Source organism: Pongo pygmaeus, chromosome 8 (assembly GCF_028885625.2).
Source record: "Pongo pygmaeus isolate AG05252 chromosome 8, NHGRI_mPonPyg2-v2.0_pri, whole genome shotgun sequence".
In the NCBI taxonomy this organism is placed as follows: domain Eukaryota; kingdom Metazoa; phylum Chordata; class Mammalia; order Primates; family Hominidae; genus Pongo; species Pongo pygmaeus.
This window is the reverse complement of record NC_072381.2, coordinates 5,326,198-5,398,286: the sequence shown is the minus strand read 5'-3', so window position 1 is coordinate 5,398,286 and position 72,089 is coordinate 5,326,198. Positions and strand designations below refer to the sequence as shown.

At 41.4% G+C, this 72,089-nt stretch overlaps 1 protein-coding gene and 1 pseudogene across 1 annotated transcript; both read left to right on the top strand.

Annotated features, from left to right (window-relative positions):
- Positions 1-17,802: 17,802 nt before the first annotated feature.
- On the top strand, positions 17,803-18,241 carry LOC129006138 (large ribosomal subunit protein uL24-like; annotated as a pseudogene).
- A 21,966-nt stretch (positions 18,242-40,207) lies between these two features.
- On the top strand, positions 40,208-68,103 carry LOC129006137 (aldo-keto reductase family 1 member C15-like). Its single transcript, XM_054435493.2, has 11 exons — positions 40,208-40,294; positions 42,705-42,872; positions 43,896-44,012; positions 45,041-45,118; positions 45,929-46,051; positions 50,741-50,850; positions 51,632-51,797; positions 53,669-53,751; positions 55,950-61,179; positions 61,818-62,073; positions 66,607-68,103. The coding sequence occupies exons 1-9, from the start codon at positions 40,208-40,210 to the stop codon at positions 55,990-55,992; spliced, it is 975 nt and encodes a 324-aa protein (XP_054291468.1). The 3' UTR covers positions 55,993-61,179; positions 61,818-62,073; positions 66,607-68,103.
- The last annotated feature ends 3,986 nt before the right edge of the window (positions 68,104-72,089 follow it).

Genomic DNA, 72,089 nt, shown 5'->3' with positions numbered 1-72,089 from the left:
AGGCTGGAGCGCAGTGGTGTGATCACAGCTCAGAACAGCCTCAACCTTCTGGGATGAAACGATCCTCCTGCTTTAGCCTCCCAAGTAGCTGGAACTACAGGTGTGCGCCACCATGCCCAGCTAATTTTTGTATTTTTTGGTAGAAGCAGGGTTTTGCCATGTTTCTCAGGCTGGTCTTGAACTTCTGGACTCAAGAATTTCTCTTGCCTTGGCCTCCTGAAATGTTGGGATTATAGGTGTGAGCCATCAAGCCCCGCCAACCCCAATTTTTAAATAGTCTTTGGCATTAGGGTAATAATGGTCTCGTAAAATGAGTAGGAACAGAGATGTGTTAGCTCTCCTATTTTCTGAAAGAGTTTGTGTAGAAATGATATTATTTTTTCTCTAAAGTGAGGGCCATTTTATACAGCAGAGTATTTGGTAGAATTTTCTAATGAAGCTATGCAAGCTTGAAGTTGTATTCATGGGAATTATGTTTTGTTTTGTTTTGTTTTGTTTTTGAGACAGAGTCTTGCTCTGTCACCCAGACTGGAGTGCAGTGGAATGATCTTGGCTCACTGCAACCTCTGCCTCCTGGGTTCCAGTGAGAATGTCTGGCTAATTTTTATATTTTTAGTAGAGATGGGGTTTCACCATGTTGGCCAGGCTGGTCTTGAACTCCTGAGTTCAAGTGATCTACCTGCCATGGCCTCCCAAAGGGCTGGGATTACAGGTGCGAGCCACTGTGCCCGGCCATCCATGGGAAGATTTTAAACAAAACATTCAATTTCATTAACAAATATAAGGGTTATTCACATTATCTATTTCTTCTTGAGTGAGGCCACAGCGGCTGAGACAAATTTTCCAAAATGATAACTTTCTCTTGAAAGCTGAAATTGTATCACTGGCAACAAATAGTGTCAGTTGTTTTCCTTGAAATGAGAAAATGTCTGCTATTCACCCAGGTTTGAATGACCAGTCGTGAATTGTCTGTGAATTGTTCTGTCTAGTAAAAATAAAGCTCTATTGAAAAAGTGACTTGTTCAGCTCGAGATGCAAACAATTGTCTAAATGCCTTTCCTTGAAACAACCACAGTGCTTTGGTGGAATAAAAGAAAAACTTCAGCCTAATTAAATTAAAGGGGTTTAATTGAGCCATGAACAATTCACGAATCGGGCAGCCTCCCAAGCCAGAGTGGGCTCAGAGACTCCAGCACAGCCACAAGGTGGAAGAGGATTTATGAACAGAGGAAGGAAAGTGACGGACAGAAAAGGAAGTGAGGCCCAGAAATAGTCGGATTGGTTACAGCTCGGCATTTGCCTTATTTGAACAAGGTTCAAACAGTTGGTTACATCTAATTGCCCAAAACTTGGTGATTGGCACAAGTGTAGGCTGCAGTCTGGTTACACCTCCACTTGTTATAGCTCACAATGTAAAGAGAAATCATTAGGCCAAACGTAAAATATGTAAGTTCGTAAAGGAGGCAGCTTTAGGCTGTGCAGCAGAGTATATTTCCCATTTGGTCACAAGGAATACTAAAAAGATGTGTAGTCAAGGGTTGAGCCAGTTGAGACCTAGTAATAATCTATAATCTTAGCAAGGGCATTCTCACATGAACCTGGAAGTCCTGTGCTTCTGTTATTCAATGTCTGAAATCAGTTTCATAAATTTTGGCTGGTGTTCCAGTTGCTTAAGGCAGGATGGTAAACACAGTCCCTGTTAGTGCATTATAATGTTTTTGTCTGCTTCTGGAAATCCTGTTCATCCACTACGAGGTCACCCAGAGCTGTCCTTCAAGTGTCTTCTCTTTCCCCCTGATTTTCGTCTCAATTTTTTTTCTCTGTACTTTGGCACATTTTTTACATTTGGTTTATATGTACTACATTTTAAAATCCAAAACATGTTTTCTGGTAAGCTCCTAGAGTCTTTTTTATGCTTTTTCGGGGTCTCCTTACCTTTTCTTCTTTTTTTTTTTTTGAGATGGAGTCTCACTCTGTTGCCCAAGCTGGAGTGCAGTGGCACGATCTCGGCTCACTGCAGCCTCTGCCTTCCAGGTTCCAGTGATTCTCCTGCCTCAGCCTCCTAGTAGCTGGGATTACAGGCACGTGTCACTACTGCCTGGCTAATTTTTTTTTGTGTTTTTAGTAGAGACGGGGTTTCACCATGTTGGCCAGGCTGGTCTTGAACTCCTGACCTCAGGCGATCCGCCTGCCTCAGTCCCCCAAGTGCTAGGATTACAGGCATGAGCCACCATGCCCGGTCAACTATTCTTATTATCTTCTATCATAGGTGTTCATCTTTCTTCTTCAGGGACAGTCATATGCCTCATAATAATTTTTGGCCAATGATAGATCACATATATAAGAGTGGTCCCATAAGATTATAATACTGTGTTTCGACTGTACTCTCTCTATGTTTGTGGATATTTAGATACACAAGTGTTTACCATTGTATTATAACTTCCTATAGTATTCAGTACCGTAATATGCTGTATAGGTTTGTAGCCCAGGAACGATAGACTGCACCGTCTAGCCTAGGTGTGTAGTAGGCTATCCCATCTAGGTTTGTGTAAGCACATAAAGTTTGCACAATGAGGAAATCACCTAACAACACATTTCTCCGAATGTATCCCCATCATTAAGCAATGCATGGCTGTATTTTATTGGGTATGTGTTGTGAATGTTTTGTCAGTTCTTTCTCTCTCTGGCTGCTGGGCCCTTTTAGAGGTGCTATAACTTTTTATTTGTTGGCTCACTGGGGTTCGGGTAACAGGAATGGTGATGCCTATGGGATCCTGAAAATGCATTTTTTACACTAGATTGATGAAATATTTCTTTTTAGATGTTGGATATGTTTTAACCCTTTGGGGAAATAAAGACTTAAGTGGGATTGGGGTCAGAGGTAATTATTCTCTTTTTGTGGGTGGAGAAAATGAGACTGAGTAATGAAGTCCCTACCCAGCACCCGTCCAGAAGTGAGAAGTGGAAATTGGGAGAGGAAACCATGTTACATCAGTGATTATCAACCATCTGTTGAGCTTGTACCCAGACCTAGGCACTGAGATAAATGTTCCGCTCATATAATTTTAATTCCAGTTGTCAGGTTACTAACACATGACATTTGCCATGTGATGTAGATACAATGACTATTTCTGATAACAGATAAAGAGGTTGTGTGTGAGGTCCCGTAGGTAGAAATTGGAGGAACTGGGATTTTAATTACGGCATGTCTTTCTTTGAAATCCCTGATTGATCTTAACCCCTGTGCTGTGCTGCGTGGCGCTGGCCTCCTCCCTGGACAAGAGCGGGAGTTGCTCCCTCTCTCAGTGGCCCCTTAACACTTTGTTCAATGGGTGGCTTCTGCATTTAGAAAAATCTTTTATGTTCTCTTAGTGCATGAGGTCAAGGCCACCACCCCCTCATCTCCTATACACTCTTCCCAGCGCAGTGGCTCAGCTATTGTTATTATTTTAATTACTTTCATATTTGGTGCTTAATTGCAGAGATGGGTGGGTTGGGTGCTGTTTCGGGTGATGGGCTACACACTCCCTTTTGCTTAGACCTTTCCCGCCCCTTACCCTTTTGGTTCCCTGATTCACAGGCTCTTTCCTTATTACCATGAAATCTGGGGGTAGAACAGTCTTATTTCTGGTTGCCATTAGCATTTTATTTTGAAGACCTCTGAGTGATGGGTGCGGCATACTCAAAGATTCTCTCTGGTATTTGGGTGGCCTCTGCCGAAGGAGCCTCCAAGCACAGTCTGAGAAAGAGAAGAGGTATGGGCTGCCTGAACCAATGCTTAACCCTTATGGCATTGAGGGTTTTGGCTTTGGAATGCAGCCTGAGTTATAATATCTCTCTGAGGGAGGAGGTCGAAGGAAGAAGCTAAATAGCCTGGGTACCCAGGATGGGGCTCCTGCAGAGACTCAATGGTAGGAGAAAGAGGTTGGTCTCTTCCCGTGTGATGGGATCAGTCAAAGCCAGGATGCTCCAAGAGTCCAGATGGGTGGATTTCTATCAAAAGTCATCCTCAATGGCCCCTCCTAGGTATTACCCCTATAGATTCTATTTCAGAGGGTTTTGATGGGTCCTGGTATGTGTACTTTGTTAAAATATACATACCAGGACCCATAAAAATATCCCTGGGGATTTTGAGCACCCAGGAAATGACAATCATTACTGTGACTGGATCAGGGAGAGTACTATGCCTAGTACTACAGCACTGAGCCTAGTACCGAGGGAATGACAATCATTACTGTGACTGGATCAGGGAGAGCACTATGCCTAGTACTAGAGCACTGTGTCTAGCACCCAGGGAATGACGGCCATTACTGTGACTGGATCAGGGAGAGCACCGTGCCTAGTACTAGAGCACTATGCTTAGCCCCAGAGAATGACAATCATTACTGTTATTGGATCAGCAGCAGAGGGTGATCCTAGAGCACAAATGAGAAGTGGGGCCAGAAACACAGGGTGTCAGAGTCAGGCAAGACAAAGAAACCCTGGAACTCAGGTTTTAAGGTTGTAGCAATAGAGAAAGGTAGACACAGGTCCTCCAGGGATGCGAGGGACCAAGGGCCTTGAACACCTGGCTCTGCCGAGTGCCCAGTGTCTCCTCGCCTTCCCCTCTTTAGCTAGTTCACTTCCATGTGTTCAACCTGACTAGCGCCCTGCCTGGTTCTGACAGTGTCTCACCAGTACCCTTAGGAACCCACAGTACAGGAAGTCAGCTCACTCTTTGTGTCCCAGATCTGACAGCTTTTCAATTTCCTGTGTAACCAACACCTGGGGGATGTTCCTTCCCATCTGGGCCCCCCACGTGTCCTTTCCAGCAACTCTGCACAGAAAAATGAGATGAAGAATGAGTCAGCTCAAGAAACGGAGGCCAAGGAGGACTCTGCAGCGGACGTGCGGGGACCCTGCCATGAGTAATGACATGCGTCTGTCTTGCCCAGCTGAGTCAACTTTCTCATTTAGCATGACTGACCCTGTCACTAAGGAATTTAATTCGCTCACTTGCCAACCAGAAATAGTTCATCCCTGAGGTTTAGAAAATGAGATAACCTGACAGCAGAGCTGTCTTCCTTGTCTGGGAGCCAGAGGAGGCAGTGGTCTTAAACACCAGCGAGGAGGGATACAGTGGGGACCCTCGGGTTGGCCTCTCTCTGCACGCTGCTGTTGCACCTGGCTCTGACTGTGCCCTTCTCTGGCCCCACTTGTGGGCTGAGATATCATGAGATTCCAACATCCTTTCCCACCCAGTCTCCTGCGCTAACATTCCATCTCTAACTTTTTGGTCAGTATGATTCTCTTTACTACAAGAACAACAAGTCATTTATTCATTTGGTTAAACAGGAAAGTGAGAATTTGGGAATTTAGCTTCAATAGATTTTGCTGCTTTGCTGTTCAATGTGATTGTACCCATTTTTACTTTCGCCAGCTGGTTGTGAATGTACGAGGTCCATGTTCCCCATGTCATCAAACATGAACAGTTTGCTAGGTGGATGAGTATGAAGTGTTTCATTTTACTTTAATTGGCATTTCCCTGGTCACGAGTGATGTTGATCTACTTTTCACATGCTAGTTGAATATTTTCATTTCCTCTTCTTTAAATTGCTTGCCTTTTGTCAATTTTTTTTTTTGTCTTTTTGTATTGATTTTAGAAGTTCTTTATCTTGTATGGCTACGAGTTCTTCATTAGATATTTGTAATATTCCTCCTGGACTATCACTTGACTTTTAACTTTATTTTGGGCCTCTATTATAAAACAGAAGTTTTAAATTCGAATATAGTCAAATTTATCATTCCTTTTCCCTTTGGCATTTTGTGTGTGTGTGTGTGTGTGTGTGTGTGTGTGTGTGTGTGTATTGGGCATGAAGGCTCCCATCTTCCTAGCTATGCAGGACTGTATTTTCTCCTAATGATTTATAAGTATTGCCTAATATTGATTGCCATTTTTATTGAGGTTGCTCATCTCTCAGTTTTGGGGAGGAAATGGTGTGAAGTAGGGATTTAACTTAATGCCCCCACAGATTTACAGCCAATAGTGCCAATATCGTTACTGAGTGGTCCCCTTCAAACCCATCCAACTACCACTGGTTAAAATGTTATCTTTATCATGTGCTAAACTCCATGTATAGACATTGGCCTGTTTCTGGACCTCCTGCTCCGTACCATCAAACTGTTTGTAATTACTGTTCTAGTAACACACTATTTTGATTACAATACCTCTAGAATATTTGGAATCTGAAGGACTAGTTCCACATCTTGTTCCTTTTCAAAATTTTCTTGGCTCTTCTGGTGCACATGGATTTTAGAATCAGCATCAATTTTGATGGCTGTTTTTTCTTTGCTTGTTTCCTTCTGCCCAGTTTCAATTTTCACTATTTTCTTTTTTTTTTCTAGTTTATCTTTTTAGTTCCTCTAGTTTGTCCCCTGTCATCTTTCTTTTCTCCTTTTCCTCTATTTTCCTTGGGGAGGTGGATAGAAACTGGGAATGGAAATCAGAACAAGTTTTAATCTGCGTTCCGTCATGAGTCATCTGTGTGACCCTGGGCATGGCATCGCTCTTCTCTGGGTTATTGTTTCTTTTTCTCTAAAATGAAGTAGGAGTGGTCCAGATGAATTCTGAGATGACTTCTTTTTTTTTTTTAATTATACTTTAAGTTCTAGGGTACATGTGCACAATGCGCAGGTTTGTTACATATGTATACATGTGCCATGTTGGTGTGCTGCACCCATTAACTCGTCATTTAACATTAGGTATATCTCCTAATGCTATCCCTCCCCCCTCCCCCCACCCCACAACAGGCCCCAGTGTGTGATGTTCCCCTTCCTGTGTCCATGTGTTCTCATTGTTCAATTCCCACCTATGAGTGAGAACATGTGGTGTTTGGTTTTTTTGTCCTCGCGATAGTTTGCTGAGAATGATGGTTTCCAGCTTCATCCATGTCCCTACAAAGGACATGAACTCATCATTTTTTATGGCTGCATAGTATGTGTATATGTGCCACATTTTCTTAATCCAGTCTATCATTGTTGAATGGCGATCATTAAAAAGTCAGGAAACAACAGGTGCTGGAGAGGATGTGGAGAAATAGGAACACTTTTACACTGTTGATGGGACTGTAAACTAGTTCAACCATTGTGGAAGTCAGTGTGGCGATTCCTCAGGGATCTAGAACTAGAAATACCATTTGACCCAGCTATCCCATTACTAGGTATATACCCAAAGGATTATAAATCGTGAGATGACTTCTAACATCTGCTCTTCTTCCTTTACACAACAGCTTTCAGCCTTTATTCTCTGTTCTTCGATTGCATTTAGCTCTGCTCGTCAATGTCCATGTCACAGTAAGGGCAGTCCTTTCTCTCTACCTTTCTGACCTTACCTTCACCTCCCTCCTCCCAACCACACACCCCAGACCCTGCTGTCCAGGCGCTGCAGATGTGTAGCCAGGAACCAACATGCCCGGACTCCGTGTTTTCAGCCTGCTCCTCAGCAAAACAAAGAAACGGAGGCTTTGGTGGCTCTCTTGGTTTACTCTCCCATCTCCCTTGCATGGAGTCCTGCTTTAAGACACAGAAGGCCTATTAGCCATGCTCACCTGGGCAGGATTAGTGACAACTTGCTGCCAGGTAACTACCACCTGGGCAATCTTCAACCTTCACGATGGCCAGCGTGTATTTGCTTTGTTCAGCTGCTGTGTTTGCTTTTCTAACTGCTAATGGCCCACAGTTAGAGGGTTAATGAGGCAATAGGTGCTCTTCTGGATAATTAAACTCTCAGCAAATGTGAAGCATTAGGTCAGATGATCTGAGTTCTCATTTGTCTGGAGGGATATGCTAATAGGAAGACTCTTTCCCTTTACTCATTTGAATGTTCTAAGGGCATGGAGAGAAGGTGTAACTCATGGGAGAGGGAGTATGCTCCCACATCATTTAGGGGGAAAGGATGTGGCCATCGGTGTGGCTTGATGAGTTTTGTTTATAGTTCTAGAGATTCTCAGGATGGCAGGATGGTTCACAGCTGGGCCTCTCACTGGGCAAGAAACAGCCTCACCCAAGGTCACTATTCACCCTTCTGGGGTGGTTCACTGCCAATGGCTGCTGATGCAGGCATCTGAAGTGCCAGCCCCTTGCCTCAATTTGAGACAACATAGAAGGATTATCCGCAATCTAGAGCTAACTGCAGGTATAGACAAGACCTCTGTTGCAGCTGCTTCCTGAGTCAACTTCTCTCTGGGCCCAGTCTTGCCTTCCCATTTCCTCGCAGGTGTATCTCCTGGGAACACTCCCTCAAGACATTCTGCATGTAGCTATCTGTGTCAGTCTTTCTAGGGATCCTAGTTTAAGATACACACATATTGCATCATTTCTTCAGCAGGAGCTCCCATCTGCACCTCCTCAATGTAGTGTCTGATGCAGAATGCTCATTTAGCGTTTATTGAATGAACAGATGAACGAGTGAAGACAAATCTTGGTTGATGGAGTGGGAGAAGTTTCGAATTGTGCTTTGGCCTTAAGTTGAGCTCTGCATTCTAACACTTCACAGGCATCAATCTCAAAGTGCAGCAGAAAAAAACTGATAAAAATCTCATTTTAAAGCAATTACTGAAAGAGTATAGAAAACGACTTTCACAAGGAAGCATAATGTTAAGATAATACAACTTTTACAATACTGCCTAGAAAGGCTGCTATCTTTTCAGCGAAGTGACTTTAGGTTTGAGTGTTGGGCAATGGTACCAAGTACCAGGAACCCTCTGACCAACAGTACTGTCGATGCTCCCTTCACTTCTTGCTTTCTCTCCCAGGAACTCATTCTAGATCCAGAAGCAGGTGAGAAGACGTGGACCCACAGGGTTATTTAGGGCTGTTGTGGGCTGGGTGATATCCTTAAGTCCCCCACCTCCCACCACACCCCCTGCAACCCCTGGTCTCTGCTGACATCAGTCCTCCACAACCATAGCTCAGATCCCATGCCTCTACCCCAAGTGGTCTGTTGGATGCTGGACATTGGTCGAAGTTCTTAGGGGCTTTGATCTTAGGCGCCTTCCTTTCCCCAACCATGAAGCCACCCTAAAGGTGTGGTCTACTGTGTTATTCAAGGACCCAGTCTGAGCAAGCTCATGACTTCCCTAAGGACAGACACGAGGCCCATTGGCTCTGCTGGGGGAGTCCCTGAAGGGGTGCCACTGTCCCCCAGTGAGGGGTAATTATTCCTGGGCTTTCACACCTTTCACACCTGGTCACACATCGTTAACCGTTTCCACAACCACAAGAATTTTTATTAAATCTTTTTTGTCTTCCGTAAACAACTTCAGGCTCTTCAGGCAAAGCCATTGTCTAACTCGGACTCACACGTCTCAGAGAGGCAATGATAATAAAGTTAGTGTTTGAGTGCTCTTTCTATCATGAACCAAGTGTTTTTTTTTTTTTTTCTTCATGTCTCAAGTGATTGAATCATTTCAACACTCCTAGAAGGTATTACTATCACCCCATTTTGTAGAGGAGAGTACTGGTGACCAGGGAGGTTAAGCGGTTTGTCCAATTTATTGCAGACCAAGGAAAGGGAGGCCCAGAAAAGTTAGGGAAATTGCCCACTAACACCATGAGTAAGTGGCAGGGCTGGTGTTTGAACCAGGCAGCCCGGCTCAGTCCCACCCTCTGGGGCACCACTCAATGGTATTGCCCTCTGAATAGTGGGACATTCTGCAAAGAACACTGGGTCACCTGGATGTAATCTCAGATCTGCCACTGACTTTCTGGGGGAGCCTGGGAGAATCACCCAGCTCCTCTGGGCACTTGTCTGGGTGGCCTCTAGGGCCCCTTTCAGTTGGATGGTTCTAGAAAGTCTCCTTGTTATTTCCTCCTATCTCAACTTCTCACTCTTGACAGAGAACACTGGTGGCATGTGGAGTAAAAGAAGTACTTTCTTGGCATAAGAAAAACTTCAATGCCTAGTCCCTTTCAGGGAAGAGGTGGATGACTGGTTTGCAATGGGTGCCAGCTCTTGAAATACGCTTACTGTAGGTATGATTTCCCCTAATCAGCAAAGGTGCTGTTATTCCAGCAAGCGTCAGAATATGGGCTCATAAATATTATTCTTTCTTGTGCTATTGTGGGCGATAGGGTACTTGACATCATCTAACAACACTTCAAAGTCAAGAGTCAATTGTTGCTGTTTTAGTGACTCTTCTTGGTGACTGAATTAGCATCTGCTATGGTTTGAATGTAGCCCCCAAATTTCATGTGTTGGAAACTTAATCCCCAAATTCATATGTTGATGGTATTTAAAGGTGGCACCTTTGGGAGGTAAATAGGATTAGATAAGGTTGAGAGGGTGGGGCTCCCATGATGGGCCTGGTGGCTTTAAAAGAGGAGGAAGAGAGTCCTGAGCTGGCACATTTGCTGATGCCCTCCACCATGTTATGACACAGCATGAAGGCCCTCACAAGATACAGTCCCTCAACCTTGGACTTCCCAGCCTCCAGAACCATAAGAAATACATTTCTTTTCTTTATAAATTACCCAGTCTCAGGTATTCTGTTATAACAACAGAAAATGGACTAAGACAGCATCCTCCATCCTAAGTCTTTGTGATGTATTTAAAATCTCCTTTAAGGGGCAATAAAACCAAGAGGGCTACAGAGCTTCAACCTGTGGCTTGTGGAATGCAGCCTGGTTACCAGAATGCCATGTGTCTGCAGTGTGGCGGGGGGACAGGCAGAGCTTTCCAGCCTCCAGCCTCTGTCTCAGGCTGGCTTGTGGCCCAAACAGGAAAGGGTGACAGCTTTGGTTGAAAACATTGTTTTGTTTTGTTTTTTCCTGTAAATGATAAATACTTTATGGGAAGGTTAACATGCTAAGATAGTATTCATAAGTAGTATTCATCAGTAGTATTCATAAGATAGTATTCGTCAGTAGTTCCTTATGAATCACACAATCCTTTATAACAGTTAAGAGTAAGTTTTCTTAGAGGGAGCATGAGAATTTCTCATTTTCTCATTTCTCTTTCTGGCAAAAATTGCCTTAAAAAGTCTCTATTCAACAACTTAACCCTCTTTTCTAACATGCTCTTTTTTTTTTTTTTTTGAGACGGAGTCTCGCTCTGTTGCCCAGGTCTAGGCTGGAGTGCAGTGGTGCGATCTCGGCTCACTGCAAGCTCCACCTCCCGGGTTCACACCATTCTCCTGCCTCAGCCACCTGAGTAGCTGGGACTACAGGCACCTGCCACCATACCCAGCTAATTTTTTGTATTTTTAGTAGAGACGGGGTTTCACCGTGTTAGCCAAGATGGTGTCGATCTCCTGACCTCGTGATCGCCTGCCTCAGCCTCCCAAAGTGCTGGGATTACAGGCTTGAGCCACCATGCCCGGCCTCTAACATGCTCTTTTGAACTCATTCCCATGGTGCTTTTTCTCTCAAGGACACCAGCAACATTTTCAAGGACACCAGCAACCTTGATTCTTCTCAAGGACACCAGCAACATTCATTTTGTCAAACCAAACAATCCACTCTCCCTTCTTGTGTTACTTGACCTGTCAGCACCACTGACATGCTAGGCACCTGCACAGATTCCCACATGTAGTGGGTTGGGAACAATGAGCTTGGAGGGTTCATGGCTTTAGAGCAAGTGGAGGGAAGCCTGCCCTTTGCCTAGGGAGAGACATTACTTCCTCCCTGAAGGCTGCTTGCTATAAGCACAACCCTGAGACACAGCTCAGGCAAGAAGCAGTCAGGACCATGCATTCTGGGCATAGCTGGCAAGAAAATGCAGTGACGTGCAGGGTCAGGTGGAAGGCCTCTTCCAAAAGTGTGTGTCCCAAAGGCAATCATCCTCAAATTCCTGAACCCTGGTTCTCCAGCATCAGTCAAGCTTAGTCTTACTATTAATTAATTATCAGCAAATATCCCCATATTAACACACACCTAATAATGATTATAAGGATAACTCACATGTATTGAGCATCTACCATGCGGTGAGCCTGACTATGGCCTCATTTAATCTCCACAACCTCTCAGTAAGGAAAATATTGTTTGGCTCATAAAGATTAAGTAATTCAACAGAGAACAGTAAGTAGTGGAACTGATATTCAAACCTACATATGCTTGGCTGGGCATGGTTGCTCATGCTTGTAATCTCAGAAGGTGGGAGGATCCCTTGACAACAGGAGTTCAAGATTAGTCTGGGCAACACAGTGAGACCCAGTCTCTACAAAAAAAATAAAAAAATTAGACAGGTGTGATGGCACACACCTGTAGTCTCAGCTACTCGGGAGGCTGAGGTGGATCACCTGAGCCCAGGAAGTTGAGGGGGCAGTGAGCAATGATTGTACCACTGCATTGTAGCCTGGGTGACACAGTGAGATCCTGTTTCTAAAAAAAACACACAAACCGAACCAACACACACAGAAAACCTATGTTTGCTTGATTCCAAATCTGTCCTCTTTATGCCTCATCACCCTTCCTGATAGGATTAAATGTGCAGCATTGCATGACGTACACATATAAGAGAGTAAAGAAGGAAGGAAGAGGACCAAGAATCACGTTTTAAGAAATATTTAAAGAAGCCAAGTGGTGAATTTTTAAAAAGAGGGGTGGTGAACAACAATGTATGAAAGCTCAGGCAGATGAGGTCTGAGGACAGAGCAGTGCTTGGCAGCTTGTGTAGAAAAAGGGCTTTGGGTGGGAGCATGTTTATCCTCTTCTGTCTGTTGCTCATGAGTTACAGTTGGACTTTCAGGTCAGCTGACTGACAGCTTATACATTTTGTAAGATACAAGAACTCAAGACAATGTAAATCCAAGGGTGGAGTGGAGGTAAGGGCCGATGGAACAACTCACAGCACCAGCCAGCTGGAGATGGAGATATGAGAGGCAGCAGGCAGGATGACTGATGGTGGAGCCCATGGGCTTTGGTGTGAGACTTGGCTTCAAACCCTTGGACATCATTTTCTAGCTCTTTTGAGAGTTAGGTCTTAGGAAAATCTTTTTATATCAGATTCTGAATTAATTGAATGTAATCAATAGCTATTTAGAAAGGCAGATGAAAAATATGCAGTCTTCATTGTGAAATAGATAAATCCCATGCTTAGGAAAAGCTTTTAATTTGAAATTTTACATAGAGTTTTTGTTTAGTGTTTTTTTTTTTTAAACTAGTAAATGGCACACATCATCATTTTCCTCAGCTGAGTAATATCCGATCCTAGTGAATAGTAGAGAAGTAATTATTTCATTTACTTTATCTCTATCATTTTTTCCAAGGAAGAGTGGGTCTGTGAAATTTTCAGAAGCTCAATATATCTGACTTGCAGATTAGCAGAGCTGAAAGGTGGAGAGGCTACCTTACTGTATCATCTTGGAGAGAAACTTGATTGCAGAAGAAAATAAAGGCATTTAAATGGCACTTACAGAATGTTTTCTACCCTGGACTTTGTTTCCTCATTCATTCATCCCACAAATATTTGTCAAACACTCTCTATGCCAACCATTGTTTTGAGGGTTTAATGAAAATTAAGGCTAGAAGAAACACATGAGGCTTTTGTTGATCAAAACTATTCAATAGCTTTATTCTTCCATTCCATCAATATTATATTCATCTGATTACTCTTAAATTCCAATATTCCAGTACACAAAGTCTCCTTTCTCTCCAGCCAACTGGTCAACTCTTTGCACCTAACTCACCACCCCATCTTGTTCATGTTGTCATCATTCTGCATGCCAGGAACGTTCACTCCTCTTCAGTGTATAATTTTTTTTTTCCCGTCAGATCCTAATTCAAGTCCCATTACTTTCATGAAGCCCTCCTCACCTGCTTTAGCCTGTGAGACTCCTGGAATCCTTCTAACAGCTCTCATCCCTGAATGCCCGGATGACTTTTTCTGATTATAAAAATATTGCAGGATGAGTAAGGAAAATTTGAAAGAGAAGGAAATATATCACCTTAATTCTTCTTTGCAGAGAACATTATACTTAGCATCTTGTGAATTTTTTATATGGACTTAAAAAAGCAGAACTGATATAATAATGAATATAAAATTTTATATCTTATTTCTCCTGCTTAATGTTGTATAATTACTATTTCTCTAAGTTACTAAAAACTTTCAGTTATTATTTGTAACATTTGCCTGATTTTCCACTTGAAATGTGTACCATAATTTACTCAATAATTCCTCTGTCATGAAAAATTTAGTTTGAGTTTAGTTTTTTCCTATTATAAATAACCCTGAGATAAACATAAGGATTACTCCATATTATAAATTATTTACTTAATTAAAAATCTTAGAATTGGAATTACTATATCAAATGATGTAAACATGTTGATATATATTGCAAAATTGTTGTACAAAAGGTTAATATTAATTTTCGTTCTTGAGTAGACAGTTATTTTACCATATCCTCATTAGCACTAAGTATTCTTTAATAAAAACAAAACAAAAAACTTTGCTAACTTGTGTCACCTGTTTGTCATTTGGCATATGCAGCAATGTTCTTCCCGAAATACATTAGTCACCACACTCCCAAATCAGAGTCAGGTTATAATTTAGATCGTACTATTGATTTGAGTACCCACTTAGAGCTCTCGAACCTCCCACCTCACGTGTTGAAAAATTACCGTGCCCTCTGCAAAGTAAACTGCGGTGACAATGAGGATTGACAGCTCCTTCTCCTCTAGGATGCTCTTCTTCTTTTGGGATGCAGCCTCAGAGGTCCCCGTGTTCCTTCTCCCTTTCTTCATACTGGCCCCTTCTTCTTTGGGCAACTTGTAATGTTCCAGGAGCTTTGGTGGCTTTAACCAACAGCTTCTTGCTGTTTCCTCAGTTGGCAGTGTGGAGTTACAGTTTTTTCCCCCAGCATTTGTCAGTGTTGAGCACATTTTTCTCATAACTGCTCACCCCTTCTGCGATGTGAGATCCTATCAATATCGTTCTAATGGATCTGCCTTTCCTTCGTTTCCTGTGTGGACTCTGCCTGCGCCAACATGTGGGTTCTGCAGCTGTCTCCCTGGCCTCTTATTCTACAGCCTTCCTGGGCAACTCCACCTGCCTCCAAGGCAGACTTATCTCGGTGTAACAACTAGGATTTTACAATTATATTTTATATTACATTACATAATTATTATATTGCATACTTTTATTACATATTTTTAATTAATTTATTCAATTATTTAACTTATTTAATTTTATTACATAATTCATTACATAATGACCATGACAATTTTCAAAATTACATTAAATGTATCTTGGTGCAAAATCTGTAACTGAAATCTGCCCCCTGCTCTTGAGCTTCAGCCTAATATTCCAACACCTACTAAGTATTTCCATTCGGCTGTCTTCTAAGGTTGTAAGGAAAAGGTCTCTGGGAAGGAAATTGGAGGAAAGAGACTTTATTCCAGCAAAAAGCTGACAAACGAGGGAGATGCAGCCTCTGGTGTAAACAAAGATGTGTTCCAGAGAACAAAAGGAGGGTTTGGTGTTTTCTTAAATTTTATTTTATTTTTATTTTTTATTTGAGGGATGGAGTCCTGCTGTCACCCAAGCTAGAGTGCAGTGGCGAGATCTCATCTCACTGCAACCTCTACCTCCCGGGTTCAAGTGATTCTCCTGCCTCAGCTTCCCAAGTAGCTGGGGCTAGGTTTTATAGCAAAAGTTTCTGCCCAATCAGGTTCAAGTATGCAAATAAAAAATTCAAACTGATTGGTCAACACAGCTGAGCCCTGATTGGTTGATACAGCTGAACCCTGATTGATTGGTTCAGATGAGCTCTCCTTTGTTGGTTTAGGTGAGCTCTAATTGATTCAGGTAAGCTCTGATTGGTTTGTTCAAATAGCTCTGAAAGTTCCAAAGTTAAATAGAGGTGTGGGTTTTGGGGAGCTCGCGGTGCTTGTGTGACCTCCAGTCAACAAATGGCTACTTGGCTGTATTTAAAATTTGCTCCTGGTTAGCTGCTTGGGATCCATCAGGATTGGCTATGTCAGGTTCATATTTGTGTATACGACCTTCGAGCTCAGCATGTCCACAGTTACAGTGATTGTTCCTCTGGCCTCACAACCCTTTCTCCTTCTCCTGTGTCCTCTAGACAGCCTGATAACACCATCTTCCCATTAGCTCTGTGATATGGTTTGGCTGTGTCCCCACCCAGATCTCATCTTGAATTCCCATGTCTTGTGGGAGGGACCTGGTGGGAGGTAATTGAATCATGGGGGTGGGTCTTTCCTGTGCTGTTCTCCTGATAGTGAATAAGTCTCATGAGATCTGATGGTATTATAAGCAGGAGTTTCCCTGCACAAGCTGTTTGTCTTTGCCGCCATCCACAGATGTGACTTGCTCCTCCTTCCCTTCCGCCATGATTGTGAGGCCTCCCCAGCCTGGTGAAACTGTAAGTCCAGTTAAAACTCTTTCTTTTGTAAATTGCCCAGTCTCCGGTATGTTTGTTTTATCAGCAGCGTGAAAATGGACTAATACACTCTGTGAACTAGAAAAGTAGGGGTCCTGCAGTCCTCATCGTCAGTACCCTGGACTACAAAAATAAAGCTTTTCTGGTCTTCCTGTCTCCAGACCCGCCCTATACCCTTGAGCCGGAGTGACCTTCTTCAATTTGCCTAGAAGCCTTCTGTAGCTGGTCATCGTCAGGATTAAGTTAGAAATCCTGAGTTCAGTACAGAAAAGCGAGCAGCACCTGGTCTCTGCTACCTCTCCAGATTTTCTGGTATGATATGCGAATTGTCTCTCACAAGGACCCCGGCTGTATGAATTCCAGTTGCTTCTTAATTGAGCTATGTCAGAATCCTTTCTTGTTTTCTGTAACAGATTCCTAGAGGCAGTACCATGCTTTGCAGTTTGTGAATTTCAGAAAGCCTAACAGGTGAGGCACCACCCCTAGAGCCCTGTGGTCACACCTCACATGCCCTGTCTGGGGGAAGACAGCAATTCTGTGTTCTAACTCTCTCTGACGGTCATTCGCTGTGTGATCTTGGGAGAAAGACCTGAGTTTTTGGGCTTCAGTTTGCTCGTCTGTGGAATGAGCTAGTCAAAGGGAACTTGGAAATGGTTACTAAAATCTCCTTAGGTGACCTCATTTGTGTCCGTTTTTGGTTAAAACCCTGAGCTGATGTAATATCAGAGCCAGGCATTAGAGGGCAGCATTAACTAAAATTTGCTGGGAAGTCTACATATGCTGGACCTTATCTTGGAAGTTGGTTTTGCTTTGTTGCAGCAAATATTGATGATAAAATACAAAGTGAGCATACGGAGATATATACATTATGCGATCTGATGAGGATCATGTTAAGCATTTGGTTCTTTTCCTAAAAGTAATGGGAATACTTCAGATTATGATGAAGATTCACAAAATAAGAGATACTGAAGATTCACATGAAGATTCACAAAATAAGAGACACTCTAAGACAAATCTAATCACTTCTGTTAACTTTTCCAATTATTATAGGAGAATTTTTTTTTTAAATACTGAGGCAGAATATTCATAGAATCAGTCAGTGACTCTGTATTTGAAAATAACAGAAACTGATGAGTCTTAGGCAATTTGCATGAATATAGTGCAAAAATAGAATAGTTTCTCCTGAAATTGATCAAATAATTGCAAGTCTTTGAAAAATTAGTGAGTTAATATTAATCTTCATAAATTGGTATATTTTTGCAATCTGAATATTTCTGTTCATGTGAGTGTGAGATGCTAATATTTAATGCTGCACAGTTCTCTTCTACAATATGCCAGGTTATATAGTTTAAATGTTTGAGTTGAAAAAAGACATTAATAACCAGTGAGGCCCTTTGTGGCTATCACTGAAGTGGGAGTGGACAAAATGAAGTTCAATCCCTTTGTGACTTCTGACCGAAGCAGTAACTGCAAAAGGCATTTCAATGTGCCTTCCCACATTCACAGGACAGTTAATGTCTTCCCCTCTTTCCAAAGAGCTGAAACAGAAGTACAACGTTTGATCCATGCCCATCTGAAAGGATGATGATGTTCAGGTTGTGTGAGGGCACCATAAAAGTCAGCAAATTGGCAAAGTAGTCCAGATTTACAGAGAGAAATATGTCATCTACATTGAATGGGTGCAGCGGGAAAAGGCTAATGACACAACTGTTGGTGTAGACTTTCGCCCCAGCAAGGGGGTTATCAGTAGACTAAAACTGGACAAAGACCACAAAAAGATCCTTGCACGGAAAGCCAAATCTCACCAAGTAGGAAAGGAAAAGGGCAAATACAAGGAGGGAACAACTGAGAACATGCAGGAATAAAGTAATCTTGTATACAAGCTTTCATTAAGACTTGACAAAAAAAACTGGTAGGGATAATGTAACACAGATGTAGTACAGGGAGAGGTTAAAAGTGTCTGTATGCATACGTGTGTGTGCATGTGTGCTTGTATGTGTTCATGTGTGTATGCATGGGTGCATGAGTGTGTTCTTGTGGTATGTGTGCTTGCCTGTGTGTGCATGTATGTGGGCTTGTACTGGTTCACCTTTACTTTTTTGTTTTAATCAGAGGAAAGTGAACAATAGGTGAAAAGAAAGAGGGTCTATTTTGATCTAAAAGTAGTGTGGTGGGGGGGTTAGAATTGCCCCTGGGGAAGGTAATGTTCTCGATTGCACATCCTATGGCAGGTAAATAAGCCCTTCCATAATCAGAAAAAGCAGCTCACTGTTCTCTAAGGAAGGGAAGGGTCTCCCAGTCAGCACCTGCTCTTGAATTGTGCAAATGTGAAGGAAAATATTAAAAAAAAAATCAGAGTGATCATGGCTGTCTTAGTCTGTTTAGGCTTCTGTAACAAAAATGCCATGCACAGGGTGACTTATAAACAGCAGAAATTTATTTCTCAACATTCTGGAGGCTGGGAAGTCCAAGATCAAGGCTCAGGCAGGTTTGGTGTCAGGTGAGGGTCTGTTTCCTGGTTCTCGCTGTGTCCTCACATGGCAGAAGGGGCAAACAAGCTCCCTTGGGCCTCTTTTCTAAGGGCACTAATCCCATTCATGAGGGCCCCATCCTCATGACCTCATCAACTCCAAAGCCCCACTTCTTAATACCGTTACCTTGGGGGTAGGATTCAACATATGAATTTTGGAGGGACACAAACATTCGAAACATAGCAATGGCCAAATGCACATTGCTAGGGAAGCTAAACGAGCTCATGCTTTCATACTTGAAGCCAAAAATGGCTTTAACATATTTTATAAAAACCAGCACCGTTGAAAGAAAATGGAGATTTAAAATTTCATGTAAAGTAAATGGTGATAAATAAAAGTCGAATCTCCCATCTGTTTTCCTTTCATCTTCTCCATCAAAGACAATACTTTGGTTTTAAAAAGGGCGGGGGAAAGGAAATTGGAAGATAAACTAGATGACATGATTTCAAAGCAGACTTCGAGTTCAAAAAATGTACTTATCCTTTGGTTCATGTTAGAAATCCAGTCAATGTTGAGTGAAATGAATAGAAGTTGTTCCAGGTCCTAAGCTGGGGAGAAGTTGCTGAACCACGGTCAGTGATCCTTAAAGAATCATGAATAGAATAAGACTGGTGGACAAATGTACACTCTTTGTTTGTTGTAATATCAATTTAATAAAGTGAATTCTGCACACTACAATTCTAGAAAATTAACATCAACATTGGACAATACTTTTAATTTGTGTGTGTATGTGTGTGTGTGTGTGTGTGTGTGACAGGGTCTTGCTCTGTTTCCCAGGCTAGAGTGCAGTAGCACAATCTCAGCTCACTGCAGTCTCGACCTCAAAGGCTCAGGGCTCCCAGCTACTCAGAAGTCTGAGGCAGGAGAATTGCTTGAACCCGGGAGGCAGAGGTTTCAGTGAGCCGAGATTGCACCACTGCATTCCAGCCTAGGTAACAGTGTGAGACTCCATCTTGAAAAAAAAAAAAATAGGGCAGCTAGGCATGGTGGTATACCTGTATAGTCCCAGCCATATGGGAGGCTGAGGTGGAAGGATGACTTAAGCCCAAGAGTTTGAGTCTAGCCTGGGTAACACAGTGAGACCTCATCCCTAAAAAATAAATAAAAAAGTAAAAACTGAGAAGCTCCTTGATTAATATGTGACATATTTATTACAGAGACAGTTTGGCTTTTAAACTCACAGACAATATTGCTTTGTCTCTGAAGGGACAGCAGACATTTCCAGACCAACTCCTGAAAGTGACTAATGGGAGCAAGAGTACCCAAAAGAGTACAAACCCTTTTACCAAATCAGGGGTCAGTAAACTGTCATATGTGATTCTGCAAGGAAACTGAAGTATCTATGAGACGTTTGAACAGAGACATTTTAGAGGATTTCCTTTAAATGATAAGGGGATTGAAGGAAATGAGCATAAATTCTATTAGAGTGTAGCCAATATCTGGAATTGGCCAGGAAGTAAAGATATCCCAATTTTGTTTGGATGGTAGAGATGGCTTATAGAAAGTGGTCATTGCTAGGTTACTAAATTTGTTATGTTCCAGAAAAATCAAAGGAGAAAGAAAGACATAAAATACCACACAAATATAAAATGACAGCTGCCCATGAGCTTTTGAAACACTAAAGACAAATTTAGTTGAGTTTCTAGATTTCAGGTTTGAAGTTTCAGTTGGCCCAACATGTTCTCAAAAGGATGTAGCCTTTACTGGATCTGATTAGGCATTATATGCATAAGATGTAACATCTTGGATTTCTACTGGAATGATTACCACCTGAAGAATTTCAAAGTCCTAGCGATAAGAACAATCCAAATTATGGATTAAATTTTTTCTTTGACATATATTCAGGGTCTTCTGTATAGAGATGAATTTGTGGTCATAATTGTGACAATATTGTAAAATAATATTGATTTCTGCAAGGTCAAGTGCAGCAGACATCAAGGCTTACTAGCTGTCTTGCTCTAAAACTTTCCATAAGAAAAGCAATCTCATGTAGAGACAAAACCAGGGACTTTAAAAGAAAAGAGCTATGATTTGGATTCTAGAGAGCATGCTTTCAATGAGTGAGTTCATGTTTTTGAGAGGGCTTTGTACACTTTATTCTATAAATGTGCATTCAACTTAAGTGAAATTGTCTATGATACTCAGAACCCATTACAATTCAGGTGAATGGATTTGGTAGTACCGGAAAGAGTGTAATTGAACTTTATAGGTTTATTTGGTAAGAAAGTGTCCTGTTCTCAGTGACTCAGGTGTAGGTACACAATGTTCTGAACCAACAGGGTTTGTTAGGACACTTTCCAGTGATGAGTAGGATTTCTCTGAGGAGTACGCCGCTGTTACTCAGAGCAATTGACAAGGTAAGTAGGAGTTATGGCTTTGATATTTGCCATATTTGCTTCCCTCACTGTCTATTTTCGTGCAGTTGCCCTGGATGTGGGATGGATGCAGAGAGGATTTTATTTAACTTACTGGCAATAGGACAAGGAAGTGGGCATCTATCAAGATAATGGTAAAGAGAAAACGTTACCAAAATGCAGGGGGAAGACACACACAGACTGACAGGAGCAAAGGTGAATGGGACTTTGATCCATTGGCGCAGCAATAGAATGAGGAATAAAATAAAATATCTTCCAGGGTGATCAAAAGCTAGCATATTTTATAGATCATGATAGGTTAACATCGTCAGATTTTCTGTAATCTACAAAACCTCATGATTGTTTCAGATAATTTACAATCCTGCACACTGCTATGCCGGTCAGGACTTGTTAAATTCCCACAAAATGCAAAAGTTAATGACTCTGTTAACCTTGAAGAGACACAACTATTATTCATGGCCAGGCATAATGGCTTATGCCTCTAATCTCAGCATTTTGGGAGGCTGAGGCAGAAGGATCACTTGAGCTCAGGAGTTTTAGGCCAGCCTGGGCAACATTGTGAGACCTCATCTCTACTAAAAATTAAAAAAAATCATCCAGGCATGGTGGTGCATGACTGTATTCCTAGATACTCAGGAGGCTGAGGTGGGAGGATTGCTTGAGCCCAGGAGATTGGGGCTGCAGTGAGCTATAATCATGCCACTGTACTCCAGCCTGGGCAACAGATTGAGACCATGTCTCAAAAAAACTCCAACAGCAACAGGCCGGGTGCAGTGGCTCATGCCTGTAGTCCCAGCACTTTGGGAGGCCGAGGCGGGCGGATCATGAGGTCAGGAGATCGAGACCATCCTGGCTAACACGGTGAAACCCCGTCTCTACTAAAAATACAAAAAATTAGCCGGGTGTGATGGCAGGTGCCTGTAGTCCCAGCTACTCGGGAGGTTGAGGCAGGAGAATGGCGTGAACCCGGGAGGCGGAGCTTGCAGTGAGCCGAGATTGCACCACTGCACTCCAGCCTGGGCGACAGAGTGAGACTCTGTCTCAAAAAAAACCAAAACAACATTAAAAAAAACAAAACAAACAACTCCAACAGTAACAAGAAAACAATTGTCAGGTGGAGTGTTACCCCAAACTTAAACACTTTCCAAGCTACTTTTGCCTTGATCACTCATGTTAGTAGAGAAGGGGGACCCTGTTTAAAACATTAAATGGCCAGACAATAGAGGGAGAGTCTATTTGGACTCCCTGGGGAAATTGTTCTCCAAAAACAGCCCAAGAACAGCCCAAGAGAGCTGGTTTGTTATAGTTCTAATTGAGGAAGAGAGAAATTATCTATCTCAAGAACTTGGGTGAGAGGCTTGCTTTCTTCTCAGGGTGATTGTGGTGAAGATACAAAAGAAAGATCTGTAAATAAACATGAGACAGTGACACAGATGTTTAAGAATTCTCTAACAGTAATTGAAAATCTGGCCCGTCACACAATGCATGTTCATGGTGAACCTAAATCATTTGTAGACACCCTACTTCTGGGTCAGGGCTTTTTACATGGCAGAGCAGCTCCCTTGCTGTGATCTATTGAAAGTCAGCTCTTGATTTGTGAAAAGTATAAATAAAACAGGAAAAGAAAATTAAAAAAAAATTCCGAAGGAAATAACAACAAAAGCTAGTTTCTAAACACTCTTTGGCAAGGAGAGCTGAAATACTTACAGACAAGTAATAAACCCACTGTTTTGCTTTAATCTCTTTGAAGGAACAAACTGTTGGCTTGTCAAGGGTGCAGTGAAAGGACTGATCGCCATCTGTTGATGAGTATGTGAAGGAGTTCCCATAACTGAGCATACGTGTTTTGTGCCTGGGCAGTGGTGCTGCCTGTGGTCTCTGAGCAGTGGTCTGTGAATGCTGTAGAACTGTAGGGAATAGAAGTGGGTAGGCATTTGCAGGCAGGTGGATGCCACTCTAGGGTGTGTGTTAGTCAGGGTTCTCCAGAGAAACAGAACTAACAGGACATCTAGCTACAGGTGTAGAAAGAGAGTTATCATGAGAGATTGGCTCACAGGATTAGGAGTGCTGAGAAGTCCCATGAACTGCCATCTGTGAGCGGGGGATGCAGGAAAGCTGGTGGTGCAATGCAGTCCAAACCCAGGCCCGTGGGCCAGGGGAGTTGCCAGTGTAAGTCCCGGTCCAGCTGAAGGCCGGAGAACCAGGAGTGCCAGCATCCAAGGGCTGGAGAAGGTGGGCATCCTGCTCCCAGAAGACAGTGAGTCAGCCCCTCTGCTGCCTTTTTGTTCTGTGTGGGCCCTTGACGGATTGGATGATGCCCTCCCACATTGGTGAGGGTGATTTTTTTCTACTCAGTCTACAGATTCAAAATTTGGTTCAGTCAATTCAACTAAAATACTAATGTCTCTGGAAACACCCTCACAGACATACCCAGAAATAATGTTTCACCAGCTATCTGGACATCATTTAGCCTGGTCAAGTTGACATTTAAAATTAACCATCGGCCAGGCATGGTGGCTCACGCCTGTAATCCCAGCACTTTGGGAGGCCGAGGCGGGCTGATCACCTGAGGTTGGGAGTTCGAGACCAGCCTGACCAACATGGAGAAACCCTGTCTCTACTAAAAATACAAAATTAACTGAGTGTGGTGGCACATGCCTGTAATGCCAGCCACTCAGGAGGCTGAGGCAGGAGAATCGCTTGAATCTGGGAGGAGGAGGTTGTTGTGAGCTGAGATCGTGCCATTGCACTCCAGCCTGGGCAACAAGAGCAAAACTCCATCTCAAAAAAGAAAAAAAAATTAACCATCACAGTGTATGTATGTGTACATGTGTCTGCATGTATGTATATGTGTGTTTGAGTATATGTGTATGTGTGCATATATGTATGTGTATGTGTGTATATGTGTGTATGGGTGTATATGTATGCATGTGTGTGCATATGTGCTTGTGTGTATGTTAAGGAGAGAAATCTATAAACCTCAAGAAAGAAGCTGACAAGTTTCTAGAGCAGATTACTAACCCAGCTGGTGGTCACCCCTTCACTGTGCAGCTCCTGGGACCCACGGTCTAAGAATATCTTCTACCTTTGCATGGCTGGGGTGCTTCCTTCCCCTAACCTCTTTCCTGGTCCTCTTCCTTGTGGTTGCAGGACTGACCTGGCAGAACCATGGCCCTGTATACATGTCAAGGTTGTGAAAGATGGCTTCATCCACAAATATTAAATCTGCAGACTAAAATGCCTGTGATATTCTTGTCTCTTTGTGGTGTGGTCTGTCTCCCACAAATATTGAAAAGAAAGAAAGATAAGCTTGAGTGAAGAGCCCTGGAATCTGCAGCCCCTGTGTCTTCAACTGTGCTCCATTGCCCATCATTGGTGACTTTCTTCCTGGTCGATTTCCCAACAATGATGAATCTGTTGTCCTGTTAGTGTTGCTTTTGGTAGGAACAGTCTTCTGCTTCTTCCCGATTACTTCCCCCTTCCTTTCTTTGTCAGGCTGATGCTTCCCTGTGGCTTGGCTTTGAACCTGGTGTAACATTTGGGGTTGCCCTCTGAGGCCTCCCTCCCTCCCAGTGAAGGCAGCTGGGGTCAAGCCTGCTTTGCTATCCCTTGAAAGGCACAGGCTGTCCTCATGATAGAGCCCCTGTCCATACCCATTCCACTCTTGGTTGCCTCATGCCGGCCACACTACATTTGTCTCAGGGTCTCGAAAACAGCAGTTATTTCACATCCTGTTGCTTTGTTCACAGTAATCTCTCTCTGGCATAATCTGTCCTGCCTGCCTCATGCACACTTACATCAGTTTCCTAGAACTGCTATAACACATTGACCAAAACTGGGTGGCTTAAAACTATGGAAACTTATTCTCTCACAGTTCTGAAGTCTGAAATTGAGGTGTTGGCAGGCCCACATTCCCTCTTGGGTATGTGGGTTCTTCAAATATAAGATGCTGACAGTTGTAAGATGCATTATTATTTTATATACTACCTAAGAAAGAAAAAACTGCCAACTAACTTATTTCATGCTATCAACTTTAAGATGCATCCCGATTTCATTTTATGTGAAAAAATGTGCAATTAATGGAATGCAGCATAACTTATAGAAAGCCAAATGAATTCCACTCTCTGGAATCACAAGATTAGGATATATCAAACTGAGTAAACAAATAAATGCACACTGGCAAAATTGGCCAAGCACAAAGAGGTTAAGACAATGTAGAAAGACCTTGCAAATACGACTAGTATATGCTCATTGGGTTCTGCCATTTTTAAACACTCACACAAGTCTTGGAAGGCAGAAAGAAGCAGCAGCCAAATCCTAGGGCATTTGGTGTTGTCTGCTGGCAGTGAAAGTGATAGAGGTGGCAGGCACAGCCTCTGGCTTCCAAGGTGACCACAGGCAGATGTGGGGTGGCTACACTCACTGCACCACCTGCTGTGCAGTGGTTACTGGGCTCCTGTGTCCAGGGCACTGTGTGGCTGTGGCTTCCCGATTCTGGCCATCATAGCTGTGGATGGAGGTATGTTCTTGAATGCAAGGATTTCCGAGGTAGCTTTCCTGATGGGGCAGGTGCAGACACTCCTGTGCAGGGGCAGGTGCAGACACTCCTGTGCAGGGTCAGGTACACGCTGTTCTTGGAGCAGTTCCTAGAGGTCATGTTAAGCTTCCATCTCCAGGCCTTACCAGTGTTTTCTAAGCAACCAAAATTATTTATCTCATTTCTGCTTAAAAGGCATAGAACAGTTCTTGTTTCTGGCACTGAGCTCCAGCTAATACAGTGTTTGAAACCAAACATGATTGCAGGCAACGGAGTCAAGATTGGAGTATTTGGATAGATTAAATTACGCTGAAGTAACAACTTCCAAATCTCATCAGCTTAACAAAATGAACTTCTGTCTGTCATTCATAGTGTCCAGGGCTTTGCTCTAGGTGGACATTCCAGGACTCAGGGTGATGTGTTATTTTGGTATGCCAACCTGAGGCTCTGCAACAGGAGAAGGAAGCTGGGGAATTAGATGCTGAAAGCCAACTCAACATACAAAACTCAGTTGCATTTCCATACACCAATAACAAATTGGTTGAAAAAGAAGCAATATAATATTCCATGGTGTATATATAACACATTTTCTTTATGCATTCATCTGTTCATCAACACTCAGTTTGGTTCCATATCTTGGCTACTGTGGAGTGCAGATATCTCTCTGACATACTGATTTCATTTTCTTTGGATACATACCCAGTAGTGGGATTGCTGGATCAAGTGGTAGTTTTATTTTTAGCTTTTTGAGGAACCTCCAACTATTCTTCATAATGGCCATTACTCCTGACTGCTCTTTTGGATGCTGAGTGCCTCCTCTTTTCCTGCAGTTCATGCAGGTAGAGCATCCAAGGCTGGGAGAGGAGAAAACTCGGGGTGCTGATAGCAGCAAGCTTTTCTGTATTAAAGGGTAGCTGTGTTCTTTGAAGTTGGAGTGTCTTCAACTGTGGCTTATCCCCACCTTCAGCAAGCACAGGTCCCATGGCATGGATTCTGAGGAAGACCTTGGTGAAGAATGCGCACTCCTAGCTCAGACCAAACTCTGCAACCTTAGCAAAGCTGGATATTTGATCTGTTGCATTCTTCTGATCATGTGTCACAACCTACAAATGGCAGAGCCATCGGCACTCAAATGCCTGATGTTTTTCCCTGGTGTAATCCATGCCCCAGAGAGATAGGAAACCCTCCCTTCATCTTCTTGGCCACGGTTTGGGAAGGTGTTTACCCCTGGGACCAGGGGCTTCAAAATTCAGCAAAAATTACTGATATGGTTTGGATATTTGTGCACTCCAAATCCCCTGCAGAAATGTAATCCCCAGTGCTGGCGGCAGGGCCTGGTGGAGGTGATTGGATCATGGACGGGATCCCTCATGAATGGCTCAGCGCCATCCCCTTCTGATGAGTTAGTTCTCGCTGTGAGTTTCTGGAGATCTGGTTGTGTAAAGTGTGTGGCATCGCCTCCCCTTGCTCTCTCTTGTTCCCACTCTTGTGGTGCGAGACACGGGCTCCCCCCTTACCTTCCTCTGTCACTGTAAGCTCCCTGTGGCCCTCCCCAGAAGCAGATGCCAGCACCATGCTTCATGTCCAGCCTGCAGACCATGAGCCAATTGAACCCCTTTTCTTTATCAATTACCCAGTCTCGGGTATTCTTTCATCATGATGCAATTGCCCTAATACCATCTCTTCCATGTCCTAGTTTCAAGGAAGGCGGTTGTTTTAGTTCCAGCCCAGGGAAACATGAAGATATAGCCTCACAAAGTGAATGTGGGGCTCTTGGATTTATTCTTACATGCCTGATTTAAAAAAAAATACTAGGGGCCGGGCGTGGTGGCTCACGCCTGTAATCCCAGCACCTTGGGAGGCTGAGGTGGGTGGATCATGAGGTCAGGAGATCGAGACCATCCTGGCTAACACGGTGAAACCCCGTCTCTACTAAAAATACAAAAAAATTAGCCGGGCGTGGGGGCAGGTGCCTGTAGTCCCATCTACTAGGGAGGCTGAGGCAGGAGAATGGCGTGAACCCGGGAGACAGAGCTTGCAGTGAGCCGAGATCGCGCCACTGCACTCCAGCCTGGGCGACAGAGCGAGACTCAGTCTCAAACAAACAAACAAACAAACAAACAAAAACTAGGCACAGTTGCACATAAAAGATACTCAGTAAATATTTGTGGAACTGAATTTCAGGTAGGCTATCTAGCCCCACCTATTAATCCTAACGACTGGCAAAGGTGGCTTTAATCTTGTGAATGCTTAAGAAGCCTTAATGAGATTTAAGAATTTTTCCCAGGAACAAGTACGTTTTCATGTTATCCACCTCAGTGAACACCGTGACACTTACATAACCCAGCATTCCTGCCCCATCAGCCTGAACTACAGAAGAAGGCGGTATTTCATTGATACCCCATTGAGGACGCGGGGCCAGGGTCAGCCTGATTGACTGACACTCCTGTCTGCTCAGTGCCCCTCCTTCCCCCTCCTGCTCTGCTGCAGCCCAGGAGAGCGGCCTCTTCTGCCCTGGGTGCTGCCATCTCTGCCTGCTGCCTTCCAGCTGGGCTTGGCCACTGTGAGGCGCTGCTGAGAGCAGAAAGGGAAGCCGGAGTCCGAGTGCCTTTCTTCCCTTCTCTGGGGGACACAGCAGCAGCTTCCATCCCTCCAGTCGTCCTGGCTGCCTCCCTCAGGCCCTCCATGGGTGCTGCTTCTTCCAGGGACCCCGGGATCTGCCTCCAGCACTGTCTCCTCTGTTTCTCTAGCCTAGGAGGGTAGCGACTTCCTGTGTTTAAAAGCCTCTGGGTTGCTTTATTGTTTCCTGACTGGCTTCTTTCTAGACACTCCCACTGTCTGATGACACATCCTGTTTAAATAAGCAGCATGGATTTTTATATCCTGGTTCATGACTGATGCTGTTACCTCAAGATGCCCCTGGTCACCTGTGAACCTCCTCAGGGCTGCCACCCTACACCTGTCCACAAGCAGCCATGTGTGAACTCCCCCCATGGCCGCCATGCCAGCCTCCTGTGCTGCTGTGTTCTCTGTGACTAGAGCATTTGTCACTCAGCTGGGCATAGCTGTACCCTGCTGAGGAAGGCCCTGCTGTTAGTCCCAGCCCCGAGGGGAGCGATGACGAATGCTTTGCTGCTCTGTTTGAGCGCAACATGGGCCTCTCAATTTCCCACTGAGAAAAACAGTGTTGGATGCAACCTTTCATAAGGATTTAGAGATAGTTTGCAGATCACAGAAAATAAGAACAGAGCACAGAAAAACTTAAAAACCCCACTGTGGCTATGCTTAGAGCTCAATTTCATTCATTCCACAAATATTTATTGAGCACTGACCACGTACTAGGGAGCTTTTCTAGGTGTGGTGATTAGTGTTGGAGAAATCAGTCAATAAATATGAAAACACACCACAAAATAAGGGAATAATTCAGGCAATTGCTCTGGTCACAATTGTTCTGAAGAAACTAAAACAGAGGAGATGGAGAGACACAGTGGGGACTGGGGAGCTACTTCGATTAGAGTGACACAGGGACAAAGACATCACCAAGAAGGTGAGACTGAAGCCAAAAACCAATGATGAGATAGAGGGGGTGACAGGAGGCTCTGGAAAACCTCTGCACAGGTAGGTACAAGTCTCTATGTGACACCCTCATTTTCCTAGAGAAGAACTTGACAAGGACATGGCCATGTTGTTGCAGGGGCAGGGAGTGAGTCTCAGGAGATCCTATTTGAGCCAGCACCTTTGCTTGGGATGCAGGACCTGGGAGAGGTAGCCCAGAGCAGCATGAAGGCCTTGGCTGGGGTGGGGCAGGCCTAGGAGTGAGGGGCAGTGAGCAGCCCCAGAACACTGACTGTTGTGGGAATGACCCTGCTGCTATGGCCTACCTTTGCCACATGCAATGGATGGAATCTTTACATCCCCATCAAAGTCATATGAAGCCTTAACCCCCAAGGTGATGCTATTTGGTGGTGGGTCCTGTGGAGGTGATTAGGTCGTGAGGGTGGCACCCTCATGAATGGGATTAGAGCCCCTCTTAGTCCATTTATTGTTGCTATAAAGGAGAACGTGAAGCTGGGTAATTTATAGAGAAAAGAAGTTTATTCAGCTCGCAGTTCTGCTGGCTGGAAGTTTCAGGACGGGGCTTCTGGTGAGGGCCTCAGGCTGCTTCCAAGCGTGGAAGAAGGTGAAGGGGAGCTGGTGTGTGCAGAGATCGCATGGTGAGACAGGAAGCAGGAAGGAGGGGAGGGACCAGGTTCCTTTTAACAACTAGCTCTCATGGGAACTAATAGAGTAAGACCTTACCCCCCTCCCCAGGGAGGGCATTCATCTCTTCATGAGGCGTCTACCCCATGACCCTGGCCTCCCATTAGACTCCACCTCCAACAATGGGGATCAAACTTGGACATGGGATTTGGAAGGGACAAACGTCCACACTACACCAGTGCTTCTGATAAAATAGCCCCCAGAGAGATTGCGTGCCTGTTTCGCCACATGAGGACAGTGAGAGGACAGCTGTCTGTGACACGGGACCCAGGCCCCCGCCAGCCCCTGAATCTGCCAGCACTTTGATCTTGGACTTTTAGCTTTCAGATCTGTGAGCTATCTGCGTCTTTTGTTTATAACCCTCCCAGTGTACAGTACTTTGTACAGTCTTAACGAACCAGACTCCCAGTCGGAAGGTGTGGTCTTAACCAGACTTTTCAGAAGGCATTTTGAGAACTCTGAAAGGTGATCTTTTTGGCTCCCTGCTTGTGTGGGGTGGTAAAAGAGGGGTAAGGTGTGTTTCCCCGGAGAGTCGGGCAGCATTTCTCTTTGTTGCTTGACAAAGGACTCCCATGTATTCAGAGAGGATTATATGGGTGTGTCTTAGTCTGTTTCCTGTTGTGTAACAGAATAGCTGAGACTGAGTGACTCATAAAAAATAGAAAGTTGTTTGGCTCAGTCTTGGAGGCTTGAAAAGTCCCAGATCACAGGACCCACATCTGGTGAGGACATTTGTGCTGTGTCATCCCATGGCAGAAGGCAGGGGGCACGAAAGCAGGGGTAAGAGGATGAGAGAACCAGGGATGGCTGAAATGACTTTTGCGATAAACCCACTCTCACGATAATGGACCCATTTTCGCAATAATGAGGTCAGTGCTTCATGACAGCAGGGCTGTTATGACCTAGTGACCTCTTAGAGGGCACATCTCTTTACACTGTTGCATTGGGGATCATACTTTCAACGCATGGACTTTGGGGGACACATTCAAACCACAGCAAGGTATTTGGCATTTTATGGCCATGCAACATTATCATTTCTCTCATAACCCTGGGTTACCCTTTCCTCGTGAATTGCAGGATCCTTGCTGAACTCTTGTTCTGTATGGTTAAATCTCCTATCAGAGTTTTGGGGCTATATCCAACTCTTTGTAGTTTTGCTGTAAATAATGACTTTTCTTTCTGCCCAGCAAAATGTTTTAAAACAAGATGATACTTGATATGGAATGGCTCAAACATCCTTTATTCCTCTGATAAATAACTCACTTGGTGTGAATAATTCAGGCAATTGCTCTGATCACAATTGTTCTGAAGAAACTAAAACTGAGGAGTGAGATGGAGAGACACAGTAGGGACTGGGGAGCTACTTCGATTAGAGTGACACAGGGACAAAGACATCACCAAGAAGGTGAGAAGAAATTCTTTATCCCCTCATCATCCTATCTGGTGGTCCCCACTAAAGAAAACCTGCCAGGATTTCCTTCAGTGCAGCTAAAAGGGTGATGCTGGTGGCTGAGACTTGCTCTGAGAGGAGAACAAGCTTGCTCAGTTCTTTAAGGCCTCAGTTTTTAGCTGGCAGGTGGACTGAACGTTAGACAAATTTTTAACCTGTTGAATTGTGGACTCCAGGCAGTTCACATCAATGAAGACAGAATTTTCTTGTGACTTGATACAGAACATCTCTGTTCAGTGCAAAAGCTTTAGCAATGGAATATAAAGGATATTCTCATCAAATTTATAGCGAACACAATGTTGAGATAAATGCAACCAAATGGACTCATAGAATCAGACAGAGTTCTGACCTTGACCAGCCAGAGGGATGAGTTGAAAGTAAGATAAATTATAATTGTATGTTTCATAATTGGCTGTAAAATACCGATGGCACAAATACAGGTTGCAAGAAGCACAACATAATAGAAACATTAAAGAAAACATGAGTTAGGTGTTTTATGTAGCAGAAGTTCCTTATTAGTTGAGAATGTAATTTGAATGATGTGGTTTTTTGGCCTGGATGGTAGAAGCCAAAGGGTATGCGGGGAAGGGTATCAGCTTCATCCAGGGAGGTCATAGAAGCAGTCATAAAGGATGTGTGGCTGGAGGAGGTGCATTTTAGATAAGTAAGAAGTCATTAAACTGCTGAAAACTAGGTGGGATAGAGAAAGCTGCTCCAGAAAGAGGCAATGGCTGAAAGAAAGGCAAGAATACAGACATTTATCCATGATTTCAGACAAGTTTTTCTCACCAAAAGGATTCAAGAAAACAAGATCAAGACCATCCTGGCTAACACAGTGAAACCCCGTCTCTACTAAAAATACAAAAAAGTAGTCAGGCGCAGTGGCGGGTGCCTGTAGTCCCAGCTACTTGGGAGGCTGAGGCAGGAGAATGGCCTGAACCCAGGAGGCGGAGCTTGCAGTGAGCCGAGATCGAGCCACTGCACTCCGGCCTGGGCGAAAGAGTGAGACTTGTCTCAAAAAAAAAAAGAAAATAAGACAATGAGAATCAAAAAACGAAATGGTCCTTGGTACAGGAGACAAAGATAACGAAAGTCGGAGTAGGTTTTCCTAAGAAATGTTGTTACATGTGTGCTTGGGATCAGGTGTCAGGCTTTGTTCAAGAAAATTTCAGCGAGGTATTGTTATGGGATTTATGATGAAAGGAATGGTGAGGAAGTTAACTTAGGTCCTCTGGGAAAATTAGTGTTTAGAATCACTAGCCTAATGATAGTTTTATACCTTGTAAAATAAGTCTGGTGCAATTATCAAAGACATATTTGCATGCTTTTTTTTAACTTTTATTTTAAGTTCAGGGGTACATGTTCAAGATGTCCAGGTTTGTTACATAGGTAAACCTGTGTCATGGGGGTTTGTTGTACTGATTGTTTCATCACCCAGGTATTAAGCCCAGTACCCATTAGTTATTTTTCTTGATCCTCTCCCTCCTCCCACCCTCCGCCCTCTGATGGGCCCCAGTGTGTGTTGTTCCCCTGTATGTGTTCTCATCATTTAGCTCCCACTTATAAGTGAGAACATACAGTATTTGGTTTTCTGTTTCTGTGTTAGTTTGCTAAGGATAACAGCCACTATCTCCATCCATATTCCTGCAAAGCATGTGATCTAATTCTTTTTTATGGCTGCATAGTATTCCATGGTGTACATGCACCACATCCTCTTTATCCAGTCCATCATTGATGGGCATTTGGGTTGATTTCATGTCCTTGCTATTGTGAATAGTGCTGCAATGAACATACACAAGCATGCATCTTTATAATATAAAAATTTATATTCCTTTGAATATATGCCCACTAATGGGATTGCTAGGTTGAATGGTACTTCTGACTTTAGGTCTTATAAGGAATCACCACACTGTCTTTCACAATGGCTGATCTAATCTATACTCCCACCAACCATGTATAGCGTTCACTCCTCTCCACAACCTTGCCAGCATCTGTCATTTTTTTTTACTTTTTATTTTTTATTTTATTTTTAATTTTTTTAATTTTTAAAATTTTTATTATTATTATTATTATTATACTTTAGGTTTTATGGTACATGTGTGCAATGTGCAGGTAAGTTACATTTGTATACATGTGCCATGCTGGTGCGCTGCACCCACTAACTCGTCATCTAGCATTAGGTATATCTCCCAATGCTATCCCTCCCCCCTCCCCCCACCCCACAACAGTCCCCAGAGTGTGATGTTCCCCTTCCTGTGTCCATGTGTTCTCATTGTTCAATTCCCACCTATGAGTGAGAATATGCGGTGTTTGGTTTTTTGTTCTTACGATAGTTTACTGAGAATGATGATTTCCAATTTCGTCCATGTCCCTACAAAGGACATGAACTCATCATTTTTTATGGCTGCATAGTATTCCATGGTGTATATGTGCCACATTTTCTTAATCCAGTCTATCATTGTTGGACATTTGGGTTGGTTCCAAGTCTTTGCTATTGTGAATAATGCCACAATAAACATACGTGTGCATGTGTCTTTATAGCAGCATGATTTATAGTCCTTTGGGTATATACCCAGTAATGGGATGGTTGGGTCAAATGGAATTTCTAGTTCTAGATCCCTGAGGAATCGCCACACTGACTTCCACAATGGTTGAACTAGTTTACAGTCCCACCAACAGTGTAAAAGTGTTCCTATTTCTCCACATCCTCTCCAGCACCTGTTATTTCCTGACTTTTTAATGATTGCCATTCTGACTGGTGTGAGATGGTATCTCATTGTGGTTTTGATTTGCATTCTTCTGATGGACAGTGATGGTAAGCATTTTTTCATGTGTTTTTTGGCTGCATAAATGTCTTCTTTTGAGAAGTGTCTGTTCATGTCCTTCGCCCACTTTTTGATGAGGTTGTTTGTTTTTCTCTTGTAAATTTGTTTGAGTTCATTGTAGATTCTGGATATTAGCCCTTTGTCAGATGAGTAGGTTGCGAAAATTTTCTCCCATTTTGTAGGTTGCCTGTTCACTCTGATGGTAGTTTCCTTTGCTGTGTAGAAGCTCTTTAGTTTAATTAGATCCCATTTGTCAATTTTGGCTTTTGTTGCCATTGCTTTTGGTGTTTTAGACATGAAGTCCTTGCCCACCTATGTCCTGAATGGTAATGCCTAGGTTTTCTTCTAGGGTTTTTATGGTTTTAGGTCTAACATTTAAGTCTTTAATCCATCTTGAATTGATTTTTGTATAACGTGTAAGGAAGGGATCCAGTTTCAGCTTTCTACATATGGCTACCCAGTTTTCCCAGCACCATTTATTAAATAGGGATTCCTTTCCCCATTTCTTGTTTTTCTCAGGTTTGTCAAAGATCAGATAATTGTAGATATGTGGCATTATTTCTGACGGCTCTGTTCTGTTCCATTGATCTATATCTCTGTTTTGGTACCAGTACCATGCTGTTTTGGTTACTGTAGCCTTGTAGTATAGTTTGAAGTCAGGTAGTGTGATGCCTCCAGCTTTGTTCTTTTGGCTTAGGATTGACTTGGCGATGCGGGCTCTTTTTTGGTTCCATATGAACTTTAAAGTAGTTTTTTCCAATTCTGTGAAGAAAGTCATTGGTAGCTTGATGGGGATGGCATTGAATCTGTAAATTACCTTGGGAAGGATGGCCATTTTCACGATATTGATTCTTCCTACCCATGAGCATGGAATGTTCTTCCATTTGTTTGTATCCTCTTTTATTTCCTTGAGCAGTGGTTTGTAGTTCTCCTTGAAGAGGTCCTTCACATCCCTTGTAAGTTGGATTCCTAGGTATTTTATTCTCTTTGAAGCAATTGTGAATGGGAGTTCACTCATGATTTGGCTCTCTGTTTGTCTGTTATTGATGTATAAGAATGCTTGTGATTTTTGTACATTGATTTTGTATCCTGAGACTTTGCTGAAGTTGCTTATCAGCTTAAGGAGATTTTGGGTTGAGACAATGGGGTTTTCTAGATATACAATCATATCATCTGCAAACAGGGACAATTTGACTTCCTCTTTTCCTAATTGAATACCTTTTATTTCCTTCTCCTGCCTAATTGCCCTGGCCAGAACTTCCAACACTATGTTGAATAGAAGTGGTGAGAGAGGGCATCCCTGTCTTGTGCCAGTTTTCAAAGGGAATGCTTCCAGTTTTTGCCCATTCAGTATGATATTGGCTGTGGGTTTGTCATAGATAGCTCTTATTATTTTGAGGTACGTCCCATCAATACCTAATTTATTGAGAGTTTTTAGCATGAAGGGTTGTTGAATTTTGTCAAAGGCTTTTTCTGCATCTATGGAGATAATCATGTGGTTTTTGTCTTTGGTTCTGTTTATATGCTGGATTACATTGATTGATTTGCGTATATTGGACCAGCCTTGCATCCCAGGGATGAAGCCCACTTGATCATGGTGGATAAGCTTTTTGATGTGCTGCTGGATTTGGTTTGCCAGTATTTTATTGAGGATTTTTGCATCAATGTTCATCAAGGATATTGGTCTAAGATTCTCTTTTTTTGTTGTGTCTCTGCCAGGCTTTGGTATGAGGATGATGCTGGCCTCATAAAATGAGTTGGGGAGGATTCCCTCTTTTTCTATTGATTGGAATAGTTTCAGAAAGAATGGTACCAGCTCCTCCTTGTACCTCTGGTAGAATTCGGCTGTGAACCCATCTGGTCCTGGACTTTTTTTGGTTGGTAAGCTATTGATTATTGCCACAATTTCAGCTCCTGTTATTGGTCTATTCAGAGATTCAACTTCTTCCTGGTTTAGTCTTGGGAGGGTGTATGTGTTGAGGAATTTATCCATTTCTTCTAGATTTTCTAGTTTATTTGCGTAGAGGTGTTTGTAATATTCTCTGATGGTAGTTTGTATTTCTGTGGGATTGGTGGTGATATCCCCTTTATCATTTTTTATTGCATCGATTTGATTCTTCTCTTTTTTTCTTTATTAATCTTGCTAGTGGTCTATCAATTTTGTTGATCCTTTCAAAAAACCAGCTCCTGGATTCATTAATTTTTTGAAGGGTTTTTTGTGTCTCTATTTCCTTCAGTTCTGCTCTGATTTTAGTTATTTCTTGCCTTCTGCTAGCTTTTGAATGTGTTTGCTCTTGCTTTTCTAGTTCTTTTAATTGTGATGTTAGGGTGTCAATTTTGGATCTTTCCTGCTTTCTCTTGTGGGCATTTAGTGCTATAAATTTCCCTCTACACACTGCTTTGAATGCATCCCAGAGATTTTGATATGTTGTGTCTTGGTTCTCGTTGGTTTCAAAGAACATCTTTATTTTTGCCTTCATTTCGTTATGTACCCAGTAGTCATTCAGGAGCAGGTTGTTCAGTTTCCATGTAGTTGAGCGGTTTTGAGTGAGATTCTTAATCCTGAGTTCTAGCTTGATTGCACTGTGATCTGAGAGATAGTTTGTTATAATTTCTGTTCTTTTACATTTATTGAGGAGAGCTTTACTTCCAAGTATGTGGTCAATTTTGGAATAGGTGTGGTGTGGTGCTGAAAAAAATGTATATTCTGTTGATTTGGGGTGGAGAGTTCTGTAGATGTCTATTAGGTCTGCTTGGTGCAGAGCTGAGTTCAATTCCTGGGTATCCTTGTTGACTTTCTGTCTCGTTGATCTGTCTAATGTTGACAGTGGGGTGTTAAAGTCTCCCATTATTAATGTGTGGGAGTGTAAGTCTCTTTGTAGGTCACTCAGGACTTGCTTTATGAATCTGGGTGCTCCTGTATTGGGTACATATATATTTAGGTAGTTAGCTCTTCTTGTTGAATTAATCCCTTTACCATTATGTAATGGCCTTCATTGTCTCTTTTGATCTTTGTTGGTTTAAAGTCTGTTTTATCAGAGACTAGGATTGCAACCCCTGCCTTCTTTTGTTTTCCATTTGCTTGGTAGATCTTCCTCCATCCTTTTATTTTGAGCCTATGTGTGTCTCTGCATGTGAGATGGGTTTCCTGAATACAGCACACTGATGGGTCTTGAGTCTTTATCCAATTTGCCAGTCAGTGTCTTTTAATTTGAGCATTTAGTCCATTTACATTTAAAGTTAATATTGTTATGTGTGAATTTCATCCTGTCATTATGATGTTAGCTGGTTATTTTGCTCGTTAGTTGATGCAGTCTCTTCCTAGTCTCGATGGTCTTTACATTTTGGCATGATTTTGCAGTGGCTGGTACCGGTTGTGCCTTTCCATGTTTAGCGCTTCTTTCAGGAGCTCTTTTAGGGCAGGCCTGGTGGTGACAAAATCTCTCAGCATTTGCTTGTCTGTAAAGTATTTTATTTCTCCTTCACTTATGAAGCTTAGTTTGGCTGGATGTGAAATTCTGGGTTGAAAATTCTTTTCTTTAAGAATGTTGAATATTGGCCCCCACTCTCTTCTGGCTTGTAGGGTTTCTGCCGAGAGATCCACTGTTAGTCTGATGGGCTTCCCTTTGATGGTAACCCGACCTTTCTCTCTGACTGCCCTTAACATTTTTTCCTTCATTTCAACTTTGGTGACTCTGACAATTATGTGTCTTGGAGTTGCTCTTCTCGAGGAGTATCTTTGTGGCGTTCTCTGTATTTCCTGAATCTGAATGTTGGCCTGCCTTGCTAGATTGGGGAAGTTCTCCTGGATAATATCCTGCAGAGTGTTTTCCAACTTGTTTCCATTCTCCCTGTCACTTTCAGGTACACCAATCAGACGTAGATTTGGTCTTTTCACATAGTCCCACATTTCTTGGAGGCTTTGCTCGTTTCTTTGTATTCTTTTTTCTCTAAACTTCCCTTCTCGCTTCATTTCATTCATTTCATCTTCCAGGGCTGACACTCTTTCTTCTATTTGATCGCATCGGCTCCTGAGGCTTCTGCATTCTTCACGTAGTTCTCGAGCCTTGGTTTTCAGCTCCATCAGCTCCTTTAAGCACTTCTCTGTATTGGTTATTTTAGTTATACATTCTTCTAAATTTTTTTCAAAGTTTTCAACTTCTTTGCCTTTGGTTTGAATATCCTCCCGTAGCTCGGAGTGATTTGATCGTCTGAAGCCTTCTTCTCTCAGCTCGTCAAAGTCATTCTCCGTCCAGCTTTGTTCCGTTGCTGGTGAGGAACTGCGTTCTTTTGGAGGAGGAGAGGTACTCTGCTTTTTAGAGTTTCCAGTTTTTCTGCTCTGTTTTTTCCCCATCTTTGTGGTTTTATCTACTTTTGGTCTTTGATGATGGTGATGTACAGATGGGTTTTTGGTGTGGATGTCCTTTCTGTTAGTTTTCCTTCTAACAGACAGGACCTTCAGCTGCAGGTCTGTTGGAGTACCTGGCCGGCCGTGTGAGGTGTCAGTCTGCCCCTGCTGGGGGGTGCCTCCCAGTTAGGCTGCTCGGGGGTCAGGGACCCACTTGAGGAGGCAGTCTGCCTGTTCTCAGATCTCCAGCTGCATGCTGGGAGAACCACTGCTCTCCTCAAAGCTGTCAGACAGGGACATTGAAGTCTGCAGAGGTTACTGCTGTCTTTTGTTTGTCTGTGCCCTGCCCCCAGAGGTGGAGCCTACAGAGGCAGGCAGGCCTCCTTGAGCTGTGGTGGGCTCCACCCAGTTCAAGCTTTCCGGCTGTTTGTTTACCTAAGCGAGTCTGGGCGATGGCGGGTGCCCCTCCCCCAGCCTCGCTGCCGCCTTGCTGTTTGATCTCAGACTGCTGTGCTAGCAATCAGCGAGACTCCGTGGGCGTAGGACCCTCTGAGCCAGGTGCAGGCTATAATCTCCTGGGGCACCGTTTCGTAAGCCCGTTGGAAAAGCACAGTATTCGGGTGGGAGTGGCCCGATTTTCCAGATGCCGTCTGTCACCCCTGGAAAGGGAACTCCCTGACCCCTTGCACTTCCCGAGTGAGGCAATGCCTCTCCCCTGCTTCGGCTGGCGCATGGTGCACTCACCCACTGACCTGCGCCCACTGTCTGGCACTCCCTAGTGAGATGAACACGGTACCTCAGATGGAAATGCAGAAATCACCTGTCTTCTGCGTCGCTCACGCTGGGAGCTGTAGACCGGAGCTGTTCCTATTCGGCCATCTTGGCTCCTCCCCTGACTTTTTAATAATAGCCATTCTAACTGGTGTGAGATAGTGTCTCCTTGCAGTTTTAATTCGCATTTCTCTAATGATCTGTGATGTTGAGCATTTTTCATATTTGTTGGCTGCATGTTTGCCTCCTCTTGAGAAGTGTCCGTTCATGTCCTTTGCCCACTTTTTATTGGGGTTGTTTGTTTCATTCGTGTAAATTTGTTTAAGTTCCTTATAGATGCTGGATATTAGACCTTTGTCAGATGCGTAGTTTGCAAAAATCTCTCATTTCGTAGGTTGCCTATTTACTCTGTTGATAGTTTCTTTCGGCATGTTTAATTTTTTAACTTAGAAATCAAGTGTGTACAACGCTGAAGAGAAAATTCAAACTCGTCTAGCGTGCAAATCTTTCTGTACGATTTTCCTGTAAGATAGGCCTGCAGAGACATGGAAGAATCAGAAGAAAGTCAATGGATTGATTTCAACTTCATTTTGAAATTATAGGCAGCTGTAGTCTCTGCCCCGCCCATCTTGTATTGATGGAAATAAAGAACGCAGCAGCCTTGTCTCCTACTGGGCTCTCAGTGAGGAAATGGAAGGAAAGGCAGAGTCAGATTAGCTGGGCTGTGGGCGGTGATGGATCTGAAGCAAAGCCATTCCGTGAGGCTGAATGATGGACACGTCATGCCGATGCTGGGATTTGGCACTTATGCTCCTGATCATGTAAGTGGACCCCAGGAGGCTGAAGGGTCTTATATTTTTTTTGCACTAAGAGGATGATAAGCTGTTGACTCTGAGAGTTTGGAGGTTGATTTTTTTGGCGAATTCTTTTTATTATTATTATTGTGGCCTAACATATATCAAATGGCTTCATGTATTGTAAATATTTTCCGTGCATTATCTTATTTAATTCCTCAATAACCATCCTTGGTGAGTACTCACTATTTATTACATTAAAAAAAAACAAACACCTATACGCAGGCTGCTGTCATCTTCCACCTGCTCAGAAACGCTCCACTCTTGGTTAGAAACGTGAAGGGCCAAGGGCCTAGGCGGGAGTGGAAGCCAACATGAATACTTGCCGGCAGCTTTGCTGTGAGGTTGTTGGGGCTGGAAGTATTGGCCAGGGAGTTTCGACCATCAAAACCTTTTGTCATGTAAGAAGCCACTGTGATTCAAAACATTAGGTAATTCGATGAGAAGACTTAGGGGGCACAACATCACAGTAAGGACTGAAATACAGCCATCCACTCAGTTCACGGCAGAGAACTTGAAGTGTCACACTCTGGTCACGGTAACGTAAGGGCAGCTTTGGGGTTGCTTTGGAGGGATTGCCCCCAAAATGAGAGACCAATGGATGGTCTCAATCTTGGTAGAACTCTGTCATGAGATATCACTAGATAACAGCTGCCAGAAAGGGTCAGTAGGTTTTCAATGACATAATTATCCATTTCATCCATTAGGCGTAATGTGTGTCTTACATATGTTATATGTAATGTTTATTACTCTTAGAAAAGACAGAAAAGTGCCATAGAGAATAGAAGAAAATTCCCCATAACCCCGTTATTTACCATAATAAATTGTAATACGTGCATGTGCTTAATATTCAGACATTTCAAATGCACTAAGTGAAAAAGAAGCTTCCTTAATACTCTAATTGGTGTTTTTACCTTAAGTCACTGCAGGAACGAGAAGTTTTTTTCCTGCGTGTGTGTTGTGCTGTCTTTTGTCCTGCTGTTCTGGGAAGCTTGCTAGGGCAGAATCTCAGATTTAGTCATTAAACTATCCCCTGTTTGAAATTTGAGGCAGAGCATATACATATTATCGTCCTAACGTTGCAACGCCAGCTTGGTGAGGTGACATCTGTGTGCTGGGTGAAACCAGGCCAACTATTGACTGGAACCCTTACTAATAACATAAACAGTTGATTAACACCTATTTTGCATGTTATATGTATGGTAGACTGTATTCTTATAATACAGTAAGCTAGAGAAAAGTAAGCTAGAGGAAAGAAACTCTTATTAAGAAAATCATAAGGAAGAGACAATGTATTTGCTATTCCTTAAGTGGAAGTAGATTGTTACAAAGGTCTTCATCCTTGTCGTCTTCACACTGTATAGGCTGAAGAGGAAGAGGAAGAGGAAGGATTGGGGCTGCTGTCTCTGGGGTGGCGGAGGCAGAAGAGGTGAAGGAGGGGGAAGGGAGGCAGGAGAAGCAGGCACACTTTGTCATTTTAATTGAAAAAATTCATGTATAAGTGGGACTGTGCAGCTTAAACCTGTGTTGTTCAAGGGTCAGCTGTATATGTATATAGCGTGTGTGTGTGTGTGTGTGTGTGTGTATCGATTGACCTGTCCTTCCTATTGAGTGCCTTAGAAAATTTCTCTCAGTATCACAAGTTTTCCTGTTGGTTGTTCTTGTACAATTGATTCGTATGGAATGAGATGTGATTTTTCCATGCTCCAGGGTGAAGCCTATTCCACTAATTTATTTGGGGCTAGAAGCTCACAGTAGGTTAGTTGCTGTCCTCGGAGTGTGCAAGTCTATCGTGGAAACCCACATGATCAAAAGGGGAGCAGGAGGCCAGCAGACTATGAAGATGCTATTGGATAGCAGAGACATGGGCTCAACCTAAATGCCCATCCGTGGTAGACCAGATAAAGAAAATGTGGTACATAAACACCGTGGAATACTGTGAAGCCACAAAAAAGAACTAGATCATGTCCTTTGTAGCAACATGGACGAAATTGGAGGCCATTATCCTAATCAAACTAACACAGAAACAGAAAACCAAATACCGCACGTTCCCACTTACATGTGGGAACTGAACAACACACAGCGATACTGGGAGGGGAACGACAGACATCGGGGCCTATTTGAGGTTGGAGGGTGGGTGGAGGGAGGCGATCAGAAAAAATATTTATCGAGTACTCTGCTTATTACCGAGGTGACAAAATAATCTGTACACCAAACCCCCATGACACACAGTTTACCCATATAACAAACCTGCACATGTGCCCCTAAACCCAAAATAAAAGATAAAAAAAAAAAAAAAAGAAAATGCCATTGTGGAAATATATTGATTTTCTCTGAGTCAGGCAGATCATTGACTCCTCTTACTCCTGTTTTATAGACCCCCAAGAGCAAGGCTGGTGAAGCCACCAAAGTGGCTCTTGATGTAGGCTTCCGTCACATTGATGCAGCGTTCCTCTACCAAAATGAGGAGGACGTCGGAAAGGCCATTCGAGAGAAGATTGCTGATGGCACTGTGAAGAGAGAGGACATTTTCTACACCACCAAGGTGAAATTTCTGTGTGTGCAGTGGCCAGAGGCCACCGTCAGTTCAGATGTATTATTTAGAAAAACAATGTGATCTCAGTTTGAACAATGTATTTACCTAATATTGTGAAGGCACATTATCAAAACATAGGAACCATGTATTTATTACCTAATATTGTGAAGGCACATTATGAAAACATAGGAACAATGTATTTATTACTTAATATTGTGAAGGCACATTATCAAAACATAGGAACCATGTATTTATTACCTAATATTGTGAAGGCACATTATCAAAACATAGAAAAGGCTTTGCTCTGAAATGTGTGAAAGGTGAGACACTGTTCTTCAATGTCTCTGAGCAGCAGATATTATTCATATATAAGATGAGATTGATAATACTTAAGTAATTGTTATACGATTACCCAAGGCACTCTGGGGCCACTCCATTAATTCTTCAGTAATTGTTCTCAGGACATATCAAGTGAGGTTGGGATGTTATTCAGAAAAGGGAGCCAGAGTAGGAAATACTTTTTTCTTTTTCAACTCAGCATTGAGTTTCCTGAATGTTATAACATCTTCCTAGGGTGGAAAACCTTTCTTCCAATGTAAATAAAGCTTTGGTTACTGGAGATACAGCCTATGCATGTTTACACTGATGACAACCTGTTTTTAGAATGCATCTCTCAGCAGAATTGTTTTGAGGAATTCATTATACAGGACAGTAGATTCCATTCCCCCTGTCCTGACATTTCTTGACTGCTCTCAGAGGATGATGCCATTAACCCTTGATGCATTAAAGTTGATTTTCCTGCTCCATCTAAGTTTTATTCACAGTTTTCTTACTTTGCAGTCATTCAAGTAAATCTCAGCATCTCATCAAGGATGTAATTTACCCTGAATAACACAAATGTAGCCCCAGTTCTTTTAGTTTTAGACCACAGTGTTTTGTTACTCACGTGTCAATTTCTAACTGTTATGTTTAATTTTGGTCCCCAAATGTGTGAAAGCATAAGCTACTTTTTATTTCTTTTGTTCACTGCAGCTTTGGACAACTTTCTTTAGACCAGAATTAGTTCGCTCAGCCCTGGAAAAGTCACTGAAGAAACTTCAACTGGACTATGTCGATCTCTTCACTATCCACAATCCATTGACCGTGAAGGTCAGCTTTTGTTTTTCCCTTCTTATGCCCCAAACAGTTTCATCACTGTTATTAGCACCTCTGTTGTCTCATTTCAGCTTGATTTCCTGGGTTCTTTCAGAGAGGGGTAGATTTGAGTGAATTGCATAGAATTGCAAATCATTCACGAGTCTCCTTCACAGCCGAGTGACATTGAAATTTTCTGTGTGTGCTCATCCCCCAGCCTTAAGCGAGATGCAGGTTCGATAATCTCACTTCCTCTATGCTAGAGAGATGAGGGCATTGCCCTGCATTTCTTAGTGCTTGTGTTTCTGAGTGTAGGTTCTGAGCTATTAGGTTACTACAGACTACAGAGATACAACGTGAAATCTCCACCTCTTTATGGTGAGGGTCTCTCCCGTATGTATCCCTCAGCCCACAGGAGACAGAGGTACATGGGATGGCACACATGGCACAACTGGACTCCTTTGGGCTTCAGTGATCCAACCTCTCATCACAGTGGACATTGGCTGAGCACGTCTGATGTCCTCATTATCCAAGTTGGGTGAGCATAAACTGGGGCTAAACACACTGATCAATAGTTATGGTAAGCGCTGTCTTCCACACCAGCCTGTCCTTCGAAAATGAAATAAATTTCAACTGTAGGGACGGCATTCTTAGTGAAGTGTGGGGGTGTATGGAGGAAGGAGCCTGCAGGTAACTGTGGAGAAAAAGTGTTTTGCTACAGTCTCTCAGATTGTTCTCATCTTTCTTTTTTCCCATGTCTTCTCTTACCGACCTCCACCCCCCACACACACATGCACATCCACACATATTCATATCCACACACGTGCACTCATGCACACACACATATGCACACAGGCACACACACATGCACACATGCATACACACATCTGCACATGCAGACACACAAGCACATACATCCACACACGTGCACACACGCATGCTTAGATGAATAATCACAGCCTTCTGAAAGTGGTGTGGCTAAGCTCCTCAGGCACCAGAAAGGGAATTCTCATAGAAAACCTTCTTTATCCTCTGTTTTCCAGCCTGGGGAGGAATTGCTGCCTAAGGATGCCAGTGGAAACATTATTTTTGATACTGTGGACCTTCGTGACACATGGGAGGTATGTTCTGCTGCAGACACCAGGTGGCACTGTGTGGTGAGGTTGGAATCACAGAAGGAGGGGTCAAAAGAGATGAGGTTTTGCTCCAGCAGTTGTCTGACCTCAGACGTGGAACTTCTCTGCGCCTCCATGTTCTCATTGTTGAAGTGAGGGAGTGGAATGAGATAACCCCTGCGGTCCATTTTTAATTTTAACTTCTATGGCTCTACATAGACATGGAAGCAGCTTTACCCCTAAGATCAGATTGAGGACATGAGCCCTAAAAAGGAGTCAACATAGACAAGCACAAAAGGAGTCAGCGCTTTATCCCAGAACAGAAACACATCACAGAGGAGGAACAGCTGCGGCCTGACTCAGCAGGAGGGTGGAAGGTGCAGGACAGTGAACCTGCCCTTGCAACACCTATACCATTCATTTATTTGTATCATTGTAGAAAGAGGTAGCAACAAACCCTTTACTAGAGGAAAAGCTGAGAGTTTCTTTTGCCCTTGACTATGGTGTAGTTTGTTAACTATTGCATCCTAACAGCAAAATAGGTACCATAGAAGTGAGTGGGATAGGTAAGAGGAAATGGAAAAGCAGCTTTATGTTTATTTGGTGTCCCGAGTGTGCATGTAATAGAATTAAGGAGACAAATATGTATGCAGAACAAGAAAGGCATTCAAAATTAATTTATTCAAGTGATAAAACTATTTGATTCATTATAATTGTAATATATCATAAATCAGATTTTCAGTTTATAAAAAGTCAGTGACAAATGAAATGGACAAACTACAGTAAAGGTCCACCACCCATTTCCTTCCTCCCCAGGCCCTGGAGAAGTGCAAAGATGCAGGTTTAACCAAGTCCATCAGGGTGTCCAATTTCAATCACAAACTGCTGGAACTCATCCTCAACAAGCCAGGGCTCAAGTACAAGCCCACCTGCAACCAGGTGAGCCCTTAGCCTACTGGGGCCTTCTCTGATTTTCTGCTCTTTACACACTTGCTGCTTAATCATGCTTCCAAGTTTCTGGCTTTATATCACCTGTGTAGATGACAGTTCCTTTCATAGAAAGAGAAAATACTAGAGAAAAAGCAGTTTGAGTGGAGTAGAAGAGCCTGACTTCAGTTCTTTGGGGATGGGTGTGAAGTTCTTATGAGACAGCCAAGTGGAGGCAGAGTTGGGAGGTGATTGCTTTGGTCTGGAGCTCAGGGGACTTCAGTTATTTGGGGATGGGTGTGAAGTTCCTATGAGACAGCCAAGCAGAGGCAGAGTTGGGAGGTGATCGCTTTGGTCTGGAGCTCGGGGGGTGGTCCAGGTGGAGACACAGTGTTTGAAATTATTGCTGTATAGATGGTAACAACTCACAGACAAGGATTAGCTCTCCTAGGGAAAGTTCATGGAATGAAAAGGAACAGGCAGGAAAGTTCACAGGAGAGGGTGAGGCAGAGAGGCACTGGCAAGGAGATTGAACAGGAGCTGCCAGACAGGTGGAGACAGCCAGGAGACTGTGGTGTCGGGAGCCAAAGAAAGAGCATTGAAGTGGCTTGAGTCAGACATAGGTGGGTCCTACTGTGAGCAAACACTCCAATAGGGAAGGATAAAGGTGGCTGGATTTAGTGGCATAGAGGTTATGGGAAGCCATACAAGGCCTGCTCCAGAGTGGTGAGCACTAAAGCCAGATCAGAGGAAAGGAATGAGAAACAGGAGGTGTATAAATCATAATCAAAACATACGATTTTTAAAGAAACATCCAATATAGCCAAATATCAAACATGATTTATGACATTGTTAAGTTTAAAGCTTTGTGTAGACCATTTTGATAATTATACAAAAAGCAGTTCAAAAATGTATACTCTGTCTTAGTTTTATATTTCTAGGGATATTTGTAGACAAAACGTGTTAAAAACTCCCATCTATATTATATAGTAATATAATATATATTAACATATATATATATAGTTTCTAAAACCAAATGATTAGAATTTTGAATATCCACAAATGAGGAATTAATTAAAATTCTGATGGCTTCATAGAGATCTTTGAGAGGATATTATGAAGACTAATAGCAAAAATGGAAAGCTTACGTTATAATATCAAAAGCATATCAGAGAATTATATACTATTCTGTTTTACAGGATGCCTTTAAGCCAGAAGAAACAGAAAACTCAATTCAAACATGCTTAAAATTGATTCACTTATAGAAAGTTTGGGTCTTGGTTGCTCTAGAAGCTGTAAGATACTCTCTTGAAATGAATATATTTTGTCTGTGCTCCATGTTTGATAGCTTCGGAATGGCTCCTCATGGCAATTGGGCTATAGGTCTCCTCATTCATGTTCAGCACGGCAGAGAGGGTTTTCTGGAGCTGTTTCTAAAGAGAGAAGAATAATGGTCACAGAAGTTTTCTAGCAATTTTTTTCTCATGTCATTGGCTTGAACAACATAATGTGCCTTTCATAAACCAATTAATGTAAGAGAAAGGAAGTTCATGACACAAAAGTGTGAACTGGCTTCTTCTGGGGCACAGAAGCTGAATATGGAGGAAGGGAGAAATAATTGAACAAAATCAGGATTCTTATAAAATATGTTAATCTATACTATTCAGTATATATGCTAATTTTAAATTATTTAACATCTTAAGGACAATAAAAATGACTAAAATTAAGCATACAAAATGATTAGAATTGCTACAAGGTTCTGGTAAAATTCTAGGTGACTTTGTTGTATTTTTTCCTATATCTGACATGAAAATATTTCTTTTATAACTTTTAAAAGTTTTTATTTTTGTAAATTTTTTTTAAAAAGATATAGAGAATATGAGGAGTTCAAAAAGTTCATGGAAAAATGGAATTAAAAGATGTTAATAAATATATGAACTATTTTTCAAAATAAGATTTACCAAATTCAATATAGTTTTTAAAGCATAAGTATATGCTTCTGAGTATATGAACTAAGTATGTGAACTAATAGCAAATAGTAGCCATTTAGTTCATCTCTAAATAACTGAGAGTCCTGGTAATTTAATCATGTCAATTTTTTTTTTTTTTTTTACATTATTAACTGTAAAAAAAAGAGTCTCTGTTAAAGATTCTTAAAGATTCACACACAAAAAGAACTCAGAAGAAGCCAAATCAGGACTGTAAGGTGGATGACTAATGATTTTTCTATCAAAATTCTTGCAAAATTGCCCGTTTGATGAAAAAAACAAGTAGGAGCATTGGTCTGGTGAAAAATAATCTCTGGTGAAGTTTTTGTGGGTGTTTTCATACTAAAACTTTGGCTAATTTTCTCAAAACAGTTGTTATTCTTCTTTAGCCCTCCAGAGAATCAATAAGCAAAATGCCCTGAGCATCCCAGAAAACTTGCTATGATCTTTTCTCTTGATCAATCTCCTTTTGGTTTGCCTGGACCATTTCCACATCTTGGTAGCGATTGCTTTGATTTCGCTTTGTCTTCAGGATTATACTGACAAAGCCATGTTTCACCTCATTTTACAATTCTTTGAAGATGCTTCAGGATCTTGATCTCACTTACCTAAAATTTCCTTGGAAAGCTTTGCTCCTGTCTGTAGCTGATCTGGCCACAACAGTTTCGTCACCCATGAATTGGAAAGTTCACTCAACTTAAATTTTTCAGTCACCATAGTGTAAACTGAACCAGTTGAGATATCTATGGTGTTGGTTTTCATTTCTGCTGTTAATCATTGGTCTTCTTTAATTAGGGCACTAGTAAGATACAATTTTTTTTTCCTGCAAATTGATGTGAATGGTATGCCATTGCAGGCTTCATCTTCAGCGTCATCTCCTTCCTTCTTCAAATGAATTATTCATTCATGAACTTCTGATTTCTTTGGGGGATTTTGCCTATATATTTTGTGTAAAGAGTCAATAATTTCACCATTCTTCCACCCATGCTTCACAATAAATTTGATTTTTGTTCTTATTTCAATTTAACTGAATTCATGTTTCTCTGATAGGGGAGTTGTCTTATCTTTCTCAATGCCTCAAACTAGATCTTGTTCAGACATGTCATAATGAATTAGTACCAGTTGATTTTGGAGCATTTTTTTTTGAAATCCATGTATGGTTTCTTCATAATGCACATTTTCAATCAGTTTTTTGAATATCCCCTCATGTTATAATCATTTTCTTTTTATGTATCCATCATCACACTTAAGCAATAATTATCTCACAACCAAACATGTTACATAGATAATTCTACCTCTGTATTATTTTGAAGCAGACATGATATCATTTTATATGAAAATGTTCTGTAAAATATTTTAAAGATCTCTAAATCTTTCAATAAACATTGCCAGAATACTTTTGTACCACTTGAAATTGTAGCAATAATTACTTGTTATTATGAAATATGAGTGCTAAAATATAATTTTTATCATATTTTTACAGTTGATTCATTTAAATTGATGTGGAAATAAGGCCCATACATTGCAATTGGATGATATGTTTCATAAATCACTTTTTTTTTTTTTTTTTTGAGACCCAGTCTCGCTCTGTCACCTAGGCTGGTGTGCAGTGGCGTGATCTTGGCTCACTGCAACCTCCACCTCCCGGGTTCAAGCGATTCTCCTGCCTCAGCCTCCTGAGTAGCTGAGATTACAGGCATGCACCACCACACCTGGCTAATTTTTGTATTTTTAGTAGAGACAGGGTTTCACCATGTTAGTCAGGCTGGTCTCAAACTCCTGACCTCATGATCTGCCCGCCTTGGCCTCCCAATGTGCTGGGATTACAGGTGTGAGCCACTGAGCCTGGCCAAATCACGCTTTTAATAAGTAAGTTTGTTCTCTTCTTTTTTTCACTTCCCTCCTCCTCTTCCTCTTCTCCCTCCTCTGTCTTCTTCTCTTTCTTCTCTTCCTCCTTCTTCTCCTCCTGCTCTTCTACCTTCTCTTTCTCATCTTCTTCCATGGCGCTCATTCTCACTCTACCTCTTTCTTTCCTTCAATTTACTAATGAAAACTTAAGCCTTTTATTCCTGTAAGTTTTTCTCAGTATAGGATATACTGGTTGATCCAGTGATATAATTTAACATGTTCCTTTTGTACTTTCTGTAAATTGAAAGTTAGAGCTAACGATTTGATCACATTTGGTTAACGTCATTTGAACTCATGAATTTTAACAAATATGTCCTTTTCCCAACCATTGTAGTTACTATTCTTTTTGATGCTCAACTTTCCATCATTTTGACCAGCAGGAAACTTTTCAAATGAGCTTCTTGGTCCTTTGACTTGCCTCATTTTCTTTATGTTCTTTGCCATTTAGAATGTAAGCTGTTCTAGGCTGAACTTGTAGCTTCCCCAGTCAGAACTGGAATTAGCCATTTCTCTAAGAAATCTTGGTTTCTCTGAGTAGAAATGTCATTTAGAGACTATAATTTGGGCACAAGAGATTTTAATCATTTTAAAACACTAATTACAAAAGAATAAGTAAGTTATCGTATTAGTATGACTGCTGATGGAATTTGAAGGCATTTCAGAAAGTGCATGGGGAAAATGATCAATCTGAAATACATAGTACATATATTAATATAGTACTAGATATTCCTTCAAAGCATTTTAAAATTTACATGTGGTTATTTGCTCATGTATTCTGACACCTTTTGTTCTTGAAAAATTACAGGTGGAATGTCACCCTTACCTCAACCAGAGCAAACTCCTGGAGTTCTGCAAGTCCAAGGACATTGTCCTAGTTGCCTACAGTGCCCTGGCATCTCACAGAGACCCAAACTGGTAATAAGAGTATCAAAGAGTTAATCTATATCAGCAACTCTATTGATTAAGAAACTTTTAGCATTTCATTATAGATAAAGTCAAACATAGAACAGTGAACACAACAGTGTAGTGAATTCCCGTGTAACACCACTGACCTTCAATATCACCAACATTCCTTCCCTCCTGTTTCATTTGTATATCTGCCTTCTCCCATCCCCACTCCAAATACAATTTCAAAGTGATTTGAAGGTGAAATTTACATAGACTGTAATGCATATGTTAGCTGTATAATTTTGATAAATGAATGTACTTGTAATCCACATTATTATCATGATATAGAAACTTTCTCACAAAATGTTAATTGGTGTTCCTTCTGAGATAATTCCTCCCCACCTCTAGGCAACTATGTTCATAATGTTTTCGGTCTTAGATTAGTTTTGTCTGCTGTAGTACTTGATGTAAAGAAGTCATATATATTCTTTTGTGTAGCTTCTTTTGCTCAACCTGTCTGTGAGATTCATTCCTGTAGTTGCAAGTGTCTGTTCTTTCCATTTTACTGCTGTGAAATATTCCATTGTATGGACATGTACACCACAAGTTGTTTATCCATTCACCTATTGATGGGCAGTTTAGTTGTTTCCAGTTTGCCACAATTGCGAATAAATCTCTATGAATATTTATGAGACACCTTGAAACATACTATATTGTATCTTCTCTCATTGTCTGGGGCTTTGGACAAAAGGGGTAGCATACTCTAGATTTTTCATCTATACTCTTCATATCTGTTGTTTTTCTCCAGGATGGACCCAGATAGCCCATATCTCTTAGAGGAGCCAACCTTGAAATCCATTGCCAAGAAATGCAATAGAAGCCCAGGCCAGGTTGCCCTGTGCTACCAGCTGCAGCAGGGGGTGGTGGTCTTGGCCAAGAGCTTCTCTGAGAAGAGAATCAAAGAGAACTTCCAGGTACAGGTCAAGTGGTGTTGCTCCAAAGTGAGCCATGGGCGCTGGTCTGGGCGATCTCTCTTCGCGGGGGAATGCACCACATGTCATTCATGCCCGTGCTTCTCTCCTCTGTGTGCTAAGGGAGGGGGCAGGATGGAAGAGTGCAAAGAGAGATCACTGGATTCACAGTCCTAAAGTTTATCACCTCTAGGGCTGGCTTTGCCACTCGCTAGTTGTGTGACACTAAGCAAATTTCAACTCCATCATTTTCATGAGTTTCAGGAGTTCTACATGGTAAATAACTTTAAGGACCCTCATTTCTCTCCTTCACCATCTCTATCTGACAAACCTCTATTTGTATTTTATGATCAAACTCAAATAGGATTACCTGCTGTGTTATATATCATACATACATAACCATTGGGACACCCTAGCACATTTTTCACCACAGTAGTGCCTGGCATGGTTCTGTTAGTGAGTCTTTTCCCTTTTAACTTAACATTGTTTGCTAAGATGTCAGTGTGCTCTCTGGACTGTGAGACCCTAAATGCAGTGACTCCTTCTGGGTCATCTTATATCACCTTTCCCCTGGCAGTGCCCCGGGCAGGTAGGAAGCTAGGTATAATTTCATAGACTGGCCAAATTATTAATAGTAAATCAATGAGTAAAGATTTTGCCTGAAGCCTTCCTCATATACACTCCAATCCATTAGATCAATCAGTGGTCTTTAATTTACTTTGTTTTGAATTCTAAAAGAATTTTGAAAGACTATGTATGCTGTTTCCCATTTAAAGATGGCAGTTAGAAAAATCAGCATGAGTTTAGTTATTACAAAGGATGATATTTGAAGCATATTTTCTAATGTATTTGTTTCACAACTTTGTAGCTCTAGATTAAAATTTTTAAGTTATACAAAAATCAAATAGGCAAATCTAAATCTTGTTACCATACAGAAAAAAATCTTATTGTATTTTTCAATTTAACTCAACATATTAATACATATCCCTGTGATACCCATGTCATTTCTGGAGTATATTTTTAAGATGAATCACTGATGGGTAAATGTATGGGTGGATAGGTAGATAATGGACAGATATAGGTAGAGAGAGAGAGAGACATTAGATAGATATGTATATCATAGATGGATAGAGAGATAGATAGGGCTCTGAGTTTTCCATCTTCTGCATGAAATAATGAACTTAATATTTTTAAACCACATATCTCTTTTCTTTGCTTTAAGGGATTCTTCATCAGGGGACTATGTGTCTATGTGTTTTCAAATAAAAACAACTCTTGGCTTAAGTAAGATAAATATATTCAAAAAAGTTTTTTTTTTGTTTTGTTTTGTTTTGTAAGGAAGTAGTATTTGGTACTACTTAGTAGTAGCTGGAAATAGTATTTGGGGGCCTGCAATGAGCAAGTGGTATGGTGGAACAATTAATCAAGAAATGCTTTTCTAAGGCCAACAGATTCTTGGAGCAAGGTTGTCTTGTCTTGTGTTCCAAGGCTTGCACAGTCAAAGACTGGGTCAAATTCCAGGGGAAGTGAATAAGGAAAATCCTGACCAAGTGTGATCAAGTCAAGGAAGCAGGTATTTTGTCCAGATTTGCCTTTGTTTAGGATAAAGAATTTATTTTTTCTGTCTCAAGCAATTCTCTAGAAATGTCTTAGATTGATAAGTTGTCTTTCTTTTGAGAAGTGGAGCAGAGCAGGAGGGAGGTGGGATGGAAAAGTAGCAGAACTCAGGGGGAAGAGGTCTCACCTAGAGGCCAATGAGGACAGAAATACTTTACATATTGCCATCCTTGCCTCTGCCCCTGGAAAGCCTTGTATTTCCAGGAAGAAGCTGCTGTCCTGGGGAAAGGTTAATGTGAGTGTTTTCTTCCTTTCAGGTTTTTGACTTTGAGTTGACTCCAGAGGACATGAAAGCCATTGATGGCCTCAACAGAAATTTCCGATATGCTAAGTTACAATTGTAAGTCATGCTTGCAGATTCTTTCACAGGCTGTTTTCTGTAATATGCAGGCAAACAGAGGAACGCATCTTCTCTAAATCAGGAAGGCAGGCCAGATTTCAGGAATAGGTATGAAACAGGAGCTTCCCTATAGTCCTCATGTGGCTCAATCTCTGACCCAACAGGAATGTGAGTCTGTAAGTGAAACTGCTGACGTCTGCACCATTGTGAATGCACTTCTTCAATTTATTTATTTATTTATTTATTTATTTTTATTTTTTGTGAGACTAAGTCTTGCTCTATTGCCTAGGCTGGAGTGCAGTGACATGATCTCGGCTCACTGCAACCTCTGCCTCCCGGGTTCAAGCAATTCTCCTGCCTCAGCCTCCTGAGCAGCTGGGATTATAGGCATTTGCCACCACGCCCAGCTAATTTTTGTATTTTTAGTAGAGACAGGGTTTCACCATGTTGGTCAGTCTGGTCTCGAACTCCTGACCTCGTGATCTGCCCACCTCGGCCTCCCAAAGTGCTGGGATTACAGGCATAAGCCACTGTGCCCGGCCGTGAATGCACTTCTTTAATGCCCTTACTACCTGTGCCTGGTCCTGCACTCAGGGCCACTGCCTATTAGAATAGAAGGCACGGTGTCTATGACCCATAATACTTACAGGAGCCTATGATAATGTTCTAGCTTTAATTTATTTTAAAGTCAGAAGAAAAAGAGAATACAACAATGATGAATATGTAATAATGAATCCAGCCTCGTCTATCTTCATGTCTATACCAAGGCAATGTAAGACTTAATTTTAATATTTGTATAGAGCATTGGTCCATGAAAGCAAATGTGCATACGTCCTGGGGAAGTCACAGTGGCCCCTGCTTCCATGGCCTCCCCTAAGTGTCCAGTGACATTTCTCCTTACTGTGGCATTCCTTTTCCGAGACACCAACTATTTCTTCCAAATTTTTGTCTTCCTTGGCTTTCTTTACCTTCACAACTCCCATTTCCTCAGCTATATAATCTCACTAAGCTGAATGACAAATGAATTATGAAATTAATAGACCCTCAGTGCTAGTGTCCCCAGTGGCCTCCACCAAGTTAAGATCCTCTGGAATTTCTCTGGATCTTCAAGGCAAGACTCTTACTCTAGTGTCATCTTCGTCCATCTGAAACCCACCTCTAGGGAACCCAACATCACTTCACTTTAGTTTATTCACAAACATGACGTTCCATTGGATCAACTGTGGCAGGATCTCAGGGTTGAGGAGAAAGAAGACTAATCAAACACAGCCAAGTTTGGAGGGGAGTTTAGAAGCGGGAGAAATATCATTTTAGTTAGGAAAATACTCAGTCTCCAAAACACATCTGAAAGGTCCCCCTTCTTTTTGTAAAACCATACCAGGCTTCCAAGAAAAGACATTTTCAATGAGAAAAATGTGGAAAGCAACCTTTCTATACTCACAGGCCTTAAGTATAATCTGTGATCTGCCTCATGAGACTGTGAATGTCTCATCTTACTCATCTCCGTGGCCCTATGTTAATACAGCTCCTGGCACATTTAACTGCTTAGAAAGTACTTTTTAATGACACACAATTAAAAAGAACAAATTATAAAAAAGAAGAAAGAACACAGAAAAAGGGAAAACAAACAGTAATATAATTACTGAATCACAAATAATCCTGTAAATTATAATTAAGGAAAGAGGAATCACATTTTGCTGGTCTTCCTTATAATTAGGGAAACAGCAATCACATTTTTGGTTATTAGAGATACATTTTATGTCCTCCATAGATTAGAAGTTTCTCATTGCAAGGACCCTGTATCATTGAGGATGCACAATACATGTTTGTGGAATGAATGAGTGGAAAATAGCAATGCAATCCTCACTGCCACCATCCCCATGATCCAAGGACAAAGGCTACCCAGGTCTTAATGGACCCAAGACCTTCATCTGCAGTTCTTATACTCTCTTAGAATTTGTAATCTAAATCCAATTGCTTGTCATTTTGGCACTCGCATGTGAGTATGGAAATTGGGCATGCATGTGCCATTTGCACATGAACAGGGAGCATGTCTGTATGTGTGCCTGGTACAAGTAGGGACGTGGTTGTAAATTCAGAGATTTTAGCCCATGCTGTCTGTGTCTTCAGAGAAACACTCTCTCCACGACAGCATGGATAAAAAACTTAATCAATTAATATCCCTTTTTTTCTTTCAGTGCTGTTGACCACCCTTATTATCCATTTTTTGAAGAATATTAACTCTCAGCTATTGAGTGTTACTATCAGAGTTTTCTCCTTTCAGGCAACCTAGAGAGGATTTCTGTATTTGGTGGAGAAGATTAGAAAGCAGTGTATTTAGTTTCAGGTTGCTTGCCTTTCATTTTATTAAATAAAAGGCTACAAAATAATGATGTTTGTTCTCCTGATTATTAAAATAACATGGAAATTACAGAAAATTTAGAAAATAAAAGAAAAAAGAGAATAAAAAAAAACTCTTGTAATTCTTCCATTCAAAAATACTTAATATTTGGGGTACCTTCCTTCATGATTTTCTTATACAAATGTATATATTTTTTGTGTGTGCGTTTTTATTTACAAACTTGAAAACATCTTCAACATTCAGATTGTATCCTTTTTCAAAACTTAACGTAAGTATTTTTAAGGTATCAAATATTCACAACATCCAAATTTATATTTTACTTGTTGTAAAGCAGTACATCTTATTATTCATTTTTTACTCATCTACCCATGTTTTGGCATTGTATTAGTTCTTGCATATTGTGCCATTTATGCATTTATTCATCCAGCAAAACTTTATTGTATATCCATTGTGTGCCAGATATTGTTTTATCAATAAATAAAATAGACAAAAGTGAATGAAATTGATAGAAAAAAGTCTTGGGTTTATACTTTAGTGGACGAAGTACAGCATAAATGAAATAAATCTGGTAGGAAGTGTGTAGTTGGAAATTGGTAAGTTCTTTTAGAGAGTTGATTCTGCATGGCCTCTCACATTCCTGCACATTTGACAAGCAGGGACACTGACTGCTCTTCATTTCACCCTGCTTTTTCGGGAAATTTGTATAGTGAACAGTGTTGGCCTATAGAGATAGTAATTCTCTCCAAGAAATGGAAGGCGTAGTCCAGTAATAGAACATATCTTTCTCTAGTCCATTGGCTCCAAATGGCATCCATTCTTACTGCCTTCTCAACTGAAGGTTTTTCTCCTGCCTCTCAACCCACTACATGTGCAGTGGAAGTAAAGGACCACTGGGTCCTTTACTTCGTCTTCTGGGACTTGAACTCAATAACCCGCACAAAAACAATCTTACAAGCCCAGCCTGGTGGTGTATGCCTGAAATCCCAGTTACTTGGGAGGCTGAGACAAGAGGATTGCTTCAGCTTGTGAGTCTCAGTTGGCAGTGTGCTATGACCATGACTGTGAATAGCTTCCGTACTCTAGCCTGGGCAACAAAATGAGACTTCATCTCTAAAATAAAAAAAAAAAATCTGTTACTTTGATTAGAGATATTGTCATGAGCAGTAAACTATCCTTCTTATCTGATCCAGAAGTTTCATTACTTTTATCAGCTTCCATGAAGCCTGGCAAGCTGATTTATTAGCTTGCAACTTAGCTTAAAATCCTAGATCTTTCTTAATTCCTGACAACCACTTGGAGAACAATCAAGTAGAGAGGAAGAATAGGTAGTGTGAGAATTGGGAGTGTAATGTGCTATTTTAAATAGGATGGCCAGAAAAGATTTCACTGAGAAAGTGACTTTCATGCAAAAGTTTGAGTGAGCTATGCAGATTTGAGGTTGGCGGAGAGAATTCCTGCACATGAAACAGGAAATGCTATGCGTGTAAAGGAAGAGAGTTCCTGCAACATTAATAGGACAGGAATTAGCTAGCGTGGGTAGAGGTTTGTAAGCGAGGGAGATGGTCCAGAAGATAAGGTTCAGAGCAGCTAAGGGGGTTCTATCCTGTAGGCTTTTGAAAGAACTTTCTTGTTTATTCTGAGAACAATGAAGAATGATTGAGGTCCGGCATGGTGGCTCACACCTGTAATCCCACACTTTGGGAGGCCGAGGCAGGTGGATCACTTTTGGTAAGGAGTTCAAGATCAGCCTGGCCAACATGATGAAACCCCGTTTCCACTAAAAATACAAAAATTAGCTGAGCATGGTGGCATGTGCTTGTAATCCCAGCTACTCGGGATTACAGGGAGGCTGAGACAGGAGAATTGCTTGAATCTGGGAGGTGGAGGTTGCAGTGAGCCGAGATCACACCACTGCACTCCAGCCTGGGCAACAGAGTGAGACCCTGCCTTAAAAAAAAATAAAAATAATGATTGCAAGTTCTGAGCAGTGGAGCGACAGGAGATGGATGACATGTTTTAAAAGGCTAATTAGATGATACAGTGGGAAGACACAACTGAAAAATAAAGTGTAGGTATTTCCTCTCAGGGCTCTATACAAAAATTCAGGTGAGAAATGATGTGAGCTTGGAACACATTACCAGCAGTAAAGGTGGTGAACATTTGCGGGAATATGTGTGGGAACATTTGTGGGAATATTTTTAGGGTAGTGTCAACAAGGCTTCCTAGTGTATTAACTGTAGGGTTAGAGGGAAAAAGTTGACTCTAGAAATTTTGGCTTAAGCACCTGAAAGAAGGGAGTTGCCACTGCTGGAATGAAAAGGATGTGGGAGGAGCAGGTATTTGTGACAACGTCATGAGTGCATCCTTAGACATGTTAAGTTTGAGATGCAGTTAAGATGGTTGCCTTTCCAATGTCAGTAGTACTTTAAATAATTTGTTTAGGTCAGTCATGCTGTTTTTATTATGTGTCCAAGTAAACATGCCATGTAGACCTTCGGCATATAATTCCAGGGTTAGAGAGAGGGTATAGGCCAAAGAAAACTATTTTAGATTTGTCAGAAAATAGTTGCCACTTGAAGCCCTAAAATGATATAATTGTAGATAAGATTTGATGAGTGAGCATGGACAAACAAAACAGAGTGAGGCATTCTATTCTCAAGAGCCTGGGACAGAAGAACTGGGACCGGGTAAGTATGTTGAGGAGTGGCTAGTTTGGTATGTGGTAAAGGGAGAGGTTGTTCTGTCCTGGAAGACAAATGAATAGATTGTTTTAAGGAGAAAAGAGTCAAGTACTACTAATAGGACAAGTAAGATGAGAACTCAATATTGACCACTGGGATTGGCAATTGACCATAACAAAGTCAAGAATAGCTTTGATAGCATAGTAGAGGCAAGAGCCTGAATAGAGTGCATTCAAAAAAGTGTAGGAAGAGCAGAGTTAGATACAGAAGTGCAGAAAGCATTCAAAGAATTGGCTGTAAACAGTACCAGATATTTGAACACATTCAAAGAATTGGCTGTAAACAGTACCAGATATTTGAACAGTCACTGGAAAAGAAAGTGAATTTGAATGGGAATTTTCTTTGAGATGGCATAAATAACAGCATGTCTGTGTGCTTTCAGGAACAATCTAAAAGAGAGAGGAAAATTGATGATGCAGGAGAGAGAGGATGAGAATTGCTGAAATAATGTCTCAATTAGTTTTCTGATCCTGCTATAACAAAATACTGCAAATGTTGTGGCTTGAAACAACACAAACTTATTTTCTTACAGTTCTGGAGATCAGAATTTCAAAATCAGACTTAATGGGCTGAGGTCAAGGTGTCATCAAGCCTGCATTTCTTTTTGAGGGTCCAGAGGGAAATCCATTTTCTCCCCATTGCTAGCTTCTAGCATTTCTTGGCTCGTAGCCCCTTCCTCCATCCTCAAAGCCAGCTGTGTAGCCTCTTTCAGTCTTTGATCTACGATTCTATTCTCACATCTCTTTCACTATGACCTGCATGGGTCCCACTTATAAAGACTTTGTGATTTCATTGGTCTACCCGGACAATCCAGAAAAATCTTTCCATCTCATGATCCATGTTTAATCATATATGCAAAGCCCTTTTTGCCATTAAGGTAACATATTTTCAGGTTCCAGAGATAAGGGCATGTATGTCTTTGGGGGCCATTATTGAGCCTACTACACTAGCTTTGTAAGTAAATTTAGAGCAACTAAACTTTAGTTTTCTAATGTTTGTAATAGAAAGAATTCTACGTCCAGCCACTGGATCCTGAAACTCTAGACTTTTGTCTCAGATATCAAGAGGAAAACCACATGAATAAATATCTGTTTCTTTAAAGCTGATGTAATCTTGACCTTATTGTATTTCCTCCTTCTGGATACATGCCCTTCATTATTTTATTCTAAAATTTATTCTCAGGATCTGTTGACATGTTCTTTCATTTTTCATATGGAAAACTCAAGCTTTTCAGTTTGCTGACATTCTCAACTCTTGATAATTTCTACTCATGTCTGGATTATACTTCAGGCAATGGATCCCATGTTTACTACTTAAACGTGCTTCATCTATGAAACCTTCACTTGGACACATCTTATATTAATCAAGTCTCTTAACTGCGGTTTCTACCACCCCTTGATTTATCAAGTTCTTGATTCATCAAAGTTGTCATTAGGTCTCTCCTCTTTCCTCTTTGCATTCTTTCAATACCCATACAAGTTTACATATGAAAATTAGGCTAAATAATATATTAAATTGAAATTGATCAGACTCCACTAATTCTACATATGTAAGTTTGGAAACATCTAATTTAAAGAAAAGCACTTTCTTACTATGGTTTCGGCAGTCAAGATGATTGCCTTTCCAACATCGGTTTTACTTTAAATAATTTGTTTAGGTCAGCCATGCTAATTTCATTGTGGTTGACATAGGAGTCACTGTGGATTAAGAGTTGTGACCCAGCCCTAGCCAACGCCACATAAGAAGCACTGTGCTGGGGACTTCTAGGAGAGTTTCCCTCACTTCTAAGAAGGAGCCTTTGAAGAGAGGTGGCTTCTCTTCTTCAAGGGGATATTGTCCCATTGCAAGATGAGGTGTGAAATTGCTGTGGAGTCTCCACCCAGCCTGAGGATGACATCAATACACAGAAGAAAAAGGAGAAGATGAGAGAAGTTCTGCACTCTCATGGATGACACCCAGAGTTTACCCTTCCTCTGTACTTCTTTTTATAGGACTAGCACATTTTTGTGGATTTTAAACCAATTTGAGATTTTTTTTTGCACCTGCCTGTACTCTAATCCAAACAACCATCCAAGTTAATAATTTTCTCTTTACAATGCACCCTGCATTTTGTACCTATACAAGAGTGGTCAGAATGTGTGAAAACTGCTGAGTCATCCTGACAGCATGGCTCCAGTAGATTCTAGGGGTTGGCCGTAGTATTGAGTGATATTAAAATAACAAATAATGCAGAAAAGGCATGGATCTAAAAAAATCTTTAGGAATCTTCACTCACTGAGAGTTCATATTCAGGACACAGTTTCTTCTTCAAATCACCTTGGACAAGTAAGTAACCCTTTTTGTTCCCTTTTCTGTAAAATAAGTGACAAGTTAAATCTACTTTATAGGGTGTTTGAGAGGATTCCCTGATAGTCTTGCCTGATACAGAATAGAAACTCAAAATGTTAGCTAGTAGTGTTGGTGTCATTGCTATTATCACTACTATACTTTCCCTTTAGTTAGCCAGAAGAAATATTAAGTTTATTGGACAGTGAGTACAGAGTTACCTTGCTCAGATGCACTGAGCCTACTGTCAACTTTAAGCAGCTCTCTGTGAGGTTAGGGTTTATCTTGGTCAGGGAGGACAAAGCAGAGTGCTTTAGAGATGACAAGCACAGCTGTGTTAAGAGACAACTTCCAAAGTTTGTGACCACATAGGGTAAGTTACTCTAACTTTCAATGCAGTTGAACAACAGTCCTTGATCGGTTTCTGTTGTGAATCCAATATTTTTGTGTCATGTTGTGGGATCTTCCAGACACTGTCTGAGAGAAAATCTCTGTAGCCTGGAGAGGAAGAAAAATGCCTTTGGATGGTGGGGTTTTGTCTCCTAGTACAGTTACCACCCAGTGACCATCTTTTCTTACTTTTACAGGCCATTATGTTAAGCCTTTTTCATTTGTTGCTCTCCCATATCCCTATTTAGACTTTGATATCTGAAGGTGGAAACCATCCCTTTTCCCTCTGGAGCTGGAGTGATGTTCACGGAAGGCAAAGCAGCTGGGCCTGAATGGGGCTAAGCTCTGGGAGCCATGGGTGTCTCCATGGAAACAGAGCAGGACACCCGGAGGGACCACCCAAGACCTTGGGTCTGTAGGTGAGGCCATCAGATCCTCAGCTGGCATTTGACAAGGAGGATCAAGGTTGCAACAGCCTAAAGAAAATCAATTTCAAGAAAACAGGTAACTTTTCTTTCTTCTTACTCATCTCAATTTGTGGATTGAAAATTATGTGCACCATATAGAGGAGTTTTCTAACTATCAAAGCACTAACAGTGGAGTTATTTGCTGCAGGGTGTGTTGAAATGACTCTCATTGAAGACAACTGGATGAATTCCCAGTGATGTTTGAAATGCAGGTTTGCCAGAGGAAAAGTCTTTTGTATTCTGTTTTTGAGAACCAGACATTTTCTTATAGATTAGGATAAACTCCTTGCATAATAAAGGTGTTTATCCATGGACTTCACATTTTATTCCTGTTGCTATCTGATACTTTCCCCAATTACTTGGTTTAATTTGGCCTTCAAGCTCCCCTCCAACCCTGAGAGGCTGTTAGTGTGAACCCAGAAAGAGTTATTCTGTCCCACGTTTTTATTTCTCCTGGAGCACAGTAGCATGAAAGAGGAGTGGATAGTATCCCCAAAATACAGAAGGGAGGAAAGATGTGGAGAGAAAGGCAAGTAACCGGGTACTTTGTCCACCTTCACATGATCCTAGGGATTATCCTGTGTCACAGGCACTTCAGAGTTGTTTTATTTTGGTGCAGTCTAAAAAATTTTAGTCTTAAAACACACATCCTGCCTGGGCCACAGACTATGTCTCTACAAATAATAAAATAATTAGTCAGGCGAGAAGGCATGAGCCTGTGGTTCCAGCTAATAGGGAGCCTGAGGTGGAAGGATCACCTGAGTCCAGGTGGCCAAGACTACATAAGCTATGATGGCACCACTGCACTCCAGCCTGGATGACTCCTTCTCAAAAAACCAAACCAATCCACACACACACACACGCACACGCACACACACACACCCACAAAGAGAAGAGAAACAGAGTTTACTTTTGAATATTGTTGAGAGAATATACTGAATTGCTTGGTGTGATGTGAATGAAGCAACACAGTTCTGTTCCTATAACAAGGACATTGAAAACAAAACTTTCACCAGTTGTAGCATTTCCAGTTAGTCTAGTTGGGAGTCACCAGGATTAGATCAAAGTATAAATCCAAAGACTGTCAGAAAATATTCTGAATTCAGGAGAGAAGGGAAATGGTGATAGAACAGGAAGGCTGATCTGTGTACAATCAGGAGATATCATAATCCAAATTTTACATCAAGTTAGGGGTACATGCAGGGTTTAACTCTGGAGAAACTTCACACAGAAGTCTGAAGACACCAAGAAGTGTCTTGGCAGCTGAGTAAAGGCAGCTTGGGATAAAGTTGAGGGTGCTGGGCATCTGCCAGGAAATTTCATGGTATTCAGCTTTATCAGAAATATGATTTGCAACTAAATATTTTTATCCCATTCTATAGGTTGCTTTCTGATGTTTAGTAGTCTCTTTTGATATAAAAATGTTTTAATTTATGAAGTCTCATTCATCTATGTTTTCCTTTGTTGACTGTGCTTTTGGTGTCATTGCATTTGATTTTCAGCAATTTCAGCCCTGTGGCTGTAAGACATAGGATTCTCACTCAGGGCACACCTAGAAGCTCTTAGGTCATGTGAGCTTGATCCAGGATTTTGAATTCCTGAGCTCATCCTTTTCTTTCCTTCCTCTTTCCAGCAATATTAGGTGCAAGTAACCAACATCATTGTATTCTTAGTTTTCCACAGATGTTTGAAAGTATCACATACAGAGTCACTATTTTTTTTGCCTCTTTTAAGTTGTTAAGTAGAGTATCAATGCAGATGTTTTGTGCACTCTATAAATACTTCATATCATGGACTATCAGTGCTCTCTTTATTATTGGAAATAAAGTCCTTCGCATTTTCAAGTCTAATCTGATTAGAGCGACAATGCCAGAAACCCCAAAACCAATTCAGGAAACTCAAAATTCTATTCCTCTGGAACCACTCCAGATACCAAAATCTATATTAGTCAGGGTTGTCCCAAGAAACAAAACATATAGTGTGTGTGTGTGTGTGTGTGTGTGTGTGTGTGTGTGTAAGTGAAAGAGGAAATCTTGCATGAAAGACTCAATCAATGCAGCAAACGTTATTGTTTCTTTTTTTTTAAAAATAAATTACCACAGCCACCTCATCCGTTAGTACCCACCACCCTGGTCAGTCAGGAGGCATCAACATCATATCCAAAACCTCTTCTAGCAACAGGATTATGACCTGCTGAAGGCTCAGATGACTACCGGCATTTCTCAGAAATAAAATATTTTTAACAAATGCATGCACATTTTTTTCTTTAGCCATAATGCTATTGCACACTAAATATATGACAGTATAGTGTAAACATAACTTTATATGTACCGGGAAATCTAAATATTTGTGTGACTCATTTTATTGTCATATTTGCTGCATTACAGTAGTCTAGAATTGAACTTGCAATATCTCTGAGATATGCTTGTATATAATATGTTGTCTATATCTTATCACAGTTTTTGACTAAATTTTATTTTTCCTGGTCCTAGTATAGCCACCACAGCTCTTTGTCACTGTTTTTATAGAATATCTGTTTCTGTCTTTCACTTTCATACTAGTCACATCTCTAGATGCAAACTGAGTTTCTAGTGCTGAGTATATAGTTGGATCTTGTTTCCTTTTTTAATCCATTTTGCAAATTGATCTGCCTTTTGTTGTGGGGGATTAATCCATTTACATTTAAAGTACATTCATGTGCTGCATAACAACATTTTGGTCAATGATTGACCATATATACAACAGTGGATTTATAAGATTGCAAAACCTATTACTGCTCCTTTTATATGTTTAGGTACACAAATACCATTGTGTTACAATTGCCTTATAGCATTCAGTAGAGTAACATGCTGCACTCTGCTGTTTCTAGCCTACAGGCAATGGTCTAGACCATAAAGCCTATAGTAGAATATACCATTTAGATTCATGTAAGTTCACTCTATGGTGTTCACATGATGCTTGAATTGCCTGAAAATGCATTTCTCAGAATGTATTCTTATCATTAAATGACATATAACTATAATTAGTGACAGCAACTTAATTTTGCCATTTTAATATTTTTTTTCCTGTATGTCTATAGCATTTTGTTCTTCATATCCTCCATTACTAACATTTTTTTGTGTGTGTCACTGATTGATTTTTAGGGACACTTGGATTTCCCTCTCATTTTCACTTGTATATATTCTATAATTGTTTTCTTTGTGGTTACCATGAAAATGACATACAACATCCTAGAGTTATAAAATCTCCTTTGAAATCAATACACATTTAACTCCGTACATAAATTCCCCTTTTCCACATCTGTGTTTCTCTCAACTTGACATTACTGATGTCACTAATTATAACCTCATACATTGTGTACATGTTAACATAGATTTATAGTTATTTGTACACATTTGAATTTTAAATCTTTTTTTTTTTTTTTTTTTGCGACAGAGTCTTGCTCTGTCACCCAGGCTGGAGTACAGTGGCACAATCTTGGCTCACCACAAGCTCCTTCTCCCGGGCTCAGTCCCAGGTACTCAGCCTCCCGAGTACCTGGGACTACAGGCGCCCGCCACCATGCCCAGCTAATTTTTTGTACTTTTTAGTAGAGATGGGGTTTCACTGTGTTAGCCAGGATGGTCTCAGTCTCCTGACCTCATGATCCACCCGCCTTGGCCTCCCAAAGTGCTGGAATTACAGGCGTGAGCCACTGCACTCAGTCAAATTTTAAATCTTGAACAGAAAGCTAGTATAAACAAAACTTTCAAAAATACAGGTTTTTGTATTTTGTCCCATATTTACCTTGATGAGAGGTCTTTATACTTGATATGACTTTACATAACCATCTAACATTCTTTTATTTCATAGTGAATTACTCCCTTAAGCATTTCTTGTAGAATAGTTCTAGTGGCAATGAACTCTGTCAGCTTTTGTTTATATCACATTGTCTTTATAATTTCCCAATTTCTGAAGGTCATTTTTGTCAGATACAGAATTCTTGGTTGGCAAGTTTTCTTCTTTCTTTTACCAATTAAAAAAATATATAATCTCATATGCCCTCCAAGGTGTCTGATAAGAAACCTCTTGATAACCTCATCCACAATTCCTTGTACCTCATGAGTCATGTTTCTCTTGCTGCTTTTGAAATGATCTCCTTGTCTTTGGCTTTTGAGAGTTTGATTATAATGTATGTGGGTCTGGGTCTTTTTCAGTGTATTGTCTCCGCAGATCTTCAAGTTTCTTGTATTTGTAGATACATGCTTTTCATCATATTTGAACCATTCTTTTTCATCTTTTTCTTTCCAACTTTTATTTTAAGTTCAGGGGTATATGTGCAGGTTTGTTTCATGAGTAAATTTCATGTCATGGCAGGAGATGTACAAATTATTTAGTTACCCAGGTAATAAGCATACCTATATAACAAGCCTGTACATGTATCCCTGAACATAAAAGTTAAAAAAATAATTTTTTAAAAGCCCTAAAAACTCCAAACATACACATTTGTATAGGAAAATCATGTAGGTGGATACACATTAAGTATTTTTGAATGGGAATATTACAGCTTATTTTTGTTCTCTTGTTACAGGCTGAAAGAATGAGAGTCATGACCGACTCAGTATACCACTGGAGGCTATATGAGCAAACAGAAAATTGTTCTTATGAAAGCAGAATGTTGGAAAACTGATAAACGTGTCTGCCGCCAGAAGGGGTGCTGAGGGCAGTCATGCCTCAAGCACAGTGTTCCTTGTGATCATCTATAGGAACATCTGAAGCCTGTTGTACAAAGAAAGCAATTATGTGGACCTGTGATAAATCAAGCAGTAGACCAACCATTACCTCTCCCTCCTTGCTCTTTCCACCTAATAAATATGAAAGACTGTAGAAACTCAGGGCTGCCTTTGCTCACTAGAAGCAAGGAGCCCCTGACCCCCTCTTTCAAAATAGGTCTTTTTGTCTTTGTCTTTACTTCTGCATTTGACCCCCTTCATTGACCCCGTAGAAACTGTCAGTGACATTCTCTTTCCCCTTGTATTTTCTAAATTTTCTATAATTTGCATGTTATTTTAATAATTAGTGAGGGCATCAAAGAAGTGGATTCACAATGGTGCAAACATTGGCAGTTTCAGTTAGGAACTCATATTCCTGTTGGGTCAGGGATTGAGCCCTGGAGGAAACTTCTAGTCTGAGGGCTACAGGGAAGCTCCTGTTTCATGCCTATTCCTGAAATCAGGCCTGTCCTTCTGATTTAGGGAAGATTTATTCCTCTGTTTGTCTGCATACTATAGAAACAGCCTGTGAAAGAATCTGCAGGCATCACTTACAATTGTAACTTAGCATATCGGAAATTTCTGTTGAGGCCATCAATGGCTTTCAAGTCCTCTGGAGTCTACTCAACAATGCTTCTTCAAAGTCTAAAGGAGATTTTTTCTTCCAACATAATATTCTGTGCAGTGCAGGAAGTCTTTTCTTTTGCCTTTTGGTAACTGACCTAGCAGATTTTACAGTTTATTGAAAGAATTCCTATGCCATTAAGTTTTGGTTTGCTTAGAAAATTAAAAAAACTGAGATTAGAACAAATTTTTAAAAAAGTAGGGTTATTACATCTGTATATCTTTCTGTATGTGCTTTCAAAGTCCTTGTGACATTGAGTTACAGGGCTTTGACTCCTGGATCTATAAAGGACACCAAGTCCTGCTACATCTTAAACACTGACAACAATTAAAGCCTCATCTTCAGGCCCAGTAGAAGATGCCTATCAAAATAAGTTGCATTCCTGAGACATAGGGCCAGAAATTAAAGCTATTCAACTCCTCAAGGCCCCAGGACTATTGTGGAAGAGGTGTGTGAGATTGAAAGTGCCAATTTTGAGAGACAAAATAAGTTCAATTTCTCTGTAGATTAATCATTAATGTCAAAGGCACACTGATGCAAGACAAGAATATGACCCCCTGTGTCAGATTAACAAGGTTTTAGTGAAGCATTAACTCACTCCTTAATAAAGGTTATAAAGGTTATAAAAGGCTTAAGAAATTTATATCTTATTGTCAAGAATAAAAATTCATAAATTGTTAATAAAATTTTGAAAAACAGATTTAATTGGTATCATGTTGTTTTTATTAGGGCTTATGGTTTGGAAAATTAAGTCTTCTCTCTCAAAGAAAAAAGGTTTTTGCCTTTTTTTGGAATCCTTGTGTTATCACTTTGGTTAAATGAATAGCTTATTTTACAATGACCTCTGATATCAAGTGTTTTAAACTATTGATATTTGACAAACTTTCCAAATCAAATTATAAATTATTTCTTTTTCAGACCTAATTAATCCTTTAAATATTAGGTTCCCTAAAATCTAAAAATGAAATTTGGCTCACTTGCTATAAAAATTATGCAGGAAGTATTGTCAAACATGAAATGGTGTTTGGTTATCTTTGGGCTGTATTTGTATAAATATGTGATTGGCATGTGTTCCAAAATTATGGGAAACTCATAACTCTGATATAACTTAGTATACATTATCAGTAATAATCATTGTCATGTTAAATTATTGTGTGCCACAGAGGTAACAAATTTCCCTGTCAATTGTGTTTTTGACTATGGCTGCTCTAAAACTTTTTGTCATCCACAGACAATTGTTGTCTTGTTTTGCTCCTCTTTAGAAGGTGGTTTATAGAGCTATAATACTCTAACAGGTGCTCTTGAATGCAGGTTTCTGATAACTTTGAAGATTGTGACATCAGAATAGAGGAAAAACTTTGAAAACTCATGGAGAGCTGAAATGTTCATGAATACCAAGCAGAGCAGGAATTAACTGCATGAACTGAACTAATAGAAGACTGAAGTAAATTTTTGACTTTTTGCTTAAAACATTGCTGATCCTTTGTTCTGTATTTTTCAGAGTCAAGGAAGTTTTTCTTTTGAGCTATTGGCAGCTTTTAACAATTTAGTATACTCCCATGAACAAAATTTGGAGCGTATTTCTTTCTACCTGATTTCTCCAGAATTTGGAAACTATTTATTAGTATTCTTAACTTATGGCAATACAGTTATTTGCATAAGTGCAATAAGAATATGTTTTTATTTGAAACAGGACACAATTGGAGAAACTGGTTATTTTACCAAGGCTTTGACTGGAACGGTGTGCTTTCTTTAAGGAATCAAACTTGACTTATGGAGACAATAAAAGCTCCTTGGGAAAACTGGCCTCACACTTTGTCTACGCAGTGCCTGTACAGGGTTCCTGATCTGTGGTAAGTAAAGAATGTAACTTTCTGACAGGTCCAGGAGCCCCAAGTTTATCTTGGGATCTCAAGAGTAGGGAAATTCACCCACTCATAGGTATTTGATGGTACAAATCCATAGCTGGGTTTCGCTTTAAAAAAATATTATCTGAGATTACTTCTGTGGAACAAAGTTCCATCAAAGCCAATTTAAAAGCCTATGTAAAAAAATAATTATTCTTCCTGTACTGTATACAAACAATTAGGCCAAGTATAATAAAGCAAATCATCTACCCTGATTTGTCTTTGGTAAAAATGGGAAATTAGAGAGAGAAAAAAAATTATGTTTCAAAAACTATAGTACACCTGTTGTTAGGTTCTAGTATTGCTTAATGTTTTTAAATTTTTATTATTTTCTACAGTTTGGTCCGAATTCTAGTTTTTCTTGGCTAAAATTCTGGGCATGACTGTTGAAAACAGGACTGTGCAACTAAAGGAAAGCCAAGAAGCAGGGTGGGGGCAGGGGATGGAGGATCACTAGGACGAAGTGCCCGGGGTAAGGGGCATTCTGACTCAACCAACCTAACAGGATTCCTGTGGAAGGCAGCTCAGGGTGTCCAGAAATTCCTTGGGGATGGTGAGGGACAAGGAACCTGGCCAGATAATTGAGGCTGAGGGTGATTGATAGACATCAAGGGTGGGGGATTCTGGCTGAATTGAGGTAACAGGATTCTTGCTAAAACTGGGGTCTTGGGACACACCCCAAAATGGGGCCTCACTGAAAAAGGAGCCCAGAGGAGACTGACTAGGGTTGGGGCAAGAAGAGAGTCCTTGTCACAGAGAATGCTCTCTAAACACCCTCCCATGAAGAAAAGGACAGTGGCCCAGCATTCTCTGTGCTTCCTGGCCCAAGTCCTCATCTTACTTGCATTGACCTGATGATCTCCATGCTGTCCTCACACCCGGAGCAGAGGTGACAACACTGTGTGGCCTTGTTTCTCCTTCAGCACAGCTGAGATGAACTAAAATTCACCGAAGGAACTTGAAGTTAGCACAAGTACAGGGACTAAGAATCCCAGAAAAGAAAAAACGGGTTTACTGAAACTCTAATGCAAGGTCGAAACCCTGACAACAGGTCAAAATAGCACACATTTTTGTGTTTGTTGGTTTTGTAGGGACCGAGGGAAACCATCCCCTTTGCCTCTGAAAAAGTGTTACTAGAAAATTAACTGGCAAAAGGCAGATTAATAAGAGAACAGGCATACAAAGGTATTAGTGTGCAAAGGAAAGAATCAGGGTGATTACCCCAACCCCTCCCTTAATTGGGTTCAGAAGTTTATGTAGTATCTTGAGGTTACCAAAAGAATGGGAGTTGAGAGCATGGCACAAAACAGGCTATGGTGGGGAAATAAGTTATGAGAGGGAGAGAAGAGGAAGCCTGGCTAGCAAAGGTGGTCTTGTGTAGCTGAAACCTCACAGGGAGCAGCCCTCAGAGAGAAGGTTTCAGGTCTTTAAAGGTATCAGACTCTCAGTTAATCATCCCTAGGTCTAAGGGAGGGCCTCTGAGGAAGCCAGGCTGCATCCAGGCAGATTCTATCCAGATGCAACTCTCCCCTGCCAAAGCCAGCTTTGCAGGGTTGCCAACTGCAGTTGGCAGTCCCGCCGAAAAGCCACCTCAAAATATGTCAAAGAAAGACCCATATTAGGATGAAATACTTTGGTTTCCTTCAGTTTTTATTGGCTTTGTTTAAAAATAAAGAGCCTACGGCCGGGCACAGTGGCTCACGCCTGTAATCCCAGCACTTTGGGAGGCTGAGTCGGGTGGATCACAAGGTCAGGAGATCGAGACCATCCTGGCTAACACGGTGAAACCCCGTCTCTACTAAAAAAATACAAAAAATTAGCCAGGCATGGTGGCGGGCACCTTTAGTCGCAGCTACTCGGGAGGCTGAGGCAGGAGAATGGCGTGAACCCGGGAGGCGGAGCTTGCAGTGAGCCGATATCGCACCGCTGCACTCCAGCCTGGGCGACAGAGCGCGACTCCGTCTCAAAAAAAAAAAAAAAAAAAAAAAAGCCTACCTCTGGTTTCCTGATTCAGCATCTCCTAGGGTCAGGCCCAGGCATTTGCATTTCTTGAAATCTCCCCAGGGGAGCTGCCCTGGTAAGAACCCTCCTCTTCCAGATGGACATTCATTCCTTTGGGCAACAATCTTCATGCACCACGCACTGTGCATCCTAATCCAAATGCCTGTGATACACCAGGGACACCCGGGGGCAGCTCTCTCACGGAGCTTGTGTTGTTCCTCTGCCCCTTTTCTCCTTCTCTCTGCACTGTATGGTTTCAGGGAACCTTTCTGATATGGATGCCACCTCCAGATTTTTCCATTGTGCTTGCTGTGGTGTGAAAGCTAGGACTATTTTTCAGTTCTTAATATTTCCCGTGGTCCTTATACCTGTCTGGCCCAAATTCCTTTCAAACCCCGGTTGGTCATCGGGTTCTGTTTCTGACTCTCAGATTTAGGAACCCAAGCACTGGTCATTCTCATCACCACCATGACACCCACACACCAGTGTCAGTTTCCTAAAGTCATCAATTGTTGGTCAGGGGAACGTTTGCAAAGCAGAAGATTATGAAGAACCCTGACCTGAATCCTCACGCAGCTCGTACGTGAGCAGCCTCTCCTGTCTTCTGAATTTGCCGCCAGAGTTGCTGTCTTGGCATCTTCTCTTTGCATTGCTTTTCATGAATTGGAGGCCTGATCCATTTCTCTCCTTGGATTGATTCCATTGTCTTTGGTGCTGTGTGGTAGGCATACCTGACAGAAATAACTTAGGCATACTTTGTAGGGCAGAC

Excerpts from the sequence above, each read along its gene's own strand:
- LOC129006137 (XM_054435493.2), top strand. The coding sequence starts at position 40,208 with ATGGATCTGAAGCAAAGCCATTCCGTGAGGCTGAATGATGGACACGTC. Across the intron at positions 50,851-51,631 it reads TCTCACAGAGACCCAAACTG|GATGGACCCAGATAGCCCAT; the intron begins GTAATAAGAGTA and ends GTTTTTCTCCAG. Across the intron at positions 53,752-55,949 it reads CGATATGCTAAGTTACAATT|TGCTGTTGACCACCCTTATT; the intron begins GTAAGTCATGCT and ends TTTTTCTTTCAG.